The sequence below is a fragment of the Typha angustifolia genome, chromosome 12 (assembly GCF_048772165.1).
Source record: "Typha angustifolia cultivar Huaian chromosome 12, ASM4877216v1, whole genome shotgun sequence".
Lineage (NCBI taxonomy): Eukaryota > Viridiplantae > Streptophyta > Magnoliopsida > Poales > Typhaceae > Typha > Typha angustifolia.
The window spans coordinates 3,820,819-3,892,907 of NC_133250.1; the positions used below are offsets into that span (position 1 = coordinate 3,820,819).

Here is a 72,089-nt window from a genome sequence, read left to right on the forward strand (position 1 = left end):
AGGAGGAGAGAAGAAAGATGGTCCAAGCCCACTAGAAATGGTATCTGCCCCGATTCAGCCTGCACCAACAGCTCAGCCTAACTAGAAGATGATCACAAGCCACTTCGTACCCAATGACTTGGAAGAGCGCCGAAGAAAAGGCTTGTGTTTTTACTATGATGACCAATTTACCCACGGTCATAAATGCAAGCGCTAGCCAGCTCAAGTCATGTTCCTGGGCGAACTCGAGGAAGACGAACCTGAATCCACTAATTGGCACAAGTTGTATGAGTACACGAACGTGAGTCAGTCACCTTGAGGACAAGGTGTCAGAAGCGTGGTGGATTATTACGATCTGACCAAATGGGTTAAATTGAGAGTTGAGTCGAATCTAGTTTAGTCATGTGAGCCATTAAGGGAAATCAAAATAAGTCATGACAGCCCTTAAGACAAGTCTAGTTTAGGCAAGTCCAAATAAGTCATGACAGCCCTTAAGGCAAGTCTAATTAAGTCAAGTAAGCCTTTAAGGCAAGTCTAATTTAGTCATGTAAGCTTTTAAGGCAAGTCCTAATTCGAGTCGTGTCAGCCTTTAGGGTTAGTCTAAGTAGGACTCATTGTACCCCACCTCTATATATAAAGGGCTGGGCTTATTTGTCAAGGGATGCAAGTAAATCCAAGCATTGAAATGGTATTCTAGCCTTGACTTTATCTTAAAAGTAAGAGTAAGATAACTTAGGAGTAGAAGTAAATTAATATCCCTTCATCACCACCATCGCTGCCCATCATCTTCCACACCATCATCACCTCCATCATCCCTCCTTTCACCCTCTCCATCCACAATCATTCACCCTAATCAAAGCCTACACTCCCTTGTTGCGGATCATCTCTAGTGGTTTGTAATAGTCAGCAACTGACCAAATTGTTAGGTGCCACGCACATGGCATATGGCCTTATGCCATGCATGTGTTTAGGGTTTTGGTGTTACACTAACTGTGCAAGATTTATAAGCAAAATCAATAACAACTGTCTCTCCTACTGGTGTGGCAATCAAAAGAATATCCTCTAAAGGTTCCATTAGTATATCAGTATGGCAAGCAAAAGAACCTGAAATAGAGGAATCTGTGGCACCCGAATCAAATAAAACTCTTGCTTTATGTGAAAATAATTTCAGAGTACCTGTGGCCACACCATTGGATGCCAAACAGTCGTGCTCCGTGATCGCGAAGATCTGGCCACCTCTAGACTTCTGCCCAGGTTGAGAGGCACCTGCCCCTCCAGTTCCTCTACCTCGGCCAACTGTAGAGGAAACCCCAATAGGAGTAGTTCTCAAATATGCAGCAGCTACATGTATTGATGATATGCCGGATACTTAACAAACCTAGGCTCTGATGCCACTCTAAAATGTAAAACCCAAACCATTTGGTTAGTTACTGACAATCAAATAAGCCTGTAATAACATCATAATTTTATCTAAAACATCTGAACTAAGAATAATTTAAGTCTAACTGTCAACAACATACAGATAACCCTACTTGGGCCCCACACAGGCCACAACACATCATCAAGAACTTTTCTCAACTACATATACACAACGGTGGTATATACATAATTATACAAGTACAAAGTTACCTGCTAAAATATAAGACAAAGATACAGATATACTTTGGAGGATGTCCACTAATACATTAGATAAGATAATCCATCTGACATATAACACTAACCACCACACTCTACTCCTCACTCACTGGCAAGACCTCTAAGGGGGTATCCTGCTCCTCTCGTTCATCTGGATTTTTGGAAAGAAGAAAACAAAGAGAGTCATGAGCTAAAGGCTCAGTGAATATACCTTACCCCGAATCAGTGAAGCCAAACAGAGAATTAATCAAGTACTGAATAATATAAATCAGAAAGAGTATTATGTCATGAATGGGTATCTGAATGTTTCTCAATAATACATAATTGAAAAGTAGATAACATATCATAACTGATAGAAGTATATAATCATCGACAATGAATAAATAGATCTCCATGTCATACTATCATCATAACTCTCTCTCAAATATGACACATGATGCATACCGACTATATCATGATGTCAAATGCACTGGTGTATAAATTATGATAATTACTGAATCGGTGAAATTCTCCGTATCACAATCACCACCAACATCTCGGTATACCATTATCATACTAGACCACTGTGCACAGTCAACACCCAGTACCCAGCCTCAACATCATATCTGAAGGCTCAAACCATACTCCGCGTCCCGCAAGAGTATCTCAAATATAATCATACCTCACTACCTGAACATCCATTCAGACCGGGCACCCACATAGTTAATAAAAACCTCGTGAGGATAACTCGTCACATATATCGTGGCAAACGGCATGTGTTTGATTGTCTGTGTGCACAGACTCAACTGACCTCAGACATAGGCCACGAGATATCGTATATCAGTGACCATAATCATCACTCCAGGCAACCCTGACCCCGGCGCCTACTCGGGTATCCTCACGCTTTCTATCAACTATCATATCAATCACATTTCGTGCTTTCCTTCTAAATGTCAGATCACATGCGTATATCCGGTACGATAACGAGTCAATGCATAACAGGAATTATGAGAAAAATGATGCAATGTAGACTCTAACCATGTATCTAACACATGCATACTCCTACTAATCTATCACATGCACACTCATACTAGAAGATCATTTTCATATAAAATCATAACAGTATAATTATCTCTATTTATTATCATCATACTCATATCTAAGATTAGCCTAATCAAATGCATGATAAAATATGTTTGACTGTAATCATATCTAGATAAAGTCATATAATTATGCTGGAGGCCAAAACATGCATGTACATACTATATACTATATCCTAATTTGAGAAAGGCTTCTAGGGGATAAGACTACTCACACCACTGCAAATACCAAACCACCACTTGTTCACACTGCTACGATAAGAATCAAGCCACGATAGCTAAGTCCACAGGGTCTTGAACAGGGGGGTCGAGATCTGAAATTATTTATAACAAATATGTCAGTCTTTTTATTAATTAAAATTAACCCGACAAAAAGATAGATTCTTGTTGTAATTATGTACACTTCATTTCTATACTGAAATTACACTTACCATGTTACTAGATATATCTATTCTTGACAAATTAAATTAAAGATCTAATTTAGATTAACTAAATAACATAAGTACTTTACATGTCTTTTTATTACCAGAGAAGGTAAAACGAACAGAGGAAAAAGAAGTAGAAGAAAGGAAGAAGAAGAAGAAGAAGGAGAAGAAGGGAAGGGAGGGAGGCTCACCTCGGTCGTAGCGGTGACAGCAGCAGGCCGGCGTCGATAAGTGAAGGAGAGAAAGAGAGAGCGAGAGAGAGAGAGAGAGAGAGAGGTGATTGGGAGAGAGAGGAGGGTAAGAGAGAGAGAGAGAATTAGTCTTTAGAGAGAGAGAGCTATAGAGAGAGATGGTGAGGATGGTGTTGTGACAGCGACGGTAGTGACGGCGGCAGTAGGCTGGTGTCGGCAAGAAAATATGTGAGAGAGAGAGAGAGAGAGAATATGTGAGAGAGAAAGACAGAGAGAGAGAGGGAAGGTGGTGGAGGAGGTGAGGCGGCAGTTGCAGCGGTGCCGGGCCGCCGCATCCAGTTGGCCCAGTTGTGGGCGCATGTGGTGCCCTCAACGTGCATCCACAATTTGCATGGCATGAGCTCGTGCCATGCAACACCAAAACTTTTTGTTTTTTTTTATCTCTTTTTTTCTTTATACAACTTATTTTACATTATTATTTTTATTATTATTATTTAATTTTTTTTGGGGGTATTACACAAGTCATCTGGAAGATCAAGTCGGTAGGCCACCTCGCCTACCCATTCAATCCCTTGGTATGGCCTAAAGTACCTATGTGCTAGCTTTTAGTTCATGATGGGTCGAACCGAGGTCTAGCCGTAGGGTCGAAGTTTGATGTAGACCCAATCTCCTATTGCGAACGTCCGCTCCTGGTGTTCCCGATTATAGATCTGCTTCATCTGGTTCTGTGCGGTCGCCAAGTTGGCCTTTAGTCGTCAGATTTGAGCATCCCTATCCACAAGGTTTTCCTCGATGTCCACGCATTCCATCTGTCGAGTCGGTGTGTATAGAGACAAAGGTAGGAGGCGGCCTACCACAAACTGCCTCAAAAGGCGTGGAGTTTATGGTAGAGTGGTGGACTGTGTTGTAGGCCCACTCCGCCCATGGTAATAAGTTAAGCCACTGCCTTGGCTGCTCTCCAGCATAGCACCATAAGTATTACTCCAAACACCGATTCAAGACCTCTGTCTGCCCATCCATTTGTGGATGGTATGCCGAGCTCATTCGGAATGTTGTGCCCTATAGACGAAAAAATTCTTGCCAGAACTGACTAGTGAAAACCGGATCTCAGTCGGACACTAAAGATTGTGGTATATCCCGTGAAGTTTAGCCACGTCGCGAACAAAACCTCCACGACCTTCCGTGCAGTGTAGGGGTGGGCAAGCGCAGATAATTGCGCATACTTGGAGAGGCAATCAACCACCACCATGATAACCGATCGGCCTTGGACAGTCAATAGGCCTTCAATGAAGTCTATTGAAATATCTTCCCAGATATGCTCGGGCACGGGAAGGGGTTGGAGAAGGCCGGCTGGTCAAGTCGAATCTGCTTTGGCTCGTTGGCAGACTTCACGTGTACCGATCCACCACCAATTGAGGCATAGTCACTTGTGGGTCCGAAAGATTCCCTCGTGGCCTACGAGGGGTGAGTTGTGGAAGTGGCTCAAAGCTGTTTGTAAGTCTACATTAGTTGGGATTAGGATCCAGTCACCCTTAAGCACTAGCTCGTCTCTCGTGCTGTACTCGATCTGACTTGATGGGTCTTGAGCCACCTGAGCTGCAAGTTCCACTAGGCTTGGGTCCTTCATGGTGGCAGCCCTAATCCGATCCAATAAGGGGAGGGTTGGAATCGATAGGGTGGCTAGCTCGGCAGCATCAGGTTGGTGCAAGAGTGCATCGGCTGCGCCGTTCTCTGAACCCTTTTTGTAGACCAAGGCATAGTCATACCTAAGCAACTTGGAGAGTCACCTTTGTTGTGTTGGAGTGTGGATCCTTTGCCTAAGTAGGGCAGACTTCTTTAATCAGTGCGCACTATGAACCACCTTTCGATCAGGTATGTGCGCCACTTACGAACAGCATGGACCACGGCTAACATCTCTTGCTCATACATCAACAATTGGCTCGACCATTGCTAGAGGGCCTTGCTCATGTAGACTATGGGTCACCCTTTTTGCATCAAAATTGTGCCGATACCTAACCCAGATGTGTCACACTCGAGAACATAGGTCTTGGTGAAATCTGGTAGGGCTAACAAGGGCACCTCAGTCATGGCTTGCTTGACTTCTTCAAATGCATGTTCCACCTTGTCGTCCCACTCGAACCCACCTTTGCGAAGTAAGTGAGGCTGCAATCTTCCCATAGCCCTGGATGAATTGACGGTGAGGCCGAGGAAGCCTCGGAGCTCCTTGGGCGTCTTCGGTCATGGCCAACGCACCATGCTAGCCCACCTTCGCGGGATCGGCCTCCACATCTACAGAAGAGATGAAGTGCCCTAGGTACTCAACTCGTGGCTGCCCCCAAAGGCACTTGCTTTTCTTCACCTTCAACCCGTGCGCCTATCCAGGCAAGACATAGCGCCTACTCTTCGCTGGTCCCACGAGCACTAAATGCCATCACTATCAAGGACCGATATCCAATACTAGTTATCGAGGAATTACTGGACAATTTAGCCAGTGCCACTATCTTCACCAAACTAAATTTGCAGGCCAGCTATCACCAAATTAGGGTTCGAGTGGCTGAGGTTCACAAGACAGCCTTTCAAAGCCGTGATGGGTATTACAAGTTCCTTGTAATGCCCATTGGCCTAACCAATGTTGCAGTAACATTTTAAAGGTTGATGAATTATGTATTTCCCCCACTCCTTCGAAGGTATGTTTTTCGTGTTTTATGATGACATCCTCATTTACAGCTAATCGAGAGAGGAGACCTACACCACCTATAGACAGTCATGGGGATACTACAAGCGCATGGGCTAAAGGTGAAGAAAAGCAAGTGCCATTGTGGGCAGCAACAAGTTGAATACCTAGGGGACTTCATCTCTTCTGCACATGTGGAGGCTGATACCAAAAAGTGGCTGGCATGGTGTGCTGGCCACGACTGAAGACGCCTAGGGAGCTCTGAGGCTTCCTCAACCTTACTAGTTACTACTGTTGATTCATCCAGGGCTATGGGAAGTTGCAGCCTCACTTACCTCCCTACTCCGGAAAGACAAGTTTGAGTCGAACAAGAAGTTGGAACAGGCATTTGAAGAACTCAAGCAAGCCATGACCGATGCCCTCGTGTTTGCCCTACCATATTTCACCAAGATCTTTTGTTGTCAAGTGCGATCCATAGCCTACATAAGCAAGGCCCTGTCTCAACGGTCACGCCAATTGTCGACATACAAGCAAGAGATGTTGTTAGCTGTGGTCTACGCTTATAAGCAAGTGGCACCCATACCTGATTGGAAGGTGGTTCATAGTGCGCACAGATCAAAGAAGTCTGCCCTACTAACTCAGGCAAAGGATCAACACTCCTACACAACAAAGGTGGCAAGTTGATCAAGTATGACTATGACTTTGTTTACAAAAAGGGTTTGAAGAATTGTGCAGCCCGATGTACTCTTGCACCAACCTAATGCTGCCAAACTAGCAACCATGTCGATTCCAGCCCTTCACTTCTTGTATCGGATCAGAGAGGCCACCTTGAAGGACCCAATCCTAGTGGATCTTGTGGCTCAATTGACTCAAGACCCATCAAGTCAGATCGAGTATAGCACGAGAGACAGACTCCTGCTCAAGGGAGATTAGATCCTAATCCCAACTAATGCAAACTTGCGGACCGCTTTGATTAGCCACTTCCATGATCACCCCTCAAGAGCGATGAGAGCATCTTTTGAACCCAAAAGCGACTAGGCCTCAATTGCTGGTGGATCAGCATGATATTTCAATGGACTTCATTGAAGACTTGATGGGTGGTTGATTGCCTCGCCATGTATTCTCACTTGTCAGCACTTGGCTATCCCTACACCACACAGAAGGTTGTGGAGGTCTTCGTACGTGATTTGGCTAAACTGACCGAGATTCGGTGTTCATTAGTCAATTCTGGCAATAATTCTTTCATCTATAGGGCACGACGTTCCGAATGAGTTTGACATACCATCCACAGACGGATGAGTAGACAGTGGTGTTGAACTAGTGTTTGGAGCAATACCTATGGTGCAACATTGGAGAGCAGCCAAGGTGGTGGCTCCAATTCTTACCATGGGCAGAATGGGCCTACAACACTACCTACCTTTCTGCCATAGATACTATGCCATTTGAGGCAATTTACGATAGGTCACCCCATACCTTGGTCTCCTACACACCAATTAGACCAACAAAATGCATAGACATTGAGGAAACCCAAGTGGATAGGGATGCTCAGATCTGATAGCTGAGGACCAATTTGGTGGCCGCACAAAACCGGATGAAGCATATCTACAATCGACAACACCAGAGTCAGATGTTCGTAGTACTAGATTGGGTGTATATCAAACTATAGCCATACCGTCATACCTCAGTTTGATCCATCATGAACCAAAAGTGATTGAACATGGCAAATAGGTACTTTGGACCGTACCAAGTGATTGAACGGGTAGGCGAGGTGACCTACCGACTTGATCGTCTAGATGATTTGTGAGTAGTAGTGTTCTATGTTTCAGCCTTGCGAGCCTGAGTTGCAGCAGAGATAGCTGTTGTGACCAACATACTCGATACAGCTACACATGACCAAGAGCCCATGCCACTTTGGGTTCTTGGGTAGACGAAAGATTGATCATACAAGTGGAATGGTCTAACCAACCAATGGGAGATTCGACTTGGGAGTCTGAGTTTGAGTTGATGCAACGCTTCCTAGTGTTCTTACCTTGAGGACAAGGTGGTCAGAAGCGTGGTGGAGTGATGTGATTCGGATTTGATCAGATCGATTCGCGGGGACATTGAGCTCGATTGGTCAAGTCTATCTATCCTTTAATTATTTCATGATCTTATCTTTTAGGCAAGTCTAGTATAATCATTTCATGATATAAACTTTTTAAGCAAGTCTAATATAATTATTTCATGATGTAAGCCTTTTAGGTAAGTCTAGTATAATTATTTCATGATGTAAGCCTTTTAGGCAAGTCTAGTTTAGTCATGTGAGCCATTAAGACAAGTCCAAATAAGTCATGACAATTCTTAAGGCAAGTCCAAATAGGTCATGACAGCTCTTACGATAAGTCTAGTTAAGTCAAGTAAGCCTTCAAGGTAAATCTAATAAAGTTATGTAAGCTTTTAAGATAAATCCTAATTCGAGTTGTGTTAGCCTTTAAGGCTAGACCTAGTGGGTTCCCAATCTCTATATATAGAGGGTTAGGCTCCATTATCAAGCATCCAAGCATTGTGATGTGCCTCATGTTGGGTCATTGGCTCTGAGTTTTGGGTCAATTAGTCCTTTTAGGTCCAAGGCTTTCCAAAGTACTCTTGAGCAACTCCTTGTAGAGAAAATGGATGGTATAGAAGACTTAGCAAAGAATGAAGAGGAGATCAAGCATAAAGGGACCACTTTGCTCATTTATGAGAGTAACTAACTTGGGTTAGATTTGTGCATGATTCAGCCCATTTTAGGACCATAAGAATATGGATTAAGTTTCCAATCTTCGTTCAGGGCTGTTGCATGTCTTCCCACCAGGAGTAAACAACCTTCTTCATGGAATTCCAATAGTTGGAGTTCAAAGCAAGCAGAAAAGGGGTCTCAAAGTAAACCCCTAGTGGAACCTTCAAGGGAAAAAGAGAAGTGATCCAAGCAGGACCTCCCAAAAGAAGTCGTGATGTTAAATCTTTCAAATGCCTTGGTCGCAGCCATATCGCATCCGAGTGCCCTAACAAAAGAGTCATGATCATTCAAGAAACTCAAGGAGAAGCAGTTAGTGAGGATGAAGCGGACTTGGAAGTGGAAGAAGATGACCCCAATGAAGTCACCATTGAATAACCTGATGAAGGAGAATTACTTGTAATTCGTCGTTCTTTGAATTTACAAGCTGTAGCTGAAGATGAGCAGCGGGAGAACATATTTCACACTTGTTGCACTACTAGCAACAAGCTGTGTGGAGTTATCATCGATGGTGGCAGTTGTGCAAATGTTTCAAACTCATTTAGTTTAGCTACACCAACATCCTCAACCTTACATACTTCAATGGTTGAACGATAGTGGCGAGGTAAAAGTTACAAAACAAGTTTTAATTCCTTTTTCTATTGGGAAGTTTTACAAGGATCAGGTTCTTTGTGATGTTGTTCCAATGAGTGCAAGCCATCTTCTTTTGGGAAGGCCATGGCAATATAACTGAAAGGCGATTCATGATGGCAACAAAAATACTTACTCATTTTCCTTGAATGGTAAGAAGATAACTTTGGCTCCCCTAAGCCCACAGCAAGTACAGAAAATCAAAAAAGAGAAGGGAGAAAGGAAAAACAGTTTCTTTGTGGGCAAGGAAGAAGTTGAGCAATCACTGAATTCTTTAGAACCATATCTTATATATGCCAAGAAAGTCTCATCTCTTGAAGAAAGTCCCCAGAAATAGAAGGACTTCTGTCTTAATTTGTTGATGTGTTTCCTGCAGAATTACCAAAAGGGGCTACCACCAATTAGAGGAATTGAGCACCAAATTGACTTTATTCCACGAGCTGTCCTTCCAAATCGATCAGCCTATAGGAGCAACCCTGAGGATGCCAAAGAGCTTCAACAATAAGTTGCTGAGTTTTTGGAGAAAGGCTATGTTGGTGAATCAATCAGTCCTTGTTTAGTACCAATCCTTCTGGTACCAAAGAAAGATGGCAGCTTGAGGATGTGTGTTGACAGCAGAGCCATCAACAAGAGCTGCCGAGCTGCGTGGTTCAAAGGTTTTCTTAAAGATCGATCTAAGAAATGGTTACCATCAAATCTACATGAAGGAAGGAAATGAATGGAAGGACTGCCTTCAAAACAAAATGCGGGTTATATGAGTGGTTGGTAATGCCATTTGGTCTATCAAATGCACTGGGTACTTTTATGAGGTTGATGGACCATGTGCTACGTAAATCCATTGGCCAATTTGTTGTGGTGTATTTTGATGATATTTTAATCTTTAGCCGAACATTTGAGGATCATGTGAAGCACCTTCATGAAGTTTTCAGGTCCTCCAACAAGAGAAGTTGTATGGAAATCAGAAGAAATGTAGTTTCTTCAAAGATAGAGTGATGTTTCTCGGCTCTGTTGTTTCTCATCTTGGAGTGGAGGTTGATGAATAAAAGGTTAGAGCTATAAGAGAATGACAAACTCCAACTAGCATTTCGGAGGTAAGGAGCTTTCATGGTTTGGCTTCTTTCTATTGGAGATTTGTCAAGAATTTTAGTTTTATACTTGCTCCATTGACTGAATGTATTAAGAAGAATAGAGAATTTGCATAGAGTGAAGCAGCACAAAAGAGTTTTCAACTAATCAAGGAGAAGCTTTGCACTGCACCAGTACTAGCACTTCCAGAATTTTTGAAGACTTTTGAGATCGAATGTGATGCTTCCCGGGTGGGAATTGGAGCTGTCCTAATTCAGGAGAAGAGACCAATAGCTTACTTTAGTGAGAAAATAAATGCTGCTCAATTGAACTATTCCATTTATGAAAAAGAATTTTATGCACTAATCCGAGCATTGGAGATTTCGCAGCATTACTTACTTCCAAAGGAGTTTGATATATACACAGATCATGAATCTTTGAAACATTTAAAGGGGCAAAGCAAGTTGAATCGAAGGCATGCTAAATGGGTCGAGTTCTTAGAGTCCTTTCCTTATATCAAGTACCAGAGTATCTATGCTTAATGTTAAATTGTTGGGGCTGGGAATAATTAAAGGATAGTACTCAGAGTATCTAGATTTTGGTATTATCTATGCAGCTCGTGAAAGGGGGGCTATGAAGGGGTTTTATAATTATAAACATGAAGAATTCCTCCTCAAATCAGGAAGGTTATGCATTCCAAGGGGTTCAATCCGGGAGCTCTTAGTAAGGGAGGCACATGACGGTGGACTGGCGGGGCATTTTGGAGAAAAGAAAACCTTGGATATACTCAAGGAACACTTTTATTGGCTGAGGTTAATTAAAGATGTGCACAAAATAATTGAGCGTTGTGTTATCTGCAAGAAGGCAAAAAAGCATGGATTGAATATGGCTCTTCCAGTTCGAAACCATCCTTAGATGGATGTGAGCTTGGATTTTGTGTTAGGGCTGCCACGGACTCAGCAAGGAAGAGATTTAGTTTTCGTTGTTGTTAACAGATTTTCAACTATGTCGTACTTCATTCCTTGCCACAAAACTGATGATGCTTCTCTTATTGCGGATTTGTTCCTTAGGGGAGATTGTTCGCTTGCATGGAGTTCCAAGGAGCATAGTTTCAGACCGGGATGCCAAATTTTTTAGTTATATTTGGAAGACCTTGTGGAAAAAGCTAGGCATCAAACTTCTGTTTAGCACATCATGTCATCCTCAAGGCCAAACTGAAGTGATAAATAGAACTCTTTCTTCTTTGCTTCGTACTATTGTTCATAAACATTTGAAGAACTGGGATGAGTGTCTGCCTTTTGTTGAGTTTGCTTACAACAGAAGTTTGCATAGGACTACTAAACATACTCCTTTTGAGGTATTTTATGAGTTCAACCCAAATACTCCACTTGATCTATTATCAATTCCTTCTATTACCAATTCCTGCGTAGATGGCACACAAAAGGCAGAATTTATCAAAACAAATGCATCAGAAGGTTAAAAGCAGATTGAGCAGCAAAATGCAAGTTACGAGAAGGCTGCCAACAAAGAAAGGAAGCCAGTTAGCTAAAATCCAGGAGATTTAGTTTGGATACACTTGAGGAAAGAAAGACTTCCAAGCAAGAGAAAATCCAAACTCATGCCCCGAGCCGAAGGACCTTTCAAGGTGTTGGAGAAGGTAAATGAGAATGCTTACAAGATTCAATTACGAGGCGACTACAATATATCTACAACTTTCAATATTAGAGATTTAACTCCATACTTTGAAAATGATGACTTTTTTTGGATTTGAGGACAAATCCAAATCAACCCAAGGAAGATGATGTGCCTCATATTGGGTCATTGGCTCCTAGCTCTGGGCCAATTACTCGTTCTAAGTCCAAGGCTTTGTAAAGTACTCTTGAGTAACTCCTTCTAGAGAAATGGGCGGTATAGAAGACTTGGCAAAGAACGAAGAGGAGATCAAACATAAAGGGACCACTTTGCTCATTTGTGAGGGTAACTAACTTGGGTTACATTTGTGCATGATTCGGCCCATTTTAGGACCAGAAGAATACGGATTAAGTTTCCATTTTTTGTTCATGTTTTAGTGCCTTTTCAGTTCCTTTGACTTAGTAAGTGTGCTGGCTGTTTATTATTGTTTAGTGGCCATTTTTTTTATCTTTTGGGGAATGTAATATGTTTGGCATTGAAAAGGCTTGTTTTGGAAGTGGCACGGACATGAAATGAGTTCAAAAATTCTCTTGCTTAAGAGTCACGAAATTCTCATCTAAACATTGGTTTAGTGGTGAATCATCCATCGCTTCTTATCACTCACCTTCTCCTCCTTGAGTGTGACGAATTACCATAACAGAATTTGTTTGTGGCGTTCCAAAATTTTCAAACAAAGGCTGTTCGTCCTTCTCTTTTTATTTCTTCCTTTTGTAGCTTGTGAAGGCTCATCACATTGAGAAATTATTCTAGCCTTGAGTTTATCATAGGAGTTAGATAACCTAGAAGTAAAAGTAAATTAATCAATCTCCCTACACCATCACCATTGCTGCCCTTCATCTTCCTCACCATCACCATCACCGTCACCACCACCATCATCCCTCTTTCCACCCTCTCCATCTACCATCATTCACCCTAATCGAAGCCTACACTCCCTTATTGCAGATCTTTTCTAGTCGATCCATAACATGTCTCATGGGCTCAGAGGCAGTTCGAGGTTGAGGTGGCCGATTTGGGATTGGCAGAACCCACCTCGGATGCACCATGCCCGAGATGTGGTCCAAGTCAGTTGCTGGGTCACTTCAACTCCCATATCTGCTCCATCATTTGTTCCTCTGAGAAGGTTTCTAACAAGGTCATAAGGTGAGTAGCTTTGACCTCCACTTGGATATCATGACAAAATCTAGAGGTGAAAGTGCTTTTGTGAGCTGAGTTCAACCACCCATGGACTCAATTACTAATTCTTTCAAAGTCCTCTTAATAAACTCTTATAGAGTTCTATTGTGTCAACTTTGTCAAGATGGCTTGGAAGTCCTCTTAGTCGGATGGTCCGAAAAGCACATAGTGCATCGGTGAACTCATCTATCAAACAGTTGCATGCATTAATCGACTTGAAACCATCGAACTCTACATCTTCAAGATGGAAGGAGGCCAGTAGCAGTGGTCAGGGGTCCCTTGATAGCTGAAGAATTGCTTCTCTCGGTAGATCCAATCAAACAGATCACCTTCGCCGAATTTTGGAAAATCTACTCGAATGGCTCATGGTTGACTGGTTGTAGTGCTTAATCGTGTCCGTTCTCATGTCCTTGGTGCAGCGGCTCGTAAGGATGGACTCTTGGTTGATGAGGGTGTTCCTTCCACTCCTCCCAAGGGTCCTCCTCTAGATATGGGGCCATGGGCCCTTAGACGCGGAAGTGGAAACTCGGTACATTGGTCGGACCTGTGGTACAACATGATGAGGCAATGGTGCCAGAAACATTGGTCCTTGCTGGACTTGATCTTTTGAGGTGGTGAACGCTCCTTTGGCCTTTGATAATGATCATGAGGTGGACAACGCCGATCTAGTTTAGCTAAGGTTGATGGAAGCACTACAAAGCTGCGGCCATAACCGGTTCATCGGTGGATGTGGGTGGTTCAGGATCGGCAACGATATTGCAACCATCCTTGGAGCATGAGTACCAAGGTTTGCAATTAATCGGCATGGCCCTCCGTCAAATCTTGTGAACATGGTGGAGACCGCAATCTAGATGGTATTTCTTGTTTTGTCTCCATGACTTGTCTTACGATCCGACCACATGTTATGACCCAAGCCCAAGCTGATCTAGCCTAGCCAAGCAAAATGCCTTGATCTACTATTGGACTCACACACTATCCATCTTAGATTTGCTTATTTCCTTTAAATGTTGTTCAATTAAGACCTTATGGTCTGTTGCATTTGCTTATTAGACCTAGATGGTCTAAGTTTGCTTATTAGCATTAATCAGTCCAAATGAGGGTTAAACAGCCTAATTCGGAGTTAGCCACCTATAAATTGTGGTGTGCAGCTCTTTTGCTCCTTATGAAATGAATCAGCTAGTTTTAGTCCTAGGAGTGTAGCCATAATATAAATTAGCCTCCTCCAACACCTCCGAAATTTCCGTCTATACTTCCATTGCAGCCCTCCTCCACCACTCCACCAGGATGTGGCCACCCACTCTCGACCCCAAATGAGAGAATTACCACACCTAGAAGCATTTGCAACTTATTCAAATCCAGATCTGCTTTTCTATAATTTGGGCCACTACACCACGAGGGTTAGGTTAGTCGAATTAATTGAGTCGAGTCGAGTCAACTTAAGTTAGTTAGCTTTATCTTATTATTTTAAATTACAAATAAATCAGCTAATGTGCATGTAGATCTGATCCGCTTACATTTTTTACTCCTATAAATAGGAGTGGATATGTGTTGATAATTATCATTGAATGAATATGAGTTTAGCCAAATTATTTTTTTCGTCTTTATCTTTTATCGTAGTCGTTAGATTGCCTTTATCTTTCTAGAACTAGATCGTAGCCGAATAAGCATTTCTATCTTCCTCCACCAATAGCCACCCTACTTTACGGCAGTCCACTACCACCCTTAGCCATCCAACACCCTCAAACGACCGCTACAACATTGGATTTCTACTGTTCTACCCTGTTTTGACCTTCCTCCACTACTTTATTAATATCTTTTCATCTGGACCTCCGATTTAGGTGAAACTAGAGTAATTAGAACCCTATATCATGAGGTTATCACTACCTAAACTTTTATAATTTTTCTACATCCAGATCTATCTAGATCTGGTTCGTAACATTGGTAGTAGGCCGACTATCCTTGGACGATGGTTACCATGTGACCTAAGACGATTGCCAAGAACTCATCTTCATTCTTGTGGGGGTGTACGAACCACTAGAGATGATCCGTAACAAGGAGTGTAGGCTTTGATTAGGGTGAATGATGGTAGATGGAGAGGGTGGAAGGAGGGATGATGGCGGTGGCGATGGTGAGGATGATGATGTGCAGCAATGGCAGTGATAAAGGGAGATTAATTTACTTCTACTCCTAGGTTATCTTACTCTAACTCCTAAGATAAACTCAAGGCTAGAATATTTTCTCAATGCTTGGATGCTTAACAAAGGAGCCCAACCCCTCTATATATAGAGGTCAATTACAACGAGTCCCACTATGACTAGCCGTAAAGGTTGACATGACTCAAATTAGGATTTGTCTGAAAGACTTACATGACTTAATTGGACTAACCTTAAAAGCTTACCTGACTTAACTAGACTTGCCTTAAAGGCTGTCATGACTTATTTGGACTTACCTTAATAGCTCACATGACTAAACTAGACTTGCCTAAAAGGCTTACATCATAAAATAATTAAAAGATAAATAGACTCGATCAATTAAGCCCAATATCCCCATGTGATCCGATTAGACTCAGATCACATCACTCCACCAAGCTTCTGACCACCTTATCCTTAAGGTGAGAAGTCTGGGAAGCGTTGCATTAACTCGAACTCAGACTCCCAAGTTGGATCTCCCATTGGTCTGTTGGACCACTCCACTTGTACTCATATGATTAATCTTCCATCTACCCAAATCCTTCTCTTGGCTAGAACCCCAAAGGGCATGAGCTCTTGGTCATGTGTGGTTGGATTGGGTATGTTGGCCACAACAGCTGTCTTCGCTGCAACTCGGGCTCGCAAAGCTAAAACATGGACACTAGGTGCACCCGTGAGTCAGCTAGAAGATCAAGTCGGTAGGCCACCTCGCCTACCCATTCAATCACTTGGTACTGGCCAAAGTACCTATATGCTAACTTTTGGTTCATGATGGGTCGAACCGAGGTCTGGCAGTAGGTCTGGAGTTTGATGTAGACACAATCCCTTATTGCGAACATTTGCTCCTGGTGTCGCCGATTGTAGATCTGCTTCATCCGATTCTGTGCAACCACCAAGTTGGCCTTCAGCCATCGGATCTGAGCATCCCTATCCACAAGGGTTTTCTCGATATTAGTGTGTTTTGTCGGTCGAGCCGGTGCGTAGGAGACCAAGGTAGGAGGTGGCCTACCACAAATTGCCTCAAAAGAAGTGGTGTCTATGGCTGAGTGGTGGGCAGTGTTGTAGGCCCACTCCACCCATGGTAAAAAGTGGAGCCACCATCTTGGCTGCTCTCAGGCATAGCACCATAGTTATTTCTCCAAACACCGGTTAAAGACCTCTATCTACCCGTCCATCTGTTGATGGTATGCCGAGCACATTCAGAACATCGTGCCCTGTAGATAAAAAAATTCTTGCCAGAACTAACTAGTGAACATTAGATCTCGGTCGGACACAATAGATCATGATATCTCGTGAAGTTTAGTGACGTTGTGAACGAAGACCTCCGCGACCTTACGTGCAATGTAGGGGTTGGTGAGCATTGAGAAGTACGCATACTTTGAGAGGCGGTCGACCACCACCATGATAACCGATCGCTCTTGGACAGTCGGTAGGCCTTCAATGAAGTCCATTAAAATATCTTCCCAGATCTGCTCGGGCACGGCTGGTTGAGTTGAATCTACTTTGGCTCGTTGGCAGACTTCACATGTGCGAATGTAGTTGCGCATGTCTTTCTTCATGCCAATCCAAAGCAATTGAGGCAAAGTTGCTTGTGGGTCCAAAAGATGCCCTCGTGGCCCGTGAGGGGTGAGTCGTGGAAGTGACTAATCAAGGCAGTTCACAAGTCTGCATTAGTTGGGATTAGGATTTGGTCCCCCTTAAGCACTAGCCTATCTGTCGTGCTGTACTCAATCTGACTTGATGGGTCTTGAGTCACATGAGTTGCAAGTTCCACTAGGCTTAGGTCCTTCGAGGTGGCATTCCTGATTGGATCCAACAAGGGGAGGGTTGGAATTGATAAGGTGGCTAGCTCGGCAACATTAGCTTGGCACAAGAGTACATTGGCTGCGCCATTCTCTGAACCCTTTTTCATAAACCAAGTCATAGTCATACCCGAGCAACTTGGAGAGCGACCTTTGTTGCGCTGGAGTGTGGATCCTTTACCCGACTAAGAAGGGCAGACTTCTTTTGATCAATGCACACTATGAATCGCCTTCTGATCATGTATAGGCGCCACTTGCTAACAGCGTGGACCATAGTTAACATCTCTCGCTCATACGTTGATAATTAACGCAACCGTTGTGAGAGGGCCTTGCTCATGTAGGCTATGGGTCGCCCTTCTTGTATCAAAATTGCACTGATCCCTAACCCAAATGCGTCACACTCGACAAACAAAGGTCTTGGTGAAATCTGGTAGGGCTAACACGAGCGCCTCAATCATGGCTTGTTTGAGTTTTTCATTTGCGCGTTCTGCCTTGTCGTCCCACTTGAACCCGCCTTTGCGGAGTAGGGCAATCAACGGGGCTGCAAGCTTCCCATAGCCCTGGATGAATCGACGGTAGTAGTCGGTGAACCGAGGAAGCCTTGGTGCTCCTTGGGCGTCTTCGATCGTGGCCAGCACACCATACTAGCCACCTTCCCAGGATCGGCCTCCACACCAATGGAACAGATGAAATGCCCTAGGTACTCAACTTGTGGCTGCCCCCAAAGGCATTTGCTTTTCTTCACCTTCAGCCCATGTGCCTGTAATATCTCCATGACTATCCGTAGGTGTGTGTAAGTGCTCCTATCTCGATCGACTGTAAATGAGGATGTCGTCAAAAAACACCAAAACATACTGTTGAAGGAGTGGACGAAATACATTGTTCATAAGCCCTTGAAAAGTTGCCGGGGCATTGGTTAGGCCAAAGAGCATTACAAGGAACTCGTTCTGAAAGGCTGTCTTATGAACGTCAGCTACCCGGACCCTGATCTACTGATAGCCATCTCGCAAATCTAGCTTGGTATGGTGAGCGATAAGTAATTTTTCTTGTAATATTTAGCAAATGATAGATTTATAATTTGGATGTCAAATTTTGGATTTGTTTTGAGCCAAATTTTAATAAAAAGTTCTGTGTTAAAATTTGAAATTGGTGTGATGCTTATTTTTTATTTTGATAATTTGATACGATTCGATCCATATTGGCTCCACTCTTGGCATTGGGTAATTAGGTTGAGCCTATTTATCTAGTTGAATTTGTTAGAAGCAATAAAAGCATTTTTGCTGGACCGTGTTCAAACGGAGATGTGAACGCCTGCACATGTTCGCAAAACAGAGAAAGCAAAATGTGCGTTCGAACGAAATCGAAACGCCTACATACGTTCGCATCGATAGAGAACGGAAACTTCGCGTTCGAACACGATCGAGTGTGTTTGAATGCACCACGACAAAAGTGTGGGTTTTGTTAGGGTTTATTAGAGTTGTTTAACTCAGTTGATGAGTTCTTAGGGTGAGCCTCTATAAATATGTAGAGGAAACCCTAATTGGAGTTTATCTTGGATAATTGAATTGGCTTTGGCCTTTATCTCTCTCTTTACCTGTTTATAACCATTGGCGCCCTCTCTCACCTCTATTTTTCCATTGCCCAAATCTTTGGTCGGCTTCTTCCAGCTTCTAATCCCCCTCTTTTACAACAACTTCTCCCCCTTCACACTAAAAAGTAAACCTAGCATCTATCTAGCTATTGGAGGGTTATCAAGCTAGGATCTAATTGACCTTCAGCCACTCTTTGGTTGATATTTTAAGATCTAATTGTCCAAATCCTGTGATCTTTGGAAATATCTCTCAAAGAGAAAAAACATATCCAAAATTTAGGAGGATCCGTCAATTAGATTGTTCGTAGATCTCTTTGGAAGTTACAAGATTCATCGAGTCCAGAACCGTTGCGAATAAGATCAAATCAATTCGTGATAATTTGATAGTATTCTATGTATTATTTGACTCTCTTATAATTTACAGGTTAAATTATTTGACTCTCTTATAATTTACTGGTTATCAAGCTAGGATCTAATTGACCTTCAGCCACTCTTTGGTTGATATTTTAAGATCTAATCGTCCAAATCCTGTGATCTTTGGAAATATCTCTCAAAGAGAAAAAACATATCCAAAATTTAGGAGGATCCGTCAATTAGATTGTTCGCAGATCTCTTTGGAAGTTACAAGATTCATCGAGTCCAGAACCGTTGCGAATAATTCGTGATAATTTGATAGTATTCTATGTATTATTTGACTCTCTTATAATTTACAGGTTAAATCTTTAAATTTCTATCTTTAGTGAAATTTTGTTTAATTTAACTTAGTTCAGCTTGAATAGTTATTGGTTGGCTAACTTGGCTTGGCATATTAAAATTTGAAATTGGTAAGAATCCTATTTTTATTTTGATAATTTGTTATTACTTATATTATTAGAGGTGTATTGTATTTGTTGTTTTATTTACAGCTTAATTTTTCTTCATTTTTAATTTTAGTAAAGTTTTATTTAATTTAACTATTAAGCTTAATTCAGCTTAACTAGTTTTTGGCTCCGACTTAACTGAGTAGGTTTGATTCATGACCTCAGCTCAAGCTCGGTCTCGCTTAGCTCGAGCTTAAGCCGAGCTGATTTTTAAAGTAGGCTCGAAATTATTCTCGAGGCAAGCTAAAGCTGGATTCGACTTATTCAAGCTCAACTCATTTACACCCATAAGTGGAGCCAACCTTAGGAAAGCTTTCTAGGTGACTCTGATCAAGGACGAGGGTGGTTAAGAGGTGGATAAGGCTGATAAACCAACTAGAACAAGTGACAATTAGGTGGTGGCGGTGATAATGGTGGCAGCGAGGTGGTAATACTGCTAGTGAGTAGTAGAGTTAGTCAAACTAACAAAAGAGGTAGAAGGTTGCCAATCCTAAAGGACTAGGAGGAATGGCGGTTGAACGTGGCTAAAACCCTAAAGTTGGGGTTTGGTAAGATGAATCGTACAAGCAAAAGAGAGGGAGAGAGAATTAAGGCTAAGGGAAATCATTTAATACTTGCATAACCCTTGAATGCGCTACTCTCTACATACTTATAAAAGCTAACCTGTCTCTAATTCAGACTTAACTATACTTAGATAATTGAACAAGTCATAATCTACTAGGACTATTACTCAAGCAATTAAAGAAAATAGTCCAAATCACATCAATTTAATAATAAGATTATAATAAGTAAAATTAATTCTCTTATTTACGGTGTAAATAATATAAATAATACTAGAGATAAGATTCATCAAATATTAGGTTTCAACATTCTATCACCTTTAAAAAGGTTTCATCCTTAAAACTAAGTGAAAATTAGAGATGTTAGCATTTATTTAATTTATTTAATGGATATCACACTTATATTACAAACAGGAAAGAAAGAAAGGAGCGCAGAAATGAAAGAATATTGAGCCCAATGAACAATATAAACTGTTAAAAGGAAATTAATCAATGTTAGAAAAACAGCACGCATTATGATACAAGAGAAATATGACAACTTACAACTCCCTTACAACTCCAATCTGATTAGATAAAACCAAAATTAGACATTTACATGAATATATCCATTTCCAATCACATTTTACAGCCTCGTGAAGAATATAGAGTAAACTACAATAATTAGCAAGAAAAAAAACTCAATTACATGGCACTCCCAATTTATCTGTCGTGTGTCTCGCTGGCCCAATAAAAGAGTTCCATATGATCAAGATTACTGTATAACCAGGATATTTTACATGGTGGTGCCTTAGTCTATTGCAATGATCAGAAAGCCAACAGATATATACATGAGGAAAACAGGATATAGGGCTAAGGCCTTTCTCCTGGGATTGACAGCTGCACTCATGAATGGATATGCAGCCCAAGAGCTCCATGCCAATGTTATGCTAACCACAACAATTTTCAGCACGACATTGTCCTTCAGCATGCAGATTAGAGCCCCAATGTCAAGAGGAAATAGGCAGTATCCAAGAAGACTGAGGCTCTGAAAGAAGATGATGTGTCCACCCTACAATACATAAGACAGAAAATTCATGGAAAGGTGTTATGCAGAATTTAAAAGGAGAAAACAAGCAAGAATATCATATCCATGTAAACTAAGAATGATAATTACCAGAAGTAGCACATTCAAGGTGAGTATTATAGCACCAGCTGCAAGGACCGCGAATGCAACAGCAAACACTTCAGACTGAATTATTTCAAAACAAGAGCATATAAATTAGATATAAGATATCACGAGTACTGTAACCCATTTTAATCCAAAAAATAAAATAAAACAAAAAATGTCAAAAGTACTGTTATTAAGCTCTAGGTTAACACCTAAAAGTATACACCATAAAAAGAGCACCATCATAAGGAGACTTCAAGATACACATGATTTATATCCTGTCTCAATAGATAGAATTTATCGAAGGATAATGGGTTGTAAAAATCACCATTTCTACAAAAATATTTTACTGCAAAATACAAAGGATGTATAACAGTCCTTCCAAACACACTAAACTATAGTAAGTTCTATAATCAAGCCATCTTCATGATCAACTAAAGTATAGAGTCCAAGGCCACAATTCTGCCTACTTAAAACTTGACTTCAAATATAGAAGTCTAACAAGTCTCTGACATCAGATATTAGTTGTCTATTAAATTTTAAAGTATCTCCATTCATTTTACCATAGCAGAATTGTAGAGCAGAACCATAGTATGAACTGTTCATACAACAGTAATCAAGATGAAAAAACAGGAGCTTTAGTTTGTTAGGCTTCAGAAAGATTAATGATTAGCTTCATCATATCTAAAAGTTTTATTAAGAGTTGAGCTAATTTTCTTATAAAACAAGTTACATCTTTACAACCATTCTATGAAGTATGGACACAAAATACAGATACAACATGGTATGTCTACTGTCTAGGATTGCCACTAAAAAAATTAAAAACATATATATATATATATATATATATATATATATATATAATACTCAAAAACTTGCAAAAGGCCACAAAAATATTCACTAGGTACCATTAGAAAAACATCATAATATGTGTACATCAACATCTACCTGGAATCCACTTTCTTCCAAAAGCTAAATGTTAAAGCATTTCCTGTCTCGTCCTCTTCTCTCTCCTCTTTTCCACTCCCCTCTCTTCCATCTTCCTCCGAGCCAAGGGGAGTGGGAAAGAGCCAAAGGAAATGAAGTTTTGAGTTAATTTTTTAGCAATTTATCAGAATGTGTTCGAACATAGTATAGTGTTGTTCAAATGCCATATATTATCGTCTGAATGGTAGAATAAAACTCAGCCACTAAACACTGTATGATGCATGTGCGGATGGCAAGCGAATGATGGATGGACTTTTAGCTGTTGTTCGAAAGGCGTCTAAATGCTGGAATGCAAATCAAGGCTTCTATTAAGGGCGTTCATATGTGATTGCAAGCGTTCAAGTGCTTGCATAGTCTTGATATGGATCAGAGGAGCATTTGGGAGTTTTGGGTCATCCATCACCTAGGATCTCTTCACACTATAAAAGGGAAAATTCGGGGTTTCACAATTAAGCTCACACCCAAAGAAAACCCTAGAAGCCACCAAGAAGAGTGAGGAGATCCATCACACATCCAAGGTCAATTAAACACAGAAGCATGATTGAAAAAGACCTTAGCAGAGCTGAATCTTTATCTACCTTTGCAAAGGAGGGATTGGAGTCAGAGAACACACCAACGGGAGGAGTTAATCCATTGATCATAGGTGTTTAGTGGGCAAGTGAGAGGCTTCAACCTCATAGCCAAAGGTGTCTAGCAGCAAGGAGGTGAGTAGTCTTGCATCTATGTTTACCTTGCAGAAGATTGATCCAGTTTTAATTGGGTCTGTGGTTTTTCTCTTTGTTGTGAAAGTTTTCCTGCTTGTGTCTGTTTGATGTTTTAAGCAAGTTGTCTTTTAATGTTTACCTTTTTAGTGGATAATGCTGTAGGGTGTTATATCTCTATTAGCTAGCTTTGCTTGTTAAGTGTGCTATTAATCTGCATAAAGATCTACCTAACAAGTAGTATGGCATAGGTTAATTCATTTTATTCTCAAATATGTTGTAGCTCAGCCAAGATCTCTTCAACAAAGCTTCAAAAGTAGAAATGATCTCAATAATGTAATGAACCTCCTCTCTTCTCTTTGGCTCCTAAGGTTTTATTCGAGGAGGAGCTCAGCAACAATATCCCAAGGCATCACTTTTATAACTAGACGATATCACAAAATTTGGGTGGCTAAAGGTCCAAAAGGTCCTTCCAACCCCTCTCAAAACTAAGTCGGCATATCAATGCCCACACAATCATTTGAACGCCCCCAAGAGATCTTTTAGGGTTTATGGGCTGACAGTTGAACACACTCCAAACGAACTTCAGAAGGTAGCCATCCTCCATCTGTTGTTTATTTGTCATCTGCATGCTTATTGAATAGTGGTCACGGACTTTTAAAATACTAAGGTTTCATGCCAGCATATTGTTCTGGCATTCAAACAGGCCATGAATCATTCAAACAGGTTCTGCCTAATGGCTAAACTTAAGCCCTATTTGTTTTGGGTTTAGGGTAACCAAACACTAAAATAACTTTATTTTTCTTAATCAAGTTCGGTCCTCAAAAGATAATTAAATAATAATATATAAATTTTATTATTCTTTTAATTTGACTCTATACTCTTGACATGACTTACATCTATCAATATAATATTCTGTCAATCTTATCTCTTATCTCTTCTCTCCTCTCTCTCCTCTCTCTTTCAAAATACTCAAATATTTATATTATAAATATTATGTCCTCATATACTGAGAACTTTAAAAATAATATAAAAATTACAGAAAAATAGTATAAATAATTTGAGTAGATAAAATCAAGGTTCCTAGTATTGATATCGGGATCGACCGTTCGGAAAAATGATACGTATCGGCCGCACCGACCGTTTGTATCAGATCGAACTATTTTTTAATTATATAAAATTCTAAATATTATTTAAAAATGTAGAAACATTTAGAAAAAATAACAAAAAAGTAAGAAAACAAAAATTACTCATATATGAAGTCTAAAAACTGAAAAAATATATTAACTTACTCAAAATTTAAAATTTTAATAAATACTGAATTGGTTTTCGTAAATTTCTATGGTCTTTATCTTCATAATCACCATAAGTTTGTAAATAATGATGCCTAGGACCTGATATTCCAAAAAGTGATTCCATCATACTAGTCATATTGTATGAATCTTATTGTGTAATTTGCATCTGAGGAGGATAATAACCACATATGGATTTTGTGTTTGAGAATACTGAGAATACAGAGGATAATAACTAGTATATGGATCTTGTGATGGCTCCAAACAATAAATACTCAATGTACCATAATCATAGAAAGTAATATTCTTATGATGACATTGCTGATATATATATATATATACATCTTCAGTTTCTCTGTCTTTAATCCTTATGCCTCCTTGATTTTCTTTAACAAATATAGATGGGACAATCTCACTACCAGGTGTATTATCAAGATTATCACTAGTACTGGTAAATATACTATCTTTCACTACTGAACGATTTGTACCAGCCTCTGACCTCGTTGTGGTCTTCCCTAATATCTCATCTAACCATGGGTTTTCTCTGTCATCTAATAATATGTTTTCTATTTCTTTGATCCATAGATTCAAAGGGTCTTCTTCATCAAAAATATGATTTAAATTAATTCGTTGTCCATTTTCTACCTTTCTTCTTAAATTTCTCTCCCTTAATTTCATATTATAATGACAAAAACTAACTTCTACAATCTTTCCAATGTCAATCGATTGCATGTTTTTGTTTGAATTTAAGAGAAAGTAGTCCAATTTCTTTCATAAGTTGACTTAAAATCTTTTTTGCTATTGGCGACAAATTTAATGCCTCCTCCCATCCATAAATAGACTATCATTCAACTGGAGTGGTATGAAATATAGCTACAGCATCTTTAGCAATACTGAATTGCCCAGCTCTCAATCTATCTCTATCTGAAATCAAAAATTTATTATTACATACTAATTATATTGAAAATTAAAAATATATTATTGCATTGAGTTATTACCTAAATTGGGTTAGTCAATTTAGGTAAGACCTTATCAATTAAGATCCTATTAGAAAATGAATTCCTATTAGAATCTCAATTGATAATTATGGTAAACTTATATGTAGGGGATGTCCAAATTGATTTATTACCTAAATTGGGTTAGTCAATTTAGATAAGATGATCAATTAGAGTCTTATTAGGAAATAAGTTCCTATTAGAATCAGCTAGAATCAAATAACCTATTTAAGGGTTATTGCATGAGAAACAAGGAACAATTTGGAATAAGATTTATTTGAAATCTCTTATTTTCTCTCCTGTGGTCTTCTTTTTTCTTCTTCTTCTTCTTTCTCTCTCTCTTTCTTTCTCTCCCTTTCTCCTACTCTGTCTTAAGATTCTTCTCTAATCTCTTCTACTTCCTCTCTAAACCTCTCTCCTTCAATTTCTACTTTTTTTTTGGTTACTACTGTTGTCCAGAAGATTCTAGTAGTGAAACATAATCTTTAGGTGCCCAAACGTGAAGAGAACTTGGTTTTAAAGTAAAAACACTACTATTCCATTTATTAGTAAACCTAAACTCTAAAGTCTTTTCTTACACCATATTTTAGGCCTTTCTACTATCAACGTATCTATTTGAGAGTTAAGGAAGCTACTGCCTTATCTGAGTGGTTTTCTCTCCTTCTATCCAATAGTGATCATTTTAATCAATTAACTTCTTATCAATTATTGCTTACTATATTTTACTTTAGTTACTTGTTTGGGTCAATTGTTCTCCAAAACATTGCATTCATACTAGATTTGCATCAGATATCTTCCAAGAGTGAAGTGGTCCTATAACACCGCATACCATCATTCTATTTAGATGACACCTTTTGAGGTGGTGTACGAACGAACGGCACCGACGTTGTAGACATATGATAGAGCGGTGGTAGCAGATCAATCGGAAGTGGACTTAGAGTTTATTGGTAGGGATGAGACATTGAGGAGATTAAAGGAGCATCTCATAGCAGCTCAAAACCGCATAAAATAGGTTTATGATAGAGAACATCATGAGCAAGAGTTTGCTATGGACGATTTGATTTATGTACGAGCACAATCTTATCGGCAGATTACCATAAGGCCCGTAACGAACCAAAATCTATCTTTTCGGTATTTTGGACCCTATAGGGTCAAGGTGAGGGTTAGGCTTGTTGCATATTTATTGGACTTACCCGAGGGGCCACGAGTTCATCAGGTGTTCCATGTATCAGTTTTAAATTGGACCTGATATAATTGTGGGAACTGACTTGCCCGGGCCGGTTGTAGAACAGGAGGTTAATGAGCCTATTCGGATCTTAGGCAAGCGTAGGTGACGACATAATGAGCGCTTAGAGACAGACGTTTTGGTGGAGTGGATGGGTCAGCCCACTGACAAGGCAACATGGGAGCTAGAGGTTGACTTAATGGATCGTTTTCCTCACTTTGCACCTTGAGGACAAGATGAGAGAAGCATAGTAGATCGCTGCGATTCTTGATTTAGATGCATAGTGAAACCGTTTTAATTTGTATTAGTTTCTATTTATGGTTTAGAAAAATAAAATAGCTTTTGGCCAATGCATTTGAACGCGATAGTTCGAACGCCTAATTGAGAACGCGTTTTAGCCGTTCAAACACGATCAAGTGCATTTGACCGCAAGACGAGTAAGTTGAATTGTAATAGGATTTATTTAGGGTTTTTAGATGTTTGGTTAACCTGTATATATGTGGAAAAGCAGCATCTTTAGATTATTAATTATTGTAGACTTGAGTCATCTTCTCCCTCCTTCCTCTCCCTTGTGTATCCAACCCAAGTTCTCATCTACTGTCATGGTTAATCCTCTGTCGCTTCTCCCTTCTCTTTCTAGCCACCAGCTATATCTGGAAGCTCATTTCTCCCACCTCATCTAATTCCAAATACTAATCCATCTACCATACCATAATCATCTTTCATAATCCTAACCACATATTCTACATCCATCCTGCTATTTGTTGACCTTCGGTCATTATTTCATACTTAACTTTCGATCTACTTATTTGATCGTCATGATTCCAATTGCATTGGATTGATCCAACAGTTAGATCGATTCTAGTTACCTTCACAAATTCCATATTGATTTCTATCCAGAATTATCAAATCTCAGATCAATCCAACTGTTAGATCGATTCCAGTTACCTTCACAAGTTCCATACTGATTTCTATCCAGAATTACCAAAAGCGATCGTAACAATGTTTATAGTGCAACAAGAAGTTCACCCTGAGACACCGTTCGTTGTGCACGGTCGATCAATACGGCAATGCTGATTGATGGAGACTAAGGAGACACACCAAGGAGGTGTAACTGATGATTTGGCTCTTCTTCCACCAGGGTTTTTGGGCCTCTTTGAGGAGCTGAAGACTACCACCAGAGCTTAAAGGAGGTTCTATTGGAGTGGCTTGGATAGATCACCGATGAGGTGACGTAAGAGATGGAGGATGACGTGATGGATTATTTTCCTCATTTTGCACCTTGAGGACAAGGTGAGAAAAACTTGATGGATTATTGTGGTTCTTGATTAAGATACAGATTATACATGATCAAACCGCTCCAAATTGTATCATTTTGTCTTTCTATTAAAAAAATAAAATGATTTCTAGTGGGTGCGCTTGAACGCGACCGAAGTGTATTCGAACGCGGTGTTCAAAAGTTTGAATTGTGTTCACATATCCAAAGGCTTGTTTTTGGTCGTTCGAATATAGGCGAGGGGCATTCGAACGCACATCGATTACTTTGTTTCGTATTAGAATATTTTTAGGGTTTTTGGATGATTGGCTAACCTTCAAATATGTGAAAAAGTAGTCATCTTTGCATTATTGATTACTAAACTTTGTAGTGCATCTAGGCTTGAGCCAATCTTTTCCCTCTTACTTCCTCTCAATATCCAACCTAAGCTTCCTTCTACGGCCGAGGATAATCCTCCGTCGCTTCTCTCTCCTCGTTCTAGCAACCAGTCATACTTGAAAGCTCTATCTCCTACCTCATCTTATTCAAGATACTAATTCATCCACCATAGCCTTCATCATCTCCCATAACCCTAACCACATCATCCACGTCCATCTCGCCATCCTTGACCTTTGGTTACTATTTCCTTCATAACTTTAAATCTACCTGTCCGATCGACAAAATTCTGGTTGCGTTGATTTTCTAACCTCCGAAGGAACAAAATATCTAAATCTCAAATCGTTCCAACTGTTGAATCAACCTCTATTTAATTTGAAAGTTGTGTATTTAGATCGACCCAAATTAGCAACTTGAATAGACAATCATCATCCTCAAAGGCGATTGTAACACAAAGCATTATATTTAGTCTATTCTTTTAGATCTCGTTTATTTTAGGAATAAGGTCAATTCTAAAATATGTATTCCTTTTTGTTATTTCCATAGTGAGATCTTTATTCAAGAAATGGTTATTCTTATGTCCACTTATATTCTAGAAGAAGGATATAATAATTACTTTTGATGTGATATAAAAAAATAAATAAAAATAAGTGTTATTTTTTATGAAATTACTATGAATACCTTTTAATATGATATAAAGTAGATTGATGAAATAGATATCAAGAGTAATTTAGTAATTGGGTTAGTATGTGGTATAAGATGTAATTATAATTTTAATGAATAGTATCTATATTATAAAATTGAGTTATTATGATGTTTAGCTATTATTCTGGAATAAAAAATTGTAATCTAGAATAAGAAAAAAGTTATTTGAAGGAGGCTTAGGTTTCAGTAGGATTAGAATATGATTAGGCATGAAATAGAGATTTCCATTAGAGCCATGTAAAAAGATATTTAATTTTGTAATTAAAAGAATATTGTTATGAAATATTTATTTCCAATAGGTACAATGTCGATCACTCTTAGAAGATCTCAATCTGATAGGCAAAGTGCAAACCAAGAGGATACTTAGAATTCGAGGTGACTTCAGAGTCTTGAGTCTATGGCAAGAGCAATGGAGAATCACTCATAATACAGAAGAGCGTGTGGCTCAAGAGAGAGCACAACAAACATAGAGTAATCCGTAGCAATTAAGAAAACTTGGGCACTCTTTTAAGCACTCATGGTCTAGTAGAAGCAACGACATGGATCTTGGAGTTGGAAAAGATATTTAGTGTCCATGAAAGGAGAAGCTGACCATTGGTGGAGAATGATAAAAAGGGCAAGAAGTGAATATGTATCCTCAACTTCCTATACACCAACACATTAAATATTACCCAAAAGTTCCCTGGACTCTTACAAGTCTTAACAATAAACTATGCTTCTTTAACTCTCCCTCCTTAGGAAGTTGAAAGGAGAAGCTGACCATTGGTGGAGAATGTTAAAAAGGGCAATAAGTGAATATATATCCTCAACTTCCTATACACCAACACATTAAATATTACCCAAAAGTTCCGAGGACTCTTACATTAACAATAAACTATGCTTCTTTAACTCTCTCTCTCTCTCTCTCTGATGGGTGGGGTTTGGGTATTGTATGGCATGGCCTCAAATTTAGCTTGCAATACTAGGTAATGATCCAAAAGAAACCTCATCCAAGATTGTTAAACATCTCAAACACAGATTTGGAAGGCAGTGATAAAAAAGGAAATGGATGGAAGGCATCCTCTCCTTGGGTTGGGTGACTACATTTTAAGAGTCTCAAGTTGGCTAGAAATGGATTGATTTAATTCAGGGTTTCAAATATCAACAATGGAATATGGATCAGCCGCCTAAAAACGATACTTATTGGTCATATCGACATTATCGATCATACTTAAAATATATCTATACATATATACTAGTATACCACTTTCTCAATCTCTCTCTCTCTCTTCTCTCTTCCTATCTCTCTCACAGACAATAAAAAAAATCCCAATTACCCTCTCCATCTCTCCCTCTAATGCGATCCCAACAACTCTAATACCACTAATGATGCGACCTAGATAGCTCTAACACCAATTGTTACAACCAAAGCGTCACTGGATGGGCTGCCCTTCTACATACACGTGCCTAAAAGTAGTGTCCAAACTAACTCTCTCGGGGTAGGAGAAACTCAACTCCGTCTAGTTTGAGGGCGGCTTTGATAGAACTCCAAGAGGTCCAAATCTATCTACTAAAGCTCTTCACCCAAGATCCATATGCTATCAATCTCTAGGTAGTCTCTCCATCGGACCAAGAATTAGTGAACTCATCCATCAGCATCAGATTTTACCTATTCATCCAAAATAGCATCTATTTTTAATTTTTAAATAGATAGAAGAAGGAAAATGGCAAGGTTAAAAATATACATATCTGAGGTAGTAGTTGTATCTGATAAGACTATGAAACGATTCCTTCAAGATCCGAATTTATTGCAGAAAGTAGTCCGCGCAACCAAGGAAAAATATTCATCAAATATTTTCCCGTAGTCAAAAAATTATGAAACCCAGTGGAATCAATCCGTAACTTCCTAATCTACATCTACGTTTTTCGTATTTACGCTCTTCACAAATTCGAACTGCAATAGGGACAAAATTACGCTTTAGTGCGAATAATGGTGGTGGTGACGAGTGAAATAGATATTAGGGTTATAAATAATAATGGAGATGAGGGTAGATTGTCGATGTAGTTTAAGTGATAAAGACGAAGGGGAAGAAGTGATCGAGATCCCAAAAAAGGAGGACTCGACAGACAAGGGAGATTAGAAGTTAGGAGAAACCTTGCCAACGGTAGTGGTGGTAGGTTATTGAAGAGAGAGGAGGAAGATTAGGGTAGAGAAGATTGCAAACTTGATGCAGGCATTCACAAATGCGTTCGAACGCACCCACGACTGCATTCGAACGCGACTTACAAAAAATTTATTATAATGAAAACAAATAACTAATGCAATAAAAAAAGACCCTAACTAAATGTATCAGCCCACCACACTTCCCCCGCCTTGTCCTCAAGGTAAAAAGTCGGGAAAACGCTCCAAAATATACGTCTCCAACTCCCATGTCGCCTCATCAGATAGCTTGCCAAGCCACTCGACTAGAATCTCCTCTCTAATCTGGTACCATATCATTGTCGGTGCCTAGCAAGTACATGAACTGGCTCTACGATCTCTGTCTCCTCCTATGGCTCCGATAGAACTAATTCAACGATCTCATGATCTCCAATCCGCTCTCTTAGCAATGAAACATGGAAGACAGGATGCACACTTAACCCTTCCGGCAGCTCCAAACGATATGCAACCGGACCAATAAACTCTTAACAACTAAAATAGACCGAAGTAGCAATGTGCTAACTTCTGGTTTCACATCAGACGCAAGGTCACCTGTCGATACGGTTGCACCCTCACAAACACCCAACTGCCAATGTCGAACTCCTGCTCCCTATGACTGCGATCATAAACTTGCTTCATGCGGTTTTGAGCAAGTAATGTCTCTATCCATCAAAACTAAGTCCACCTCCGTCCGATCTGCAGATGCCACTGGATCATAAGCATGTAATGTCGGAGCCATGCGCCCATATATCACCTCGAATGGAGTCATGTCAATACTACTATTGTAAGACCACTCCATCCACGGTAAGAATTCTAACCATCGTCTCTATATCTCTTCAACAAATCACCTCAAGTACTGCTCAATGCCTCGATTGATCGCCTCGGTTTGGCCATCTGTCTGTGGATGGTAGGCCGAACTGAAGTTCAAACGAGTCCCTACAGTCTGAAAAACTCCGTCCAAAAATCGCTCATAAATACACGATCACAATCCGAGACAATCGTGCATGACATGCCGTGTAACCATATAACATCTCTAACAAAAATTTCAACCACTAACTTGACTGAAAATGGATATGAGAATGTCAAAAAGTGCGTATATTTGCTCAATCTGTCAACGACCACAAAAATAACTGAATAACCACGTACCAGCGAAAGACCTCCATAAAATCTATAGAATTGTCTTCCCAAACACGGTCTGGTATAAGTAAAGGCTGAAGTAATTCGGCCGGTTTCAATGTGGTTGCCTTAGCCCTTTGATAGATTTCGCAAGCACGGACAAAACTCCTCACATCACGCCTCAATCCTAGCCACATGCAACTCTATGATATCTTCCTATAAGTCCTTAAAACACCCTCATGACTAGCCTCTAGAGTTTGGTGGAAGTGCTCCAATAATTTCTGCCACAACTCATCATTTGCAGGCACCCAAATGCATCCGCGATCCAGCAGCAAACCGCCTTGGTTCTCCAACTCTGGATAGCGCTCCGGATCATCCATCACCTCCTACAACAATCTCAAAACATCTGAATCAGATGTACATGCATATTTCAGCTCATCAAGAAAAGGAAAAGTGGGAGAAGAATAGCCTGCAAGCTCGGCGGTATCGGGTTGGCGTGTTAATGCATCCGTCGCTCTATTTTTCATTTCTTTCTTGTATTGAATTTTATAATCATACCCCAACATTTTTGTGACCCATCTCTGCTGTGCTGGAGTATGAATATGCTGTCCCATAAAGTATAGAAGGCTCATTTGATCGGTTCGAATAATGAATTGCCTATCGATCAAATAAGGCATCCACTTTGTCACCCCATGCAGAATTGCCAACATCTCTCTCTCATAAATCGATAATTGCTGAGATTTTTATGATAAAGCCTTCCTAAGAAAGGCTATGGAATGTCCTTCTTGCATTAGTACAGCTCTTATGCCAACTCCCGACACATCACATTTCACAATGAACTCTTTAGTGAAATCCGATAACGCTAAAACAAAAGTCGTCGTCATTATTGTTTTTAATTTTTCAAAGGCTATAGTGTCTTCATCCGTCTATCTAAAAGAGTCCTTCAACAAAAAAGTGAGATGAGCAGCGATCTTGCCATACCAGGCGATGAAGCGGCGATAATATCCGAGCAGCCCTAAAAATCATTTTAATTCGGTGGTAGTAGTAGGAATAGGCCAAGCGGTCATGCATGCAACCTTTTGAGGATCCGCTGCTACACCATTCGTTGAAATGATTTGGCCTAAATACTCCACTTTTGATACTCCCTATAAGCATTTAGATTTCATAATCTTCAATTGGTTTTGCTTCAACAAATTCAGCACATCCTCCATATGCCGCCAATGCTCCAATTCATTCCTGCTATACATCAAAATGTCGTCAAAAAATACCAAGACATACCTTCATAATAGAGGCCGAAATATATCATTCATAAGGCCTTGAAAGGTAGCTGGAGCATTGGTAAGACCAAAAGGCATCACCCGGAACTCATAATGCCCGTCCGAAGTCCGAAATGCAGTTTTGTGCACATCCGTCGGGTGAACTCTAATTTGATGATACCCAGCTCTCAAGTCAAGCTTACAAAATATAGACGCCCATACAAGCTCATCCAGCAACTCTTCGATAACCGGAATAGGATATCGATTTTTGACGGTAATAGCGTTTAGTACTCAATAGTCGACACAAAAACGCAATGTCCCATCCTTTTTTCGCACCAATAGCATGAGAGATGAGTATGAGCTATGACTTGGTTGAATGAGGCCTTGCTCCAACATCTCGACAACCATCTTTAAGATAACTTCTTTTTGCACATGTGGATACCGATCTGGCCTCACGTTCGCTGGTACAGCCCCAGGTACAATCTCTATACGATGGTCCGCCGTTCTCCTTAATGGCAACTCCTGTGGCTTCTCAAATAGTCCAGAAAAGTTATCTAATAAATTAGACAATTCAATAGTAGCACCTGAACTCGTTTGAGGCTCTACTACTGGTCCTAATTGAAGAAGATAGGCTAAATCATACGCACAAGGCAGCCCCACCATAGGCTGCATTGTAGGAATCAGCGAAGACCGAACACTATCAAGCCGCACATCTTTGTTTCCTTGTTTAAATTTCATCCACATGCTCCGAAAATCAAATGTGACGGATCCCAAACTCTATAACCACTAAGTACCAAGGACAATGTCTGCTCCTCGCAGCGCTAACGGATATAAGTTCATAATGATGTCGTGTCCTTGTACCCGTATACCGACCCGGCAACACAAGCTCTCCACCCTAAGCTTTGTGTCGTCTCTAATAGCAACATCAATAGTAGTACCTGAGCTCGTTTGAAGCTCCTCTCCTGCTGGTCCTAACTGAAGAAGATAAGTCAAATCATATGCACAAGGTAGCCCCACCATAGGCTCCATCGCAGGAATCGGCGAAAACCGAACACCATCAAGCTGCACATCTTTATTTACTTGTTTAAATTTCATCCATATACTCTGGAAATCAAATGTGATGGATCCCAAACTCTGTAACCACTAAGTATCAAGGACAATATCCGCTCCTCACAGTAACGGATATAAGTCCATAATGATGTCGTGTCCTTGTACCTGTATACCGACCCGGCGACACAAGCTCTCCGCCCTAAGCTTTGTGCCGTCTCCAATAGCAACGTTAAATCCCGTGATCGGTTTGGCATCAAAACCCAATCTCATCACTAACCTCTCGTCTAGAAAGTTATGTGTACTCCCCGAATCGATGAGGATGTGCACACAATGCTTTCTAACGAATCTGTCTAACCGTAACGTCCTCGGTGCGAAAGTATTCGAATATACATGCATCAATATTTCAGCTTGAATATCTTCCTCCATGCCGTCCTCAACGGCCTCCTCATGGACCTCCTCTAGACACTATCATCAACAACCTCATCATCCTCCTCAAGACCGTCGATAAGCATCACACTCCCGATCGGTTTAGAACACCGATGACCGGGGCTGAAACACTCATCACATTGAAAGCAAAAGTCCTTTGCTCTTCGCTCCACCTAGGCAGGTGTGAGAGTTCGAACGGGGGATCTTGTGCCTCCTCTAACATCAGAAGGTCTCAAAGGTAGTCGTGGTCTAATACTCGTAGCCACTGTTTTTGAACGCGCAAAATTTTCGGCCGGCGTTCTAGGTGCAAATCGCCCTCGGTTACCCCAATTGGTTTTTGCTGCCATCTTTAGAGCCTTATGCTTTTGTTCCATTCTCACGGCCTTCTTAAAGGCCTCCTCAAGAGTAGTAGGACAAAGAGCACGAACATCTGCTTGTATCTCATCTCGTAGCCCTAAAATAAATATGCTCATCAATGTCTGTTCGGGCCAAGGTTGCTCACAACGACTACTAGCTCTTTCAAACTCAGCTTAGTACTCTAATACAGTCGTCCTCTGAACCATCTTGCTTAATGTGGCAGCAAAATCTTCATATGCCGCTGTCCTAAATCTGCGTGTAATCCTCCTACAAAAATCAGCCCATCCGATAAATCCACCACCACGATTAACCGATCTATACTAATACAATGTCGTTCCTTAAAGGTGAAAACTTGCAATCTGGACCTTTGCATCTTCCGCTGTACCTTAATAATCAAAATATTGTTCAACTTGAAACACCAAATCTGTTGGATCACCACCTTGGAATTTTGGAAAGTCTAAGCATGTGGTTCTCCCTCGAATAGCGTTGTCGAGTTCGTGAAAAATTCTTGGTTCAGGTCTAAACCTTTGTGCATGTTGATCACCTTCTCTAAATCCTCGAGCACGTCCATCGCCATCTCCAAAGGGATCAACCTCATCCTCAAAGTGCCAATCCTTCTTATAAACGAAGCGCACCGGTGCCGCATGCCTCTCAAGTTCTACCACCGCCGGTCTTGGGTTTTGTAACGGAGATGGGGAATGATGTGTAGGCATAGATAAGAGGGGATCATTGATACTCACATGATGCACCTAAACCTGTGGGTAGGCATAGGTAAGAGGGGATCATTGACACTCACATGACGCACCTAGACCTGTGGCTATCGGTTCGATAAGCTCCCACCGCTGGTCCTTCTTAAAGCTCCGATCGTCGTCGAAGAGATGACGAACCCAATCGGTTCATGACATATTTCTTAAAATCATTATGATCCTTTTGAATTACGTCAACTCTATGCAGCAATGTTTAGAACATACCCCTAAGTTCATCCGCCAAGCTCATATTCACACCCATGAACATTGGTTGACTCGGTCCTACTGTGGTCGCTCCAAAGGAATCGACCTCACGGTTACGGTCATCATAGATTGAGTCTTCTCTTGTCGGTGTGCTCTCCATAGATCTTCTTGTCGATGTCATCTTTCTTGTTTCAACAATTAATGGAGGTCTGAAGTTCGCCTACCCTGATACCAAATTGATGGATTCTACATACCAAAGATAGGCTACGCAATGATTCCTTCAAGATCTGGATGTATTATAGGAATCAGTTCGTACAACCGTGAGAAAATATTCGTCAAATATTCTCCGGTAGTCAGAAAATTACGAAACCAATTGGGTTAGATTCATAAGTTCCTGATCTACAACTTTTGTATGCCTTTCGCAGATTCGAACTACAACTGGGATAAAAATATGAAATAACGTAGGTGATAATGGTGGTGACGGGTGGAGTAGATGTTAGGGTTATAAATAAGTATGGAGATAAAGGTGGATTATGGATGTGGTTAAGGGATTTAGATGAAGGGAACGAAGTGGTCGAGATCTCAAAGAAGAGGGGTGGCTCGACAGACGAGGGAGATTAGAAGTTAGGAGAAACCTTGTCAACGGTAGAGATGGAAGGATGGTGAAAAATTCTAGAGGATTTGGTTGCCATCCACATATTTATAGAGGCTAGCCAACAAGTCTTAAAATAATAAGTAACCCTAATTCTAGAGGATTCCCGCTGATCGCGTTCGAATGCGTCCGATTGTGTTCGAACACACAAAAGACGTTCTCTGTATATGTGAGCGTGATACAGGTATTCGAACTCGCCCGACCGCGTTCGAACGCACAATATGCTTTCTCTATATTTGCAAACCCGATGAAAGCGTTCACAAGGGCGTTCGCACGCGACCCCTCCTACATTCAAACGCAACCTACAGGAATTTTATTTTAATAAAAATAAACAACTAATGCAATAAGAAAAGATCCTAACTAAGTGTATCAGAAATAAAGTAGACAATCTCAAAAATCTCTAAATATTTGTTAACCTCAAATGATAACGTAATAAGCCTTTATATAGGCAAAACCTAAAAAGGACAAAACACTAGAATGCCCATAACACAAAAAGCCAAAAATCTCCTCATATCAAAATCTCTCTCTCATGACTCATCGCCCAATCAAAGCATCACTAAATGGGCTTCCCTTCTACATCTGTGTGAGTACACATGCCTAAAGAAATGTCCATACCATACCTCCAAGGAGAAAAGATAGGACCTATGTGAATCTTTTTATCTGCCTCCAAATATCCTTTTTATAATAGCATGGCTAGATAGATAGGAAAAATTAATAATGAACCACTAAGTAGTGAGATCAAAAAAATCAAACATACCTAGACTATAGGGAGTAAACTAAGTGTAGTATCCACCACAAGAGAGAGGAGATAGGAGAGGAGAAAGGGAAAAAGAGCAAATGTGAAATCTTCCATGAAAAAACTATTTCTCAAAATTTAATATTTTGCCCTCTTTTCTTTTTAGAAATCCTGTCATTTCTTTACAAAGATGAGGAGATTACATCAAATCACAAATTGATTTTATTCAGATATTTTTCTAATATAATATCTAACTAAACTATGACTTTTTTAACTTAAAAACAATCAGTTTAAAATTTATCTCAAAACAAACAAACAATCAAATATCCTAGAATTTTAGGAGTTATAACCAAATTGAACTTTCCAAAAGTAAATTAGTAATAAAAAAATAAATATAAATCTAATTCCTATCAAAGAGGCACTGAGAGAGAGGAAAGGAGGGAGAGCGCAGTGTCATCGAATCTGTCAATAGAGGAGCTCACCGGACATCTATACTAAGAACATTATGAGGGTAGATACGGTATGTAGAAACCCATTTCACTAATCTATGTAAGTCAGTTTTGGCCAAAATGAATGAAACCTATCTAAGACAGACCGGATATCTACCAGATTTTCAGGTCGAGATCCTGATCTGTTTAGCCGATCTAGATCAGGATCGACTAATTTTCAAAACTTGATTTAATTTTTAATATCCACAATAGTCCATATTAGTATAAATTCTATATCATAAACGCTGGTTGTCCCACTTCCTCCAACCCAAAGGCCCAGTTAGACTAAAATGGTAAACACAAACCTTAGCCCTATGGTTCCAAGTTTCGGCCAATCCCGAGTGGGATCGGCCCAAACGCATCTAGTGACTAGTTTCGGCCAAGTATTAGTCAATCCCACCCAATACGAGCTCTCCTTTTCTCTTCTCTCACACCATCTCTCTTCTCTTCTAATTTTTGTATTTCTTCTCTCACAAGTGTCCTATCTTTTTCATTTCTCTACTCTTTTCCTCTAGCAAGTCCCTCTCTTCTTCCTCTCTTTTCTCCAATCTATCTCTCTCTGTCTATCTCTTTCTCCTTCAATCTCTCTGACGACAGCAGAAAATCTACTGCAATAATAGAGAGTGAGATAGAGAATTAAGAGAGAGAATGGAGAGTGAGAGAGGAGGAAGAGATTAAGAGGGAGTAACAAAGAGAGAGGGAGGAAGAAATTGAGAGGGAAAGAGAATGAAGAGAGAAGAAATGAAAAAAAATCAGAGAAAAATACCTTGCAACAGTAAGAGAGAGGGAGAAAAAGAGAGAAAGAGAGAGAGGACGAGGAGGGAGATAGAAGAAATAAAAAAAATAAACTTTGCCTTATGGCAATAAAAAAGAGAAGGTAGAAAGAAGGTAGAGAGAAGAAAGAAAAGAAAATTAGAAAAAAAAATTGCCTTAAAAGAGATAAGGAGAAAGTGAAGGGAGAGTCAATTCATATTCATTCAAGTTTTGAATAAGTTAATATAATTTTTAGTTATTAGACTTCATATGTAAATAAATATTTATTTTCTTATTATTTTTCTAAACTTTTAAAAATTCTCATATTTTTAAATAATATTTAAATTTTATATAATTAAAAAATAATCTAATATGATACAAGAGGCCAATACAACCGATACCCAGTATGTATCATTTTTTCGTATAGCTGTTTCCGACTCCGATACGATATTTTGAAACCTTTTTAGAGCATCTCCAACCGAGCTCCAAAACTCCAAATTTGGAGCCCGGTGGAGCTCCAACCAAGCTCTAAATGGGGCTCCAAATTTGGAGCCCCACCATAGAAATGGAGCCGGGCTCCATTTGTCATATCAACTTTTTGAAATGCCAAAATTGCCCAATATGTGTTATATTCAATAATTTTAATTCCATTTGTATCTTTTGTTAAATAATTTAGTTAGTTAAACTGAGTATATAATTAGTTTTACTAATCAGTTTTTAACAAAAATAATACCATTGGAAAGGTCTCATCGAAACCTTTAAAATGAGTCTAATATTAAATTACTTTTGAGTTAATTTTAATTTTAATTTTTTTATTATTTATAAAAATGAGTCTAATATTAAATTATGTTTGAGTTAATTTAAATTTAAATTTTTTTATTATTTATAAAAATGAGTCTAATAAATTATGTATCCTAAAATATAATTACTCGAAATTATCCTCAATGTAAATATTAAAAATTAAAATACATTAGATATGAAATATATCAAACATGAAATATATTAAAAATGAAATACATCAAATAAAAATTATATTAAAATTTATATTCCTTCATTCTCATGGCTCTTCCATAAGTGTTCAATTAGTACATTTCGAAGCTCAAAATGAGCCTCTCTATATTGGATCTTCTTATATCGCGCAAGGAATCGTTGAAATACGTTTAATTAAAAAATTAGTAATTTAAAATTACTTCTAAAACTATTGAATATTAATCTTATTTTAAAGATCTCGATGAGAGTTTTCTAACTATATATTTTTTAATAAAAAATAATAACGCTAAGATGATCTATTAAGCAATTTAAAATAACTAATATAATAATATATATTATATTATTATTATAATATATATGGAGTGCACCGGGCTTTTGCTCTATTTTTCGCTCAATATTTAGAGCAAGCATCGGAGATGCTCTTACTTAGCCCAAAAAAGACCATTCTTTCTCAAACAAGGGTAATAAAAAGACCAAAAGCTATCCATGTTAAACAAAACACCTAATGATCTCACATGAAACGCTACAAAACACAAATTTCAGCGCTAGAAGGATTTTGATAAGCACGTGAAAAACAAAAAACTTTCTAAAAGGAATCAGCAATTTTTCCGCGCAATAATTAGCTTTATGACAAGATGAAACTAGTAGCTTCATCTTGCCGATTATACTATACAGAAGATCCATTAATAAGAATTCTGACGGTTACAGAGAGAAAAAACAAAGAATAGGATTCATCTTACCTTCTTGACGGATGCCGACCAAGAGAGTGTAAGCCCAAGGAACACGATGAAGAAGAAGGGGCCCCACAGATCCCAATCGCGGAGCGCCTTCCCAGGGTCCTCCCTAAAAGGATTGGGAAACACCACCAGCTTCAAATTGCTCACGATCCGCGATAGATCCCGTTTCACCGTGTCCCAAACGGGCTCTGTCAACGTATTGGGCGCCGATCCGAACCCATCCGACGCGATCCCAACACGAGCTGCGCTAGCAGTGGGGACAGGAGCGACGGGGATCACCGCCGGCTGCTGCGGCAGCGGCGCGGGCGAAGCGGAAGAAGACTTGGAGGGAATGAAGGTTGATGGGGATGACGTTACGGGAATGGAGGCGCGGGGAGGAGAAGAGGAGCGAGCGGGGAGGACAGTGCCGGAGGGGGCGGCGTAAATGAGGCTCTCGATCTCGTCGATATCGGACTGGGACGAAGGGTGGAGAGGAATGGTGTCGCCGTGCGACATATTTCTGGCGTATGGGCGTAGGGGGAGATGGGGTTCCGGAGAGGGTGGACCGGAGGAGGAGACGGAACAGGAGGAGATCTGAGGGATATGGAAGAGAGGTCGCGGGAGGGAGGCAGATACCGTGGTAAAGATATGCCGAGGGAGAGGGATCTTATGCAAGACAGAATGTAATAATCTTCTACGGAAGGGGGCAAAACAATCAGGCTCGTTTTAGGTTGGGTGTCAAAATAAACGGATGGCTCGGGCTCGGCTCAGTTTGGCTTGAGCCCAAGCCTTATTTTAAGGCTCGAAGACTCGGCTAAAGTATAATATTTATTTAAATTATATATATTAATATTATATATATATATTAATATTATATATATAATTATATATATATATATTTGAAGCAATGACTCTTGTCTCTACTTAATATTACTAAATCTTATACAAATAAAACATATGAAAATGTAAATATTTTAATATTTGGAAAAAAAAACTAGCACCCATATGCATCTAAACCCTAAGCAATATTTTAAATTATCTACTTAAGTATGGAAAATATAAAATAATGAGTAAAGCAAAGATGAACACTAAAAATTTTATGTAGAAAAATCTAAATGGGAAAAAACTATGGATCTAAACTCGGATCAAATCAATCACTAATAAACTATAATAGTTTTCAAGGCTAATTTACTAAACAACCCATCGATCCTCACGATTTTATTTAACTTAGTCTTGACCATTAAAGCCCATGATTCACTGTTTCCTATAATTGATCATCAACCTCGGTAACCTTCGAGATTAATATTTCATCTAAATGACCCTTAAGACGAAAGCCTTGATGTATAGAAGATGAGATGGAACTTGGTCAGTGAAGAAATATTGTATTTTCAAAAATTCCATGTTAAAAGCAATAATCGAAATGCCTAGGGTTAGGGCATCCAACTCTTATATAAGTTAGCAAGATAAGGTCAAATCAAAGTCAAAATCTGAACTCACAAAATTTCAAATTTCACAAAATATCTGTGTTGCGCTTGAACGCCCTGACTTGAATTCCAGGTGCGTTCGAACGGTTGTAAATAGCTCTTTGTATCCTTGAATGGCTGCAAACTGCGTTCGAACAGCCGAAAACTAGCCTCAAAATTTTTGAATGCTTGTAGGGTGCATTTAAACGTCTTTCGAATGCAGCGACTTAAACTCTTTAAAACTTGAAAATTTTCAATCGGAACTTTATCAAAACTTGTAGATATACTTATATACAAGAATGAAAATACGTATAGTATTTTATACACATTTGTCAATACTAGAAGCTTAACAATCTCTCTTTTGGCAATTTGTGACAAACTATGTAAAGTTACATGAATTACAATGAAACCTAAATAAGCATTCAACAAGCTTGATAAAATTAGCATTTCAACCCAGCATAAAACATATACCAATCCAAAAACAAGTAAAAGCAAACCATATGGTAAATAATCTATGATCTATGCAATTATTGACACAATGATTTTAAAGATTTCAATTGTAACGCCCATGTCTAGTATGGGCACATGTATGCCCACACACCCACACGGCACGTGCGACGCATGCGATAAGACTAACGAGGTCGCCACACATAGATACAATTCTATACTTATATAATCCATCACACAATAAATCATGACATCATCAAGTTAAATATATTAACATATCCATATCTAAATCCACAATAACCATACTAGACAGCTATAACATTTGGTATGTCATAATCTAATAGGCTCACAGGCCACAACAAACATCAAGATATAACCATCAAGTTAAACATGTTAACATATCCATATCTAAATCCACAATAACCATACTAGAAAGTTATAACATCCGGTAGGTCATAATTCGGTAGGCCTCACATAGGCCAACAAATCATCAAGATACAACTAGAATAACTAATAAACAAGTACGTTATAATTCGACATGTATTATACAAATCATCATTTAACACAATAAAGTATAAATATAACCAATAATAATACAACTCAATTTTTATATAACTATCTTCTACACTATCTCACGTCTATAGCTCATCTTATCTTTGTTCTAAAATATCTTCTCAAGATATCTCAAGTCGTTATCATGTATCACATATCTGAGGGGTTAGAAAAAAAAGTAAAGAAAGTCATGAGCTAAATGCTCGGTGAATAGATTTTACTCCAAATCAGTAATGCCAAATAAAGAGGAAATTATGTACTGAATAATATGAATTAAAAAAAAAACATGATATCATATATGAGCATGTATATATAAATGTAATTAGTATTATTTCATGAATAGGCATATTACATCTAATGGGTTCTTGTACCAAAAGATCGGCTATGGAACAATTCCTTAAGATATGAATTTATTGCAGAAAGTAATCCGCACAACTGTAGAAAAATATTCATCAGATATTCTTCGGTAGTCATAAAATTACGAAACCAATTGGGTTAGATCCGTAACTTCTTGATCTATAACTTTTTGTATTTATGCCCTTCGCATATTCGAACTGTAACATGGATGAAAATACGGAATAACATGGGTGATGGTGGTGGTGACGGGTGGAGTGGATGTTAGGGTTATGGATGGGTACGGAGATGATGGTGGATTATGGATGTGATTAAAGGAAGTAGACGAAGGGAACAAAGTGGTCGAGATCCCAAAGAAGAGGGGTGGCTTGACAGTCGAGGGAGATTAGAAGTGAGGAAAAACCTTGCCAATTATAGAGGTGGAAGGATAGTGAAGAGGGAGGAGGGAGAGAGTCTAGAGAGAAGATAGGAGGCAAGAAATCAATAATCTCATAGCATAAGGCTGCCATCCACATATTTATAAAGGCTAGCCAACAAGTCCTAAAACAATATGAAACCCTAATTCTAAAGAATTCCTATCGATCGCGTTCGAACACGCCCGATCGCATTCGAACGCACTCAAAAAGCTCCATCTCTCAATGTGCGAACACGATACAGGCGTTTGAATGCGGGTGTTTGAACTCGCCCGACCGTGTTCGAACGCATAATGTGCGTTCTCTATATTTGTGAACCTGATGTAGGCGTTCACAAGGGTGTTCGAACATGACCCCCCCTGCGTTCGAATGCAACCTATAGGAATTTTATTTTAATTAAAATAAACACCTAATGCAATAAGAAAAAGATCCTAACTAAGTGTACCAGCCCACCACGCTTCCCCCATCTTGCCCTTAAGGTGAAAAGTAAGGAAAACACTCTAAGATATCAATCTTTAACTCCCATGTTGCCTCATCAGATGGCTTGCCAAGCTACTCAACTAGAATCTCCATCTCCAATTTGGTACCATATCGTCGTCAGCGTCTAACAAGTATACGAACTGGCTCTACGATCTCTATCTCCTTCAATGACTTCGGTAGAACTGATCTAACGATCTCATGATCTCCAATACACTCCCTCAGTAATGAAACATGGAAGATTGGATGCACTCTCGATCTCTCCGGCAGCTCCAAACGATATGCAACCGGATCAATACACTCCAACACTCAAAACAGACCAAAGTAGTGATGTGCTAACTTTAGATTATGCATCGGACGCAAGATCATCTATCGATACGGCTACGATCATTATAACAACCCAATTTTAATAAAAAAAAAATTCTGGGCACGACGCGATCGGCCACACTATGGCCGGCCTCGTGCCCATGCAAGCTGCGCATGCAGCTTGCGTGGTGGGGGCGCCACGTGCCCGCTGCCGCTGCCGCAGCCAATGGGCTGCGACCAACTGGACGCGGCGGGCCCCGGCGCCGCCGCAAACTGCCTCCCCCCTCACCGCCTTCCCTCTCTCTCTTTAAATCTCTCTCTCTCTCTCTCTCCCGTTTGGTCTCTCTCTAAACCTCTCTCTCTCTCGCCGAGGTCGGACTATCGCCGCCGCCGCCACCTCCACGAGCGCCGGTGAGCTCCTCTCTCTCTCTCTCTCTCTCTCTCTCTCTTTCTTGCCCGAGGGTGGGCTCGTCGGAGCCGAGCCACCGGCGAGAGGCCGGCCGCTGGCTGGCCAGCAGCGGCCGGTGCCCTCCCCGCCGGCCCGAGTCCGCAACCGCCTCCCTCACCTCCCCTCTTTCTTCTCTTTCTCTTCTGTTCTTCTTCTTCTTCTTCTTCTTCCTCCTCTTCTTCTTCTTTCTTTCCTTCTATCTTTCTTTCTTTTTCTCCTTCTTCCTCAGCTCCTTCTCTTTCTTTCTGCACAGTGTTGGGCTCGGCCCAGCACTGTAGCAGACAGTGCTGGGCCGAGCCCAGCACTGATGGCAGATGTGATTAATTTATTAATTAATTAGTTTATTTATGTTATTTATTTAGGTATTTTTCTTCTTAATTAATGCAAATAGATTATTTAGACATTAACTATTTTAATAATATTATATATCCTTCAATATAATTTTATTAATGATAATTTTTATAATTAATGATTAATTAGGTATAAATATATGTCTTATAGTTATTTATTTATTTACATATCTATTAGATTAATAGATAGATTTGTAAATTATAATTATTAGATTTATATTCTAATATTCATATGATCTACATTTTAAGTAATTCTATTAATTTATTATACATTATTATTTTGTAACAAATAAGATAATGACTACATAGTCCCTAATTAATCAAGATATAATTTAATTATAATTAGGTTTTTATCTATATTTATATTTTATTTATAATTAAAATCTAGTCAATCATAAAAATAAGTAGAAATTCTAAAATCTAATAAATCATCATATTTTACTCGAACGGATTATAATGGGATAAACAACTAACTTTATGTTACTTAAACATTTTCAGATCCCGAACCCCTTATTTGAGACCCCGTTGTCCTTACTAGCGAGAAGTGTCACACGGTTGATGGGCGGATGTAAGGGATGCGTGGTTCGTGTCTTCTGATCGGACAGTGAGTAGTCTTATCCCCTAGATCCCTTTCTCAAATTAGGTTATATTATATATTATGTACATGCATGTTTTGGCCTCCAGCATGATTATATGACTTTATCTAGAGATGATTACCGTCGAGCATATTTTTATCATGCATGTAATTAGGCTGATCTTTGATATGAGTATGATAATGATAAATAAGGATGGTTGGAGATGATTATACTGTTATGGTTTTATGTCGAGATGATTTCTAGTATGAGTGTGCATGTGATAGACTAGCGGGAGTATGCATGTGTTAGATACATGGTTGGAGACTACATTGCATCATTTTTCTCTTGATTCCTGTTCCACCTAAATTCTTGTTATGCATTGACTTGTTATCGTACTGGATATATGCATATGATTTGTCTTTTAAAAAGGAAAGCATGAAATGTGATTGATAGGATAGTTGATAGAAAGCATGAGGATACCCGAGTGGGCGTGAGGGTTAGGACGCGCTTGGTGAATGATTGATCGCTCGACATGGTCGCGATCCTGTTGGCCTTACGTCCGAGGTCGTTAGTCTGTGTGCGCAGCAGACATTCGGACACATGCCGTTCGCCAGGGCATATGTGGCGAGTTATCCTCACGAGATTTCTATCAGCTAGAAGGGTGCCCGGTCTAGATGGATGTTGATACCCTAGCGGATGGCAGGGTATGGTTATATTTGAGATACTCCTTGCGGATGGCAGAGTATGCTCTGAGCCTTCGAGCATGATGTTGAGACCGGGTATCGGGTGTTGACTGTGCACAGTGGTCTAGTATGATGATATTATACCGAGATGTCGGTGATGATTATGATGTTGAGAAATGCATATGATTTCATTATCATCCGGTTACCTGATTATCGAGTAGTCAATATTAATCATATATGATTGCATTTGATTTCATAATATTGTCATGGTCGGCATGCATCATGTGTCATATTTGAGAGAGAAAGTTATGATGATTATATGACGTGGTGACCTATTTATTCATTGTCGAGGATTATGTATTCTTATCAGTTATGACATGTTATCTACTTTTCATTTATGTATTATTGAGGATACATTTATATACTCATTCATGACATGATACTCTTTCTGATTCATATTATCCAGTACATGATTTACTCTCTGTTTGGCATCACTGATTCGGGGTAAGGTCTATTCACTGAGCCTTTTGCTCATGACTCTCTTTATTTCTTTTCTAACCCCTCAGATTTGTGATACATAATAGCGACTTGAGAAGATATTTTAGAGCGATGATGATGTGAGCTATAGATGCGAGATGGTATAGATGATAGTTTATATAGAAATCGAGTTGTACCAATATTTGATATTTGTACTCTTTTGTATTAGACAATGATTTATATAATACAGGTCGAATCATAGAGTAACCTTGTATTAGTTATTTTAGTTGTATCTTGATGGTTTGTTGTGGCCTGTGTGGGTCCTACCAGATTATGTGGCGGTCTAGTGTATATTATTGTGGACTTTGATATTCATATACTAACAGGTTTATTTGGTTAAGAGTATGATTTATTTGGTGATGGATTATATAATCATGGATATGTTAGCAGGTGTTATTTGATGATGTCATGATTGTATGTGCACAGGAGTGTATCTGTGCGTGACGGGCCCCGCCCAACCTGTCGCGTGCGCCGCACGTGCCGTGTGGGCGCGTGTGCGTGCACGTGCCCGTGCCGAGCGGGGGCGTTACAATCATAAACTTGCTTCATGTGGTTTTGAGCAAGTTTAAGATGAGCATGCAACCTCCTCAATGTAGCATCTCTATCCATTAATGCTAAGTCCACCTCCGTCCGGTCTGTAGATACCACTAGATCATACGCGCGTAACGTCGGAGCCGTGCATTCATACACTACCTCAAATGGACTCATGCCAATGCTGCTATAGTAGGCGGTGTTATAAGACCACTCCGCCCATGGTAGAAACTCCAACCATTGTCTCAGCATCTCTCCAACAAAGCGCCTCAAATACTATTCAATGCCTCGGTTTGGTCGTCCGTCTGTGGATGGTAGGCCAAACTGAAGTTCAATCGAATCTCCTACAATCTGAAAAACTCAGTCCAAAAGTCGCTCATAAATATACGATCACAATTCGAGACAATCGTGCATGGCATGCCATGTAATCGAGTAACATCTCTAACAAAAATTTCAGCCACCGACTAGGCTGAAAATAGATGTGACAATACCGAAAAGTGCTTATACTTGCTCAATCTGTCAACCACCACAAAGATAACGGAATAACCATGTCCCAACGGAAGACCCTCTATAAAATCCATAGAATTATCTTCCCAAACATGGTTCGGTATAGGTAAAGGCTGTAGTAATCCAGCTGGTTTCAATGTGGTTGCTTTAGCCCTTTGACAGACTTCGCAAGTACGGATAAAACTCCTCACATCCCGCCTCAATCCTAGCCACGTGCAACTTTGAGATATCCTCCTATAAGTCCTCAAGACACTCTCATGACCAGCCTCTGGAGTTTGGTGGAAGTGCTCCAATAATTTTTGCTGCAATCCATCATTAGCGGGCAAGTTTTCAATGCATCCGCGATCCAACAGCAAACCGCCTCGATTCTCCAACTCTAGATGGCACTCTAGATCATCCATCACCTCCTACAATAATATAAAAATATCTGGGTCAGATGTATATGCATACCTAAGCTCATCAAGGAAGGGAAAGAAAGGTAGGAGATGAATAGGCTGCAAGCTCAGTGGTATCGAGTTGGCGCAATAGTGCATTCGCCGTTCTATTTTCTGTTTCCTTCTTGTGTTGGATTTCATAATCATACCCCAACAATTTTGTGACCCATATCTATTGTGTAGGAGTGTATATACACTGTCCCATAAAATATGAAAGGCTCATTTGATCGGTTCGGATAATAAATCGTCTACCGATCAAATAAAGCCTCCATTTTATCACCACATGCAAAATTGCCAATATCTCTCTCTCATAGGTCGATAATTGCTGAGATTTTTGTGACAAAGCCTTACTAAGAAAAGCATCCGTACAACCAACTTAAGGCCTCCATCCTATAGATTCGTCATTCTCTAACCTTTGGTAACTATTTAGACGATATCTCAAGATCTACTTAGCCAAATCTCACGATCGTAGATTTGTTAAAAATCTCTCTTTCAGAGCAACCACATATCCAAAACCTAAGAGGATCCAACGGGTAGATCTTACAAAATTAATTTTGGAAGTTATATCCTAAAATCTACCTAGAAACTGTTACGAATCAAATTATATTATAGTTACCCTCGTGGAAGATGAAATCGTAACAAGGTGCAATCCTAAACAGATTTGTATAAAACTTTCAAGAGGTTTTTCAATAGATCTAGCCATTGGATTAATGTGAAATTCTTATATATTGTAGATCTAAAAGAGAGCTTTCCAACGAATCTAATATCATAAGATTTGGATGGCTAAATCTAGAGATATCATCGAATTAGTATATGAAGGCCGGAGAGATAGATCTGCGAGAAAATGATCCGAACTAGATCTACTTTGATTGATTTGCATGCTTGCTGTCCTTAATAGTCGGGCCGGATTGGTGCAGAAATTGACGTGCTCTTCGATGAAGATTAGGGAATAGAGATTGAGGAGGAGATTAACGAGGGAAGAAGAGGTTTGGAAGCTAGTCGGGAACCTTGCCAACGGAAGAAGGTGGCTCGGTTGGAGATGGGGAGAGTCGTGTTGACATCCAAGAGAAGAAGAGAGGAGATAGGGGGTGACAAGCCTTAGCCAAATAATCCTTGTTTATAATAATTAGGGCTGCTCTCCACATGTATACATAGAGGCTAACCATTGACCGAGTTAAATTTCGACTCTTACAACGAAGGTGACTTGGCGAGTCCAAGTGGTACTAGGCCTCATGATACATGTCCTAACTTGACTAAAACAATTAATTGATATATCTAAACCTAATTAATGAATTAACAAGTTGAGTGCATATTTAGCAAGTACTTGAGTTTATAGCTCAACCAAAACAGCAGTGCTAAAAAATGTAAATGACTAAACTAGATAAATAGACTCAACCCAAGTGAGCCCATGTGCCGAGAATGGATCCAATCCGACCAAGTTCATATTAGATCAAGCCAATTCGTAACAAGTGGTATCAGAGCTCGAGTACTCCTAGGTCAGATCATATCAATTTAGTATCAAAACAAACCGTTGTTGTGACTTATTCGAGTCATCCCAAGAGACATTCATAGCCTTACCCTTCCTTTTGAGATGATTTGGACATTGTTGATCAATATGATCAAATCCAAAACATTCATAGCGTTGAATTTTACTGCCATGACCTTTTGGTTTGCTATTTAGAGTTATTGTTAACCATCCTAATTGTAACGCCCCCGCCCGGCACGGACACGTGCACGCCCACGCGCCCACACGGCACGCGCGGCGCACGCGACAGGTCAGGCGGGGCCCGTCACGCACAGATACACTCCTGTGCACATACAATCATGACATCATCAAATAACACCTGCTAACATATCCATGATCACATAATCCATCACCAAATAAATCATACTCTTAACCAAATAAACCTGTTAACATATGAATATCAAAATACACAATAATACACACTAGACCGTTACATAATCTGGCAGGACCCACATAGGCCACAACAAACCATCAAGATACAACTAAACAACTGATACAAGAGTACACTATGATTCGACCTGTATTATACAAATCATCGTCTAATACAAAAGAGTACAAATATCAAATACTGGTACAACTCAATTTCTATATAAACTATCATCTATGCCATCTCGCATCTATAGCTCACCTCATCATCACTCTAAAATATCTTCTCAAGTCGCTATCACGTACCACATATCTGAGGGGTTAGAAAAGAAATAAAGAGAGTCATGAGCAAAAGGCTCAGTGAATAGACCTTATCCCGAATCAGTGATGCCAAACAGAGAGTAAATCATGTACTGGATAATATGAATCAGAAAGCACCATCATGTCATGAATGAGTATATGAATGTATCCTCAATAATACATAAATAAAAAGTAGATAACATGTCATACTGATAAAAATATACAATCCTCGACAATGAATAAATAAATCTCCATGTCATATAATCATCATAACTCTCTATCAAATATGACACATGATGCATGTCGACCATGACCATGTTATGATATCAAATGCAATCATATGTGATGTATATTGACCACTCGATAATCAGGTAATCAGATGATAATGAAATTATATGCATTTCTCAACATCTCAATCATCAATGTCATCTCTATATGTCATCATCATAATAGACCACTGTGCACAGTCAACACCCGGTACCCGATCTCAACATCATGCCCGAAGGCTCAGAGCATACTCTGCCATCCGCAAAGAGTATCTCAAATATAATCATACCCTGCCATCCGCTAAGGGTATCAACATCCATCCAGACCGGGCACCCTTCTAGCTGATAGAAATCTCGTGAGGATAACTCGCCACATATGCCCTGGCGAACGGCATGTGTCCGAATGTCTGCTGCGCACACAGACTAACGACCTCGGACGTAAGGCCAACAGGATCGCGATCATGTCGAGCGATCAATCATCCACCAAGCGCGTCCTAACCCTCGCGCCCACTCGGGTATCCTCACGCTTTCTATCAACTATCCTATCAATCACATTTCATACTTTCCTTCTAAATGATAGATCATATGCATATATCCAGTACAATAACAAGTCAATGCATAGCCGGAATTTAGGTGGAATAGGAATCAAGAGCAAAATGATGTAATGCAAACTCCAACCATGTATCTAACACATGCATACTCATGCTAATCTACCACATGCATACTCATGATAGAAATCATCCCGACATAAAATCATAACAGCATAATCATCTCCAATCATCTCTATATATCACCAATGTACTCATATCCCAGATCAGTCTAATCAAATGCATGATAAAATATGCTTGACTGAAATCATCTCTATATAAAGTCATATAATCATGCTGGAAGCCAAAATTATGCATGTACATAATATGTAATATATCCTAATTTGAGAAAGGGATCTAGGGGATAAGACTACTCACCGACTGATCAGAAGATACAAACCACGCATCTCTCACGTCCGTCAGGTAACCGAGTGACACTCATCGCTAGCAAGGTCCACGGGGTTTCAAATAAGGGGGTTCGGGATCTGAAAATGTTTAAGTAACATAAAGTTAGTTGTTTATCCCATTATAATCCGTTCGAGTAAAATATGATGATTTATTAGATTTTAGAATTTCTACTTGTTTTTATGATTGGCTAGATTTTAATTATAAATAAAATATAGATAAAAATCTAATTATAATTAAATTATATCTTGATTAATTAGGGACTATGTAGTCATTATCTTATTTGCTACAAAATAATAATGTATAATAAATTAATAGAGTTACTTAAAAATGTATATCATAAGAATATTAGAATATAAATCTAATAATTATAATTTACAAATTTATCTATTAATCTAATATACATATAAGTAAGTAAATAAATAAATATAAGTATTACCTATATTTATGCCTAATTAATCATTAATTATAAAAATTATCATTAATAAAAATACATTGAAGGATATATATAATATTATTAAAATAGTTAATGTCTAAATAATCTATTTGCATTAATTAAGAAGCAAAATACTTAAATAAATAACATAAATAAACTAATTAATTAATAAATTAATTACAACTACCATCAGTGCTGGGCTCGGCCCAGCACTGTCTGCTACAGTGCTGGGCCGAGCCCAACACTGTGCAGAAAGAGAAAAGAGGAGCTGAGGAAGAAGGAGAAAAAGAAAGAAAGAAAGAAGGAAAGAAAGAAGAAGAAGAAGAAGAAGAAGAAGAAGAAGAAGAAGAAGAACAGAAGAGAAAGAGAAGAAAGGAGGTGAGGGAGGTGTGGACCCGGGCCGGCGGGGAGGGCACCGGCAGCTGGTAGCCAGCCAGCTGCCAGCCTCTCGCCGGCGGCTCGGCTGCGACGGGCCCGAGCCCAAGGTAAGAAAAAGAGAAAGAGAGAGAGATAGAGAGAGAGAGAGAGAGAGAGAGAGAGAGAGAGAGAAGAAGAGAGAAGAAGAGAGAGGAGGAGAAAGAGCTCACCGGCGCTCGTGGAGGTGGCGGCGGTGGCGATAGTCCGGCCTCGGCGAGAGAGAGAGGTTTAGAGAGAGACCAACCGGGAGAGAGAGAGAGAGATTTAAAGAGAGAGAGGGAAGGCGGTGAGGGGGGGGCGGTTTGCGGCGGCGCCGGGGCCCGCCGCGGCCAGTTGGTCGCAGCCCATTTGCTGCGGCAGCGGCAGCGGGCACGTGGCGCCCCCACCACGCAAGCTGCATGCGCAGCTTGCATGGGCACGAGGCTGGCCACAGTGTGGCCGGTCGCATCGTGCCCAGAAATTTTTTTTTTGTTTATAGATTGGGTTGTTACACTAATATTTGCAATCACTTGATTTTTATTTTTCTCAAAATTTTTATTTTTGTCAAACCTTTTGGTATTGAGCTTGTTTGGCTTTTTAAAGAATTTGATAAACTTTTTGACAAACATAGCCATTATCTTAGCATCTATTTCACTATCATCATCCAACTCTTCTAAATCCTCTTTAACCGTTGTTAAGGCTATATCTTTGGACTTCCTAAGTTTAGAAAGAGTGGATTTAAAGGTTTGTAAGTTACTTACTAATTGTTCAATCTTTATTGTATCAATGTCTTACTTTCCTTAAGGACAGTAACTTTAGCTTGAAACCTTTCAGGTAGAGACTTAAGTATTTTTTGTATAATTATATATTTAGGAACTCTTTCTCTTAGGTTGAAACTTGAATTGACATTATCACTGAGTTTTGCATATAATTCATCAAAAGTTCCATTCTTCTCTATCCGAAGAGTTTTAAAATTAGTTGTCAATATTTGAAGCTTTGAGAGCTTAACAGTAGTGGTTCGTTCATGTGTAGTTTTTATGATCGTCCAAGCATCTGCACCCTAGTCCAATACACAATATAAAGAATAGAATAACTAAACTTTAAGGACACATAGATAATGTTTTTTTAAAAGAAATTAGCAATCCAATTGATTTGTAAAAACTCGTCGAAGTTGCACGTAGGGTTGTCAAAATAAACGAGTGGCTTGGGCTCGGCCTGACTAAAGCTCAAGCTTAGCTCGACCCAGCTAGAGCTGAGCCGAGCCCGAGCCAGATTAGAAGGCTCGAAATCAATTTCAAGCCGAGCATGAGCTAGAGCAGGATAGCTCAAGCTCAGCTCAATAGGCTCGACTTAAGTATAATATTTATTAATATTATATATATATTATATATAAATTAACTATTAGATCTTTATCCAATAGCTACCATTAGATCTTTGATTATACTAACCCTAATCCTAAATATGATAAAAATATCCCAACAAACCCACCTAATCTCCTCCTCCTTTCTCTTTGTCGTCCTCCTCCTCTGATTGGTAACTCTAGCCTCTTCCGACATCCTCCTCCTCCATCGACGTCGACCTCGACCTTGGCCTCGGCGTCGGCCTCTATTGTCGTCAGCCACAGCGTCAACCTCCTCATCTCCTTCTCCGCCGCCTCCTCCTTCACCTCATCTGGCCTCGTCGTTCTCCAGCAATAAGCTGCCGCCACCTTCTCCTCTTTGTTGGCCTCGCCTCCTCCTTATCCACCTCTAACCTCAGCAAACCGCCGCCTTCTCCTTTCATTCGGCCTTCTCCTCATCTAGCCTCCTCATCCTCCTCTAGCCTCGGCAAGCTGCCATCCTCGTCGTCCCCTCCTCCTCTAATCAAGCTCGAGCTCAATATGGCTCACTCGAGCTCGGCTCGAGTTGAGCCAAGTCGAGCCTAAACATCTTTGGAGGATACGAAATTAATTTCAAGCCAAGCTACCGGCTCGCTCATGCTCAGCTCATTTACACCCTTAGTTAAACGGTCTATTGGTTAAACTACTAATAGGTCAGCCAGTTTTTAACATATCAATTACTTTTTTGATCCTATAACTAAACTGAATCAACTTAGTATTAGTTCACAAGTTTTCTAGTTCAACCAACAGATCTGACCCAATTCTAATAATTATATAAGGGCACTATGGCCTTTTACATATAAATGGATAAATCAAAACAAGTTGGGGTGCGAAAAACTAATACTGATTTTTGCTGTAAATCGCCAAAGAACAATAAAGGTTGCGATATCGATAATTAAGAAGGGCAGGGGGTTTGAGAGTGCAGAATAGGTGGGAAGTGGAGATGAAAATGATGGAGCCACAAGGGATAGAGAGAAAGTAGAAGGGCCTGTTGAAATATGCCATGGGCCAGGTGAGATTTTGTCGCTTACCCAAGATGAAACATAGAGTTGTAGATAGGGATGAAAATGGATCGAATATGAAACATAGAGTTGTAGGTAGGGATGAAAATGGATCGAATAGTGCTCAACTTATATCCGGATCTATATTTTTAATCCGAATACGAATTCAGATATAAATATTGGACGGATAGCAAAATTTAAAACCATATCCTCACTAAATGGATACAAATAAATTTTGATTAAAGATCGAATCTTAAATGGATCTTGATCGAATTTTAAACAAATTATAACATTTTATTTAGACATAATTAATACAAAAAAATTAAGAGTTAAAAAAATAAATTTTTTGTATGCCAAATTTATATAAAATTAGAAGAATTAATCTCTAAAAAATAATATATAACACATCATTAGTAATAATATTAATATTCACTATTTAAATAACCAAACTAAAAACTATAAATCATTGAGAATAAACAGATATTCAATATCCGTATCCGAAAATTATATCCGTATCCGAATCGGATAGTAGATTGGGTCAGAGTTAATCCGACCTGTTTTCAACCCTAGTTGTATGCTTTGGTGGAGCCAAGCCGCAACCGGGCCGAGCGAGATTTGTGCGCACAAAATTCGGCAACAAAAAAACTCATACACTACCGGAACGGCCCTTTAACCAAACTATGAAGCCAAAAAATAACTCTCAAGCAATAACATCCAGGAATAAGGAAAACTCGAATATCCAGCACAAGGTAACTGGCCAATATTGTGCCTTACAATAGTTTAAACTAGGAACATAAATACGTCCATCAAAAATTACAAGACTCGAAGTGTTCCTTAGACTAACTCTAATTTCTAGCAAGGACCAATTCCCCAAACCCTGATGGTTCCATCAGTGTAACCAGTGTAAAGTGTGCTCCCATCGGAGCTCCAACTCAAGCTTGTACAGTACAGCATCTGCCAGAAGAGTCAAGACACAAAAGGGTTATTCTTCTTCCACATGAAATTAAGAGGCATTTTGCTAAATATAAGCAAACAGTTGTTAAACTAAATATTGAAACAGGTTTTACACACCTCATAAAGGAAGTTATAACTGAGATAGTCAATAAGCAGCATTTCACATTAATCACAAGAATTAAGTTCATTTTCTGATAAAAGTTCACAAAGAGAAGAAAAAAAAAATAAAGCCCTAACAATTGAAAAAGAAACTCGAAATGAAGCAGAGCTTGTATTATAAATTTTGTATTATTAATTTTTCTAAGACTAACTTAAGAGATTCAATCACTAGGGAGCCTTTGGTTGTTGGATGGGATAAAAAAGAATAAATCTTCGTTTATCCTAGGGATGGCATGTCTCCTAGATTTATTAATCATATCTTCCATTTTTAATCCACTATTTGTTTCATATAAAACTATGAATTGGACAACTAAATACTTAAATAGAATGACATCATTATCCCCCTAAAGAAAACTAATAGTGCTAATTTGTATCTTAAACTGATATTGGTTATCTCAAACATAATCTATATCGTTAAACTATACTATGAAATTTATTATATTAACTATTAGAAATAATTCAATTCAAACTAAAACTAATAGAAATAAATATTAAAAATGGAAATGCATAATAACAAAAAGTAATAAATGAAAAAGTAAAAAAAAAGCTTTTAAAATAGCAATACTTTAAATAAAAATAAAAAGCAAAATAGAAAGTTCCTGAAACTAAATATAAAATTATGTAATTGAAATTGTTAATTATATATCAAAATCACTAAACTTATATTTTCTAATAATAAGAACAATATGGTAATAGAAATCTTATCCCTCAAATCGGGGTATACCATGTAGCCCTTCTTGGGATGCTAGTTTGCTTCTCTAGGTGGATATGACAACTGGCTCAGACTCCTAATTCAGTCCATTATTTTCGTATCAAAAATAAAATATATGGGAGACTTGTATAGAATATCCAATACAATCTTGTCCTCTATACATCGACCAAACAAACAGAAGAAGCTATTTGGAGCATCTTGTATGCATTATGCATGCAAATGTGAAGACAGAATGTAATATACAAATAATGATGCTCAACAAATGTGGCCTATTGTATACAAAATAAACTTAAACTTCTGCAAGACAGGATACAAAAGCTTTCACCTTCAGCAGATACTCCATAAGAATTGATTAGTCTAGTATAACAGATGCTAAAGATAATAGATCAAAGAATTTGTGAATCTCACGCAGAACTGGAAATGTATATCCCCATGTTTGTTTTAAGAAAACCCTTCTGGAAAAAAGTTTACTGAATCAGGTCAAGCTTAGGCAGCTTTAAATCTAAACTAGCTGAACTGATCACAGGCATTTCTTCCTTCTTAGCAAGACACCCTAGATTTTAACCTCTTCAACGAGCACCCATTAATTTGTCAACAACTGTGAAACATACTGCATCACTTGAAAAAGAGTTTTCTTAACCTCTTTTTTTCTCGGAATTAATCTTCACAACAAATTTTAGTTGAGGCAACCAAATTATTATGGATACTGTCCCTTGTCCCTATGAAAAGAACGAGATGGCTCTTCAAAGACTTATGGAGAAAGTAAACGGCCATATAACCAATTGGCTGTGAGGAAAGGCTAAACTATCTTCAGCAAATAAAAGAAAACAGACCATAGAAATCAGGGAAGAAAAGAGATCTAAGTCTTTAATGACCATCTCATGACCTCCCATTAAACAATTTCATACTTTATACCTTGATTAAAGCTAAATAGAAGGTTCATGTAAGAGAATATCCAAAGGCCATCAGAACAAAGAAAAAAAAGTATATGATTGGCCAAAGTACCCTAAATCTCTCATGAAACAACCCATTCTTGTTTTTAAAACAAACTATCGTTAGCAGATTTTCTGAAACAATACATTCTATTTAAAAATTCCAATGGCTGATTAAAATAAAATTTTAAAACAGAATAACTTTCTGGTATCAATAGAACAGCATGAAATACTAAGAAAGAACAGAGAGCCACAGATCCTACAAATATCAATAACTAAAAAATCAAAACAAATCTTAGAAGAATATAAATAAAGATGGACATCTACAACATGTTGATCCCTTCTGAGACATTAGAATGTTTTCAGCCATTTAATTCATGAAAAGCAATGTGAGAAGAGAACAAGCACCTGGTCTCTTCTTACATACTGGAAAATAGTTACAATACTACAAGAAAGTCAACGTGCACTACAGATAATATTATTTGCTGAATAACTTACAGACACTGGGTAGGATGTATAGAGCATACCAGATAGAGCAAAAAATGGAGAACATCATCACACAGACTAGTATTTTACTCACAGTCATAAGAGCTGTCATAATGAATTAACTTAAAAAAGCACAAGTCATTCTGATCAAGTCTGCAACCACCTTAGTGGATTGCCATCTATCACTAACTACACAACAGAGGCCAACACAAGTAATCATCTCAGGTAAGACATTCCAGGAAGTTTGATAATAAACATAGATCATGCAATGGCACGTACATGAATAGAAACAGCTCCCTGATGATCACTAACAAGAAAAACTATGTTAATGTACTCCCTTCAACAATGAGATCATCAGAAACTAATTTAGGTAAACCTTAATATGATAAATTGAGATCCTTGTCTTCAATGAGAATCAAAACACAAATCAGAGACTAAACAGTATAAAACTAGAATATCAGAATCAAAACTCTGCCTACAGAAATCTTAAAGATATAGAGAAAGACTAAAGAGAGATGGAACCATAAAAGTTTTACCTGGTTCTTGCTTGTGGGCGTCTCAGGCTTGAGATCCTGCACGACAGACTTGCTCTCAAGATCCCAGATCTTCACACTGTCCTGTGTCGCAGCGCAGAGCCAGTATCTGCTCGGGCTAAAGCAGAGGGCATAGATGATCGCCCCAGCGTCAAGGGAATACAATCTCTTCCCCTCAGCAAGATCCCAAAGCAGAGTAATCCCATCTTTGCCACCACTTGCACACAGCGATCCGTCCGGGCTAACTGCGACTGTATTAACGTAACCCCCATGCCCCGTGAGGGTGCATCTCAGTTTACAGTTAGTGAGATTCCAGACCTTGACCGTGCGATCCCATGAGCCCGACACAATCAAGGGCTGAAAGGTGTTGGGAGAGAAGCGGACGCAGCTCACCCAGTTGTTGTGGGCGTCCGCATCCTGGATAGTGTACTTGCACTCGCCGAGAGTATTCCAGAGCTTGATGGTCCGATCCCGCGAGGCGGACATGATCTGCCGGTTGTCAACAGAGAAGGCAACGGAGAGGACGTCCTTGGAGTGACCAACGAAGCGGCGGGTGGTGACTCCGGTATTGATGTCCCAGAGACGGAGCTCGCCATCCCAGGAGCCGGAAAGAGCGAATTGGCCGTCGGAGGAGAGAACAACGTCTTGGACGAAGTGGGAGTGGCCAGTGAGGCGGCGGAGGGGAACGCCGTAAGCTGCGGATGGGTCGCCGGAGGAGACAGAGTCCTTGGTTATATTCCAGACGAGGACGGACTTGTCGCGCGACGAAGAGACAACCTTCTCGGAGTTGTCGATCGGGGTGGCGATCGCCGTCACCACGTCGGTGTGACCGCGCATCGTCCCACGGAGAACCAGCGTGTCCGTCATGGGAGAGAATATGGAGATGTACAAAGAGAATGTAAGGAAGACTTAGGGTTTTAGGCGCAAGACGAAAGAGAAGGAGGCGAACGGGAGGGACAGGAGAGTAGGGATGAGGGTCATTATATATGTATAACAACTAGGGTTTCGATACAAGACCAGGGCATTGGAGAAGAATTAAGTGATGATCAGGGCCGTTCAAATAACAATTTATAAGATTCTCGTTATTTGCTTATTCGAGAGTTTTTGACCAAACTAGCCCTTCAAACATTTTTTTTTACTGAAATAGAACACCCTAAATTTAATACTAATTGGTGACTGTTTAACACTACATTTTATCTATAAAAAAAAACAAAAACTAATAAGTTCAGCCTCTTCTTCTTAAGAAAAGAAAACACTAATAAATTCAGCATTTTCTTCTTAAAAGAAAGAAAGCATCAATAAGTTCAGTATTCTTCTTAAGAAAAAAAACATTCAACATCTTCTTCTTAAGAAAAAAATACTATGTTTAAAGACCGGACCGACACGAGGATAGGTTGGTTATTTGGATTGAAGGGAGATCTTGATGGTGGTGGAAAGGAAGGAGAAGATGATATGTGGATGAAAATATTAGTGAATTAGGATGGGGATAGGATGAAGGGAAAGGTGTAACACCCTGAAATATTAAAAAAAAAAAATCGGCGCCCATGCACGCCACCAAACACTCCCCACTCTAAATCCCTCCACCCCACCATCTCTCTCTCCCTCTCCTTCTCTCCGGTTGCCGACGTCGAAGCCGACGAAGCCAACCGTACGAGCTTTGGGCCCTTAGGGAAGGGAAAAGAGACCTCCATGGCCGCCGGCCATGGAGCACGCCTCGCCGCCCAGTCGACCACCCCAGCCGCGGGGTGATGATACGATTCGGACTTCACCGACATCGTCTCGAGCATGGATTCACTTTAGGAGTGTGTTTGTGTTTTTTTTTTAGTGTTTAATTTCCATGAAAAATAAGTTTCTGTAAATCGCGTTCGAACGCGGGTGGGTGAGTTCGAACGCGGTTGTGAACGTGAGAGAAGAGTGTGCATTGTGCGTTCGAACGCCCCGTTCGAATGCACTGTGAACGCCGGGCGTTCGAACGCACCGTGAAGACCTGCATCACGTTCGCAAATCTAGAGGAGCGAACTCGGTGGGTTCGAACACGGTGCGTTCGAACGCGGTCGGATGTGGTCGAACGCGGTTGGACGCATTCGAACACGGTCGGCGAAAATTGTATTGTTAGGGTTAATTTTGAGTTGTTGATTAGCCTCTAAAAGGATGTGGATGGCAACCAAAGTCATTTTGATTATTAAGAATTGAGTTTTGCCTTGCCTCCTTCGTCTTCTTCGCTTCCGTTCTCTTAATCCCCGGCGACGCCGTTTCTAACCTCCCTCCACCGGCCAATCACCCTAGACCCTTAAGGGCGGCCCTCTCCTCCCCTTTCTTCCAATCTATCCGACACTTGCCCTAACCCTTCCATCAACCATAACCCTTCCACCACTACTTTTCACCGATGCCACCCCATTAATGCCGGTCCACCTTCAACCACCATCACCTAGGATCACGTGCCTCCATCCACGGATCCAAAATAGACCACTCTGACCATTGTTCACTAATCGGACGATATCTCGAGATCCCCATATCCGATTCTTCATGTCGATCTGACAACAATATATTTCGGGATCTATTTACAAAGTTCCGTATCAGACTCAGTCCAGATCTGAGAATCGAAAGAGATCGAACCTTAGCCTAAGAGGAGATCATATCAAGCTTGGTATCAGAGCCATCATTTCTAGATCATATCAATCTGGTATCAGAGCCACTATTCCTCGGACAAGCGCTTCCTATGACGACCACCAGAGCCTTGGCTGCACGGTGAGATTATGAAGAAGAGATTCTCCCAATAGAGGAGGGGGAAACGGTTGCGGGGACTTCCACCCGCGAAATTGCCCGATGTAATCGGAATACAGAAGAACCTAGCGTTCAAGCCGTGTTGGGGTCTCTTTTTGAGCAAATAGCCATCAACAACCAGATGATGATGGAGATGATGCGAGAACTACGGGCGACAAGGGAAGCAATGGCGAACAGGAACGCACCATCGACCCCACGACGCGAGTCCACCCCCTTGAACCCACCGCCACCAGTTCAGCCTTTGCAACCACAAGAGCTGCTGCTACCACCACCCTATGGGCAGAGGCAAGCAAGGATGGTTACACCAGGTCCCGTTGCAGAAAAGTAAATCTCCAAAATAATGTCATGTTCAAGACTTTAAGTTTCACAGCTAGAAAGTACGAAAATGCTATACCAATACAATGATACTTACCAGAATGTGACCCAATTAGTCTTGTTGCCATGTCTCGAGGGCCTTTAATTTTGTTAATAGTATGATCAGCAGCAGTTCCTGGATCTAGATTTATATTGGACTGGATGCATAAAATTGCATTTTCAAATCCCTGAAGTAAAGAAAAGGACAAAGTGTGAGCTAGTGATACAAGGAACTGATTCTTGACCTTGATACAGAAGGGAAACCTCTAAATTAAAGACAAGCAGTAGCATGATTTGATGAGTGAAGAGGTTGAACAGACTATATATACAAGCAGAAAATAGTGATATTAAACTTGGATGGGTCCTTGAACCCATCCGACGAGCGAACCACTATGGAGACCATCTTGGAGATCAAGATCCATGGGCGGGTCAATACAAACCGGAACCATGGCGAGTTAATCAAAACCGAAGGAGGGATCATCAACCCTTCATGGTGCATCCTCCCCCGGTTAGACAAAGACTTGGACATGATCCAGAACGAGACAACGGCATCCGTGGACAAGTCGTGTGTCTCAAATTCCCCAAGTTCAAAGGTGGTGATCCGATCGATTGATTGTATAAAGCGGAGCAATTCTTTGCATACCAAGGTACGGTAGAAGAATACAAAGTGATGCTTACAAGCTTCCACCTTGAGGATGTGGCGCTTCATTGGTTTCGAGCAGCCAATGCCATTGAGGCTATCGAAACTTGGGCTGAATTTTGTGCTGATATCACTCGACGATTTGGAGCGTCGGGGTATGAAGACTTTGATGCTCTCCTCTCAAAGACAGTGCAAAAGACTATGGTTGGGGCATACCAAGAATAATTTAAGAGGATTAGTAGCCGATGTTAACCATCATGGATGGATCAGCAGCTTTGCAGCACCTTCATCTCCGGGTTGCGGGGTGACATACAAGCCGATGTGAGGGCTTTAAGGCCTAGAACCTTAAAAGAGGCCTTCGAAGATGCGGTGCTTATAGAAGACAAACATAGGGCCATGAAGATACACCTGAAACAGAGTTGGACGAGCCAAGGAAGCCGCAATCAATCTCAACCAACCATAGCAGTAGGAAACATCACCGGAGCACCAAGAGTTGCTGCTATAGTGGTACCTCCTCGAGCACCCTTGAAGCCATCCCAAGATGTGAAGTACGCACCTAGAGGTCTGAGACGAGCACTCACACCTGCCCAAGTGGAGGAATGAAGGGCCAAGGGCCTATGCTTCCGTTGTGATGAGAAGTTAGTACCCGGGCATCGCTGTGCTAAACCAATGGGATTGGTGATGCTAATCGATGGATTGGAAGAAGCTAAGGATGAGTTTGCAGCTGAAAGTGCAGGTGTGGTAGGACAGCAAGGAGAAAAAGCTGAGGAGCAACCCATGGAGGACATGATAGCCGAAATCTCCCTCTACTTCTATTCGGGGACAACTATGCCTAAGACCTTGCGGGTGAACGGTGTAGTCAAGAAAACCACAGTGAGAATCTTGATTGACACCAGGTCCTCCCACAACTTCATTGACAAGAGGCTCGTTAGGAAGATTGGGCTTGAGTCGGAACCCATGGAAGGGTTCGTCGTGATGATTGAAGATAGCACTACATTGCGAGTAGATTTTATTTATGGAGGTGTGGAACTGAAGGTGCAAGGCCAAACTTTCACATTGGATCTTTATCCGTTGGCCTTGCGAGGTGCCGACATTGTTTTGGACTTAATGGCTTCGAAGTTTGGGGTCCGTGACATTGGACTTTACAAACCTCTCATTGACATTTTGGAGGAATGACCAGAGAGTGCTGCTGGATGGAAATCAACCGTTGAATGAACTTCCAAGCGAAGGGGACGCAAGTGAGCTCATCTCTTTCTCAGCACCCACTTTTCCTTTTTTTCTCAGATCTGCAGAGAGCCAGCGCAGGGGATAGTGATTTGGTCCGACTCATGGAGGAGCTGAGAGAGAACCCATCAAGCCAACCCAAGCACGAGGAGCGTGACGGGTTGGTACTCGAGCGCGGGCGGATCAAGGTACCCGCGGATGAAGAGCTACGGAGACTATTGATGGCACACTTCCATGATACTCCTATAGTAGGCCATGAAGGGGTCTTACGTACCTACAAGCGGCTGGCTCAAAATTGTACATGGACAACAATGAAGTCAGACGTGAAGAAATATGTGCGTGAATGCCAAATCTGTCAACGAGTCAAATCGGAGACGCTCAAACCTAGTGGGCTGTTGCAACCACTGCCTATACCAGAACACATCTAGGAGGACATCTCTATGGACTTCATCGAGGGGCTGCTGGAGGACCGAGGATAATCAGTGGTGTTTGTTGTGGTGGATAGGCTGAGCAAATATGCTCATTTTATAGCATTGTCGCACCCGTTTTCAGCAAAAAGGGTTGCTGAAATTTTTGTTCGGGAAGTGGCGCACTTACATGGGATGCCTAGGACGATCGTGTCAGACCAGGATTGCATCTTCATTAGCGAGTTTTGGTCTGAGTTTTTCAGATTGCAAGGGACTCAAATCAACCTTAGTTCAGCTTATCACCCCGAGACGGATGGCTAAACCGAGGTGGTGAATCACGGACTAGAGCAATACTTGCGATGCTTTGTGGCGGACCGACCAAAGGATTGGGTCAAATTCCTTCCATGGGCGGAGTGGTCATACAATACCGCTCATCACTCTAGCATCAGCATAACCCCCTTTGAGGCGGTTTATGGGCGCACTCCCCCTGTCTTACGTGCCTACAATAGATTTGCGACGGCGGATAGGACCGAGCTTGACTTGGAGCTTGCTGATCGAGATGAAACATTGAGATGGCTCAAGACTCACCTAGCCACAGCCTAAAACTGCATGAAGCAAACTCATGACAAAGGCCGACATGAGCGAGAATTTGAGGTGGATCAATTGGTGTTCGTTCGAGCTCAACCGTATCGACAATCCACATTGAGGCCAATTTTGAACCAAAAGTTGGGTTACAAGTACTATGGTCTGTACCGAGTACTACAACGAATCGGTCCAGTAGCTTACCGGTTGGACCTACCCGAAGGGACCAGGATACATCCGGTCTTCCATGTATCAGCATTGATGGCCCAGATCGGGCCTAACCATGTGGTGGGTTCGGTCTTACCCGAACCAATAGAGGAAGATAGTCCCATTGAACCGGTCCGAGTCTTAGGCCGTAGGAGAAGATGCCATGAGACTAGATTGGAGACCGAAGTGCTGATCGAGTGGCTGGGCAAACCAACTGACGAGTCTACATGGGAGTTAGAGTCAAAAATCATGGATCGCTTCCCAAATTTCAAACCTTGAGGACAAGGTTGCGGAAGCGTGGTGGATTGATACGATTCGGACTTCACCGACATCGTCTCGAGCATGGATTCACTTTAGGAGTGTGTTTGTGTCTTGTTTTAGTGTTTAATTTCCATGAAAAATAAGTTTTTATAAATCGCGTTCGAACGCGGGTGGATGAGTTAGAACACTATTGTGAACGCGGTTGTGAACATGGGAGAAGAGTGTGCATTGTGCGTTCGAACGCCCCGTTCGAACGCACTATGAACGCCTGCATCACGTTCGCAAATCTAGAGGAGCGAACTCAGTGCGTTCGAACGCGGTCGGCGAAAATTGTATTGTTAGGGTTAATTTTGAGTTGTTGGTTAGCCTCTAAAAGGATGTGGATGGCAACCAAAGTCATTTTGATTATTGAGAATTGAGTTTTGCCTTGCCTCCTTCGTCTTCTTCGCTCCCATTCTCTCAATCCCCGGTGACGCCGCTTCTAATCTCCCTCCACCGGCTAATCACCCTAGACCCTTACGGGCGGCCCTCTCCTCCCCCTTCTTCCAATCTATCCGACACTTGCCCTAACCCTTCCATCAACCATAACCCTTCCACCACCACTTTTCACCGGTGCCACCCCATTAATGCCGGTCCACCTTCAACCACCATCACCTAGGATCACGTGCCTCCATCCACGGATCCAAAACAGACCACCCTGACCATCATCCACTAATCGGACAATATCTCGAGATCTCCATATCCGATTCGCCTGAAACTAGATTCGTTGGAAAGCTCTTTTTTGGGGCTACAACATACCAAAATTTCATATCGATCCGACAGCAGCATATTTTGGGATCTATTTACAAAGTTCTGTGTCAAACTCAGTCAAGATCTAAGAATCAGAAGAGATCAAACCTTAGCCTAAGAGGAGATTGTATCAAGCTTGGTATCAGAGCCACCGTTTCTAGATCGTATCAAGTGAGCTACTCCCATTCCCCCATAGGCGGGGAGGACGAACGATGACTCCACTGCAGCTCGGGTTACGCCCGCCGCCGTCAAGCCAAGCCCTCCTCCTTCTCTCTCCTTCCCTCCAGCTAGCCACTGATGGCTTACGGTACCAAAAGATAGGCTACGAAACGATTTCTTTGAGATCTAGATTTATTATAGGAATCAGTCCGCGCAACTGTGGGAAATATTCACCAAATATTCTCCCAGTAGTCAAAAAATTACGAAACTAAGTAGATTAGATTCGTAACTACTTGATCTACAATTTTCATATTTATGCTCTTCGCAGATTCGAACTACAACTAGAACAAAAACACGTAAGAGCGTGGGTGATAGTGGTAGTGACGAGTAGAGTAGATGTTAGGGTTATGGATGGGTATGGAGATGAAGGTGGATGGTGGATGTGGTTAAAGGATATAGACGAAGGGAAAGAAGTGGTCAAGATCCCAAAGAAGAGGAATGTCTCAACAGACGAGGGAGATTAGAAGTTAGGGGAGACCTTGCCAACGATTGAGGTGAAAGGTTGGTGAAGAGGAAGGAGGAAGAGAGAATAGAGAGAAGATAGGAGGCAAAAAATCAATAATCTAATAGCATTATGAATTTGGCTTTCATCCACATGTTTATAGAGGCTAACTAAAAGCCTTAATAACAATAATTAACCCTAATCCTAGTGCAATCCCGCCGATCGTGTTCGAACGCGTTCGATTGTGTTAGAACGCACAAAATACGTTCTCTGTATGTGCGAACGCACAAAAGACGTTCTCTGTATGTGCGAACGCGATGTAGGTGTTTGAGCGTGCTCGACCGTGTTCGAATGCACTTTTCACATCCTCTATATTTGCGAACCTAATGTAGGCGTTCGCAAGGGCGTTCGAATGCGACCCTTCCTGCATTTGAACATGACCTACAAGAATTTTATTTTAATAAAAATAAACAACTAATGCAATAAGAAAAGATTCTAACAATGTGTATCAGCCCACCACGCTTCCCCTACCTTACCCTCAAGGTAAAAAATTAGGGAAATGCTCCAAAATATTAGTCTCCAACTCCCATGTCGCCTTATCGGATCGCTTCCTAAGCCACTCGAGTAGAATCTCCATCTCTAATCTGGTACCATGTTGTCGTTGGCGCCTAGCAAGTACACGAACTAGCTTTACAATCTTTGTCTCCTCCAATGGCTCCAGTAGAACCGATCCAACGACCTCATGATCTCCAATCCGCTCTCTTAGCAATGAAACATGGAAGACATGATGCACTCTCGACCCCTCCTTTAGCTCCAAATGATATGCAACTGGACAATACGCTTTAACACCCGAAACGGACCAAAGTAGCAATGTGCTAACTTCTGGTTTCGCATGGAACGCAAGGTCACCTATCGATACGGTTGCACCCTCACAAACACCTAATTGCCGATGTGGAACTCCTGCTCCCTATGACTGCAATCATAAACTTATTTTATGTAGTTTTGAGCAAGTTTAAGATGGGCACGCAAACTCCTCAATGTGACGTCTCTATCCATCAAAGCTAAGTCCACCTCTGTCTGATCTGTAGATGCCACTGGATCATAAACGCATAATATTGGAGCCGCGCGTCCATACACTACCTCAAATGGAGTCATGCCAATACTGCTATGGTAGGCGGTGTTGTAAGACCACTTTGCCCACGGTAAGAACTCCAACTATCATCTCAGTATATCTCCAACAAAACACTTCAAGTACTACTTAATGCCTCGATTGACACCTCGGTTTGGCCGTTCATCTATGGATGGTAGGCCAAACTGAAGTTCAATTGAGTCCCCTACAATCTGAAAAACTCCATCCAAAAGTCGCTCATAAATACACGATCACGATCTGAGACAATTGTGCGTGGAATGCCATGTAACCGAGTATCATCTCTAATAAAAATTTTAGCCACCGACTTGGTTGAAAATGGATGTGACAATGCCGAAAAGTGAGCATATTTGCTCAACCTATCAACCACCACAAAGATAACAGAATAATCATGTACTAGCGGAAGACCCTCTATGAAATTCATAGCAATATCTTCCCAAACACGGACTGGTATAGGTAAAGGCTATAGTAATCCGTCCGGTTTCAATGTGGTTGCTTTAGCCCTTTGACAGACTTCGTAAGCACGGACAAAACTCCTTACATCCCGCCTCAATCCTAGCCATGTGCAACTCTGAGATATCCTCCTATAAGTCCTCAAAATACCCTCATGACCAGCCTCTAGAGTTTAGTGAAAGTGCTCCAATAATTTCTGCCACAAACCATCATTTGCGGGCACTCAAATGCATTCGCGGTCCAACAGCAAACCGCCTCGATTCTCCAACTTTGGATGGTGCTCAGGATCATCCATCACCTCCTGCAACAATCTCAAAACATCTAGGTCAGATATACATGCATACCTCAGCTCATTAAGAAAAGAAAAAGTGAGAGAAGAATAGGCTACATGCTCGGCGGTATCGGGTTGGCGTGATAATGCATTCGTCGCTCTATTTTTCATTCCCTTTTTGTATTAGATTTCATAATCATATCCCAGTAATTTTGTGACCCATCTCTGCTGTGCTAGAGTGTGTATACGCTATCCCATAAAGTAAAGAAGGCTTCTTTGATCGGTTCGTATAATGAATCGTCTATCGATCAAATAAGGCCTCCACTTTGTCACTGCATACATAATTGCCAACATCTCTCTCTCGTAAGTTGATAATTGCTGAGATTTTTGTGATAAAACTTTGCTAAGAAAGGCAATGGGACGTCCACTAAGATGATGTGGCCTAAATACTCCACTTGTGGTACTCCCCATAGGCACTTGGACTTCTTGATCTTCAGCTGGTTTTGCTTCAACAAATTTAGCACATCCTACAAATGTCGCCAATACGCTAATTCAGTTCTACTATACACTAAAATATCGTCAAAGAATATCAAAACATACCTTCACAATAGAGGCCAAAATATATTATTCATGAGAACTTAAAAATTAGCTGGAGCATTGGTGAGATCAAAAAGCATCACCCGAAACTCGTAATGCCCGTCCGGAGTCCAAAATACAGTCTTATGCACATCCGTCGGGTGAACTCTAATTTGATGATACTCGACCCTCAAGTCAAGCTTGTTGAATATAGTCGCCCCTACAAGCTCGTCCAGGAGCTCCTCTATAATTGGAATGAGATACCGGTCCTTGATAGTAATGGCGTTTAGTGCTTGATAGTTGACACAAAAATGCCATGTTCTATCATTTTTTCGCACCAATAGCACGAGCGATGAGCTATGACTTAGTTGAATGAGGCCTTGCTCCAACATCTCGGTTACTATCTTGGAGATAACTTTCTTTTGGTGGGCGTCCGCATGGAGGTCATTTTGGTGGGACCTTCCTACGATTGAGGTGCCATTCCTATGCTGGTGGTGCAGGTTCTAGTGCTACCCCAAGTAGACCCAGCCCTCACGGTTCAGACGGGCCTAGAAAGGCTCGACTTTCTATTAGTGGTGGGAGGTTGGCAGTAGTTTTGAGCAGTTCTAGCAGTGGTAGTTTTGCACGACCATCTACCTCTAAGGGTAGGACCTGTTATGCTTGCAACAAGAAGGGTCACATATCTCGTGACTGCTTCAGTGCTCGCATTACCTGCTTCTAGTGTGGAGATTTTGGGCATGTCTGCACGCAGTGTCCCTTGTTGGTCAGAGCTCTAGTCACTCCTGCTACACCATTTATATCTAGAGTATTGAGAGCCAGTACTACTGTGAGTAGGGGTCGTGGTAGTGCATGATCGGGACCTTCTAGCAGAAGGTGGGGTGGACGTACCGACCGAGTCTTCGCTATGACCTTGTGGGATGATGAAGCATCTAATGAGGTGGCCACAGGTAATAGAGTAAATTAATCATGTATTTAAGTTTTACGTATGTTCTACTTATACATGATATTACGTCCTCCTTCCTAACCCTGTACAAATTTGGATAATGTGAAAAACATATTTTTTTTGTTTTAGTTAAAATTGATATACGCAATGGCAGGTACTATGACCTTATCTGCACACACCACTAGGATTTTTTTTGACCCTAGGGCCTCTTGTTGAGCCCTTGGCATAGCCACGCCACTTGGTGACTTTTTGAAAGTTCGTCATGCTTATCGATCTTGCACCTTGACATTTGGCGAGTGGGATTTTAAGGCGGACCTTCTACCTCTTGAGATGCATGACTTTGATCTAATCTTGAGGATGGATTGGTTAGCCGCTTATCATGCCAGTATTAACTGTTACAACAAGGAGGTTATCTTATAGCTTAATGATGGCATGGAGTGTCGATTGTGTAAGGATCAACAAGTAGACCATTTGCAGTTGGTGGCAATTATGTCCATCGAGTCATCTGAGACCCAAACCCTGACTGACTTGCTAGTAGTACGGGAGTTTCTTAATGTTTTTTCAGAGGGCATCCAGGGGCTTCCTCCAGATAGGGGAGTTGAGTTCACCATCAACTTGGTTCCGGAGGCAAGACTAGTCTCCAAGGCACCTTACCATATGGCTCCGAAGGAAATAGAAGAACTGAGAGAGTAGATTGATGACTTGCTAAGTAAGGGGCTCATCTGACCTAGCTCATCCCCTTGGGGCCCTCTAGTCCTGTTTGTGAAAAAGAAGGATAGTACCCTCCGCTTTTGCATTGATTATCGGTAATTGAACCAGCTAACTATGAAGAACAAATACCTCATGCCTCGCATTAAGGACCTATTTGATCATTTGCGTAGGGCGTGCGTCTTCTCAAAGATTGATCTGAGATCTCGATATCATCAATTGAGGATTAGGGAAGCGGATGTCCCAAAAACTGCTTTCCATACTCAGTACGGGTTGTATGAGTTCCTGGTTATGCTTTTTGGCTTGACCAATGCACCAGCTATCTTCATGGACATGATGAACCAAGTCTTTCGCCCTTTCTTGGATCGCTTTGAAGTGGTCTTCATTGATGATATTTTGATTTATTCGGCCTCAGAATAGGAGCATGAAGAGCATCTTTGGTTGGTACTATAGGTGCTAAGGAGAGAAAAATTATTTGCTAACTTCTCCAAGTGTGAATTTTGGCTGGAGGAAGTGGTGTTCCTTGGGCATGTGGTCTTAGGAGAGGGCATCCGAGTTGATCAATCCAAGATCACAACCATTCTCAATTGGAGGCAGCCGAGTACCGTCCCGGAGGTCTGTAGTTTCTTGGGTTTGGCCGGTTATTACCGGCGTTTTGAGAAAGGGTTTTCAAAAATTGCTAGTCCCCTTACTAGGCTGACCTAGAAGAATTAGTGTTTTGTATGGACAGCTGATTGTGAGGAGAGCTTCCAAGAGCTAAAGAGGAGACTTACATCTGCACACATCCTTATAGTTCCTCGTAGTGGAGGGGGCTACCAGGTCTATTGTGATGCTTCATACTCGGGTTTGGACTGTGTTCTAATGCAGGAGGGTGAAGTTGTCGCTTATGCATCTCGG

At 40.5% G+C, this 72,089-nt stretch overlaps 2 protein-coding genes and 1 pseudogene across 2 annotated transcripts; 1 reads left to right on the forward strand and 2 right to left on the reverse strand.

Annotated features, from left to right (window-relative positions):
- Positions 1–6,075: 6,075 nt before the first annotated feature.
- On the forward strand, positions 6,076–13,908 carry LOC140772007 (uncharacterized; annotated as a pseudogene).
- A 6,852-nt stretch (positions 13,909–20,760) lies between these two features.
- LOC140772023 (protein YIP4b-like) lies at positions 20,761–41,319 on the reverse strand. Its single transcript, XM_073113898.1, has 3 exons — positions 40,697–41,319; positions 21,454–21,528; positions 20,761–21,348 (listed from the first exon to the last, which is right to left on the reverse strand). The coding sequence occupies exons 1-3, from the start codon at positions 41,186–41,188 to the stop codon at positions 21,088–21,090; spliced, it is 828 nt and encodes a 275-aa protein (XP_072969999.1). The 5' UTR covers positions 41,189–41,319; the 3' UTR covers positions 20,761–21,087.
- Positions 41,320–56,103: 14,784 nt separating this feature from the next.
- Positions 56,104–60,157, reverse strand: LOC140772421 (small ribosomal subunit protein RACK1z-like). Its single transcript, XM_073114486.1, has 2 exons — positions 59,189–60,157; positions 56,104–56,363 (listed from the first exon to the last, which is right to left on the reverse strand). The coding sequence occupies exons 1-2, from the start codon at positions 60,050–60,052 to the stop codon at positions 56,262–56,264; spliced, it is 966 nt and encodes a 321-aa protein (XP_072970587.1). The 5' UTR covers positions 60,053–60,157; the 3' UTR covers positions 56,104–56,261.
- Between the last annotated feature and the right edge of the window lie 11,932 nt (positions 60,158–72,089).

Excerpts from the sequence above, each read along its gene's own strand:
- LOC140772023 (XM_073113898.1), bottom strand. The coding sequence starts at position 41,188 with ATGTCGCACGGCGACACCATTCCTCTCCACCCTTCGTCCCAGTCCGAT. Across the intron at positions 21,529-40,696 it reads GGTCGGCATCCGTCAAGAAG|TCTGAAGTGTTTGCTGTTGC; the intron begins GTAAGATGAATC and ends GAAATAATTCAG. Across the intron at positions 21,349-21,453 it reads CCTTGAATGTGCTACTTCTG|GGTGGACACATCATCTTCTT; the intron begins GTAATTATCATT and ends TATGTATTGTAG.
- LOC140772421 (XM_073114486.1), bottom strand. The coding sequence starts at position 60,052 with ATGACGGACACGCTGGTTCTCCGTGGGACGATGCGCGGTCACACCGAC. Across the intron at positions 56,364-59,188 it reads CGCCCACAAGCAAGAACCAG|ATGCTGTACTGTACAAGCTT; the intron begins GTAAAACTTTTA and ends CTCTTCTGGCAG.